Consider the following 72,089-nt stretch of genomic DNA (forward strand, 5'->3'; position numbering starts at 1 on the left):
AAAGATGCATTGCTCCAAGTCATGGTAACTTCTCAAACAGCAGACACTAAAACACAGCAGTTTAAAAACTCAACTGTTCCAAACGCAATGTTGGATTTTATTACAAATTTGCATCTCTGTAAATAGTGGCTTTTAAGATATGGAAACAAAGAAGTCACAAGATAGGAGCCAGGTTGGTGATATGATATTTTGCAAACAGTGAAAGGGGAGTAAAATCAGCTTGAGATGCTGCTGCATTACTTCATGCAACTGGTGCAAACACGTGAAGCAAAAAAATCTCCCAGAACTACAGAACCGTATAATGTTCTTATAACGTTGTGCGCACCAGAGTGGTGTTGTTGCTAGGCAGAACACAACCTCCTCCAGTGGTAATAGAAAAATCAAGATATTTTCTACACCTCTAAAGACATGCAAGCTCTTCTACGTCACAACCAATTTAGGACAATCTTTAAAAGTCTATCAATCCTTTTTAGATGCGTTAGTTGCTGCAATGCAGTGTACAGAAGACTTATTAAAACAATAATTAACTGACCAAGTGCAGACAGAACTGTATCTTGAGTTGCACAATATTTTACTTTGGACTACTGTGTACTGAATTCCAGAACAAAACTCGGAGGCCAAATTTTAACTGAAAATAAAGCTAAAATGGCACTCCAAATATTTGGTTCACCAAGGATCAAGGAAACAACTGTCACATTTATACTTGACAATCTGGTGATTCGTGTGCCAATACCAATATTGGGAATTGACAGCTATTTTACTTCACAAATATATATCCTATAATCAATACTTGGGGGGGGGGGGGGGGGGGGGGGGTGGTGTGTGTGTGTGTGTGTGTGTGTGTGTGTATATATATATATATATATAGAGAAGGCCAGATGTTTCATTGAACCTCCAATGTGCAATGTAATAATTGCACTGCATTGTTCAACTTTGCATCAAGCCTCTCTCAAAGGTCATCATGAAGCACAAACCAATACGTTAGGACACTTACTGTCTAGTTTCACTGCGTAGGCAATGGAAAACAAAATTACAGATTGAGCTGAAACTCAAAACTGCACAAACAAAGAACACGCCATGACACAATTCTTTTGGGCACTCCACTCAAATTTGTTTCCGAAACCATTATTAACCACACAATCTTCAATGTGAGACGATAAGATTAAAGAATCTAAATGCTGGTGCTTTTATTTTGACAGGCTCTGTATCAGAATATACCTGCAAATTAAACTGGAATGCAGAGGAACCAAGCAGTTTTTTTTTAATACATATATATCTGTACACTTCGCTTTTAAGCTAGAGGTTTCAGATAGTTACTTTCTTTTAATACCCAAGTTAGACCTTAAATGAAGTTAGCCCTTTAAATGGGTACATCAATTGTTTAAATAAATACCAAACAAAAAAACACATTTCTGTATATGTAAGCCCAGACTTATATTAAGTAAATTTAAAAATACATTTCAGTAGAAAAAGCATTTGAAACAGTGACAATGAGAAAAGTAAAGTCAAACAGATTGCTGTTAGACTAACAGGTGCAAATAAACCTTGTGCTCTTCACTTGTTCCCTCTTTGTCCCTTCAAAAAAAAGCCAAACTATTTTTTAGTAGTGAATTGAATTAAGCCATTTGTTTAAATTGCTGGAGCTAAACTTTATTCTCAGTAAGGAATTTTCAGCCTAATGTTTAAAGTCTTAAAATTTTGTTTCATATGACTCAAAAGAATAGCAATTAGATGCAGAGTACTTCCGAACAGACAGGCCCAAATCTTGGCTAATAGTTTTAAATGCATCCATAAAAAAATCCTCCCCAACATGTAGACAAAAGTTCACAATGTGTTTACTGGTTGCAGCAGTCAATCTACAAAAGATTTTGAATATTTAACATTTGGCCAGGAAATGTATTCTGTCGTGTAATATGCAATAGCAGAATGCAATATACACCATAGCACTTGTGTGCTGCATCAAGGAACTGAAGTGTATACCAGTTAATTGCACAGGTTAGATCAGTAGAACTGCAACACCAATTCAGGTGCATTTAGATTGGCTCCCTAACTTGATTTTAACTTAGCCCAGTTACCTTCCGCACAAATGCTATATTTAACCCAAACAAATTTAATCAATTCCCAATATTTTTGAGTTGTTAACCTGATAGATCTTTAAAATGAAGTTTTGATTTTAAAATACCCTCCCTGCTCCTCTGTGGCATTATCAGGATGTTTCGGGGGTAATTCATTCTCGCCCAGTCTCAAATCAAAAAAAAGAGAAATGAGCAGCAATAATTTTTTGCTCAAACATTGGATAAACTAGAAATTTAATTTCCCCATGGCATCTTCATTAATAGGCTTAAGTTGTATCCTTGTACACCTTTTACCCACAAAAAGATACGAGTAACAAGGCTTTGAAGCAGATCAAACACCATTCACAGTTCAGTTTCTTTGCTGAGCTTATACAAGCGTCAGATTGGCAGGAAACGTACTTGCTGTTACAGGATACTTGCTAAATTCCAGTATTTCACTGTGCTCAATTGTTCAGCAGCACGCAATGGTCTATACTTGTATCAATTCTAATCAGTAACCTGGGATTTCTAATTAGATTTAATATTCTACAACCTTTCAAATCAACAGCAGTTGCACATGTCACTGTACAGTGTAGTACACCGCTTAAAAATGCTAAACCTAATGCTTTTCATAAAGTAAAGAGCAAGAAAGTTATTTAAGGAAAAGCTTCCAATGTGCATTTAATATATAAACAAAATTTATTTTCTAAATACTGTAGCAGTCTCACACACAAGGTACTATGAGGTTAAAAGCTGACTGAAAAAATACCCCAGCAAAAAAAGTGGCCAACATTTACAATGGTCCTATGTCATTACATTTTTCCCCCCAAGGTTAAGCTTGTGCTTACTGAAGTTGCACCTGCAACATGGGTTCAAGACAATAAAGTAAAATGTACTGCCATGGTTTAAAAGGTAAATGAAGAGCTAGCAGACATTTTTTTAAAAACTTAATTTAGCATATAAATGCCTAAAGTTTCTATTCACACAAGCTGTTTGACAGTTTGGTGCTAAACCATGTACATTCAGCACAAAATCTTTATACGCAAATCCTAATATTCGGTCCATTCTCCCCTTACAGATGAATGCTTCACTTGTTGGTTTAGCATCAGTCTGCTTACAAACAAAACAGTTAAATCCGCATTCAAGATACAAATACATTTAAAACTAAGACAGCCAATAATCGGTAGTATTTAACACCATAAACTTGCCAGGGGGTAAGTTTGCAGTCAGCTATTTACCTTTTGCAGATTTGCCAATCTAAATTACTAATGAGCTCTGGAAAAAGGCACCTTCTTCAGCCTGAGCAAGTTTCCAAGGATCAAACTGTAGAGGTTGTTCCTTAGAAAGCTCAGTAAAGTCTGTGGTCCCTGAATCCTCCGATGATTGCTGGAATGAGACCTGAGTTGTAGACTGGCAAGAGGTCAAAGTGCTCGGTGATACCCCTGTGCTTGGAGAGGTTGATGAAGCGGATGTTGGCAAGTGCCTTAATATCAAGTCAACAGTTGGTAAAAGAGGCTTAAGAATATGGACTGGGCAGAAGGCAGAGCCAGTGGGGTTGAAGTTAACTTTGTTTTTATCTGGACACGAGTACAGCAAAGCCTGGCCAAAGGAAATCGCCCTGAAAAAAGAACATAAATAAGTCACAATTATATTTAATTGAACAGATTTGAAAGCATTTTAGCCCAGATAGAATTACTTGCATTCAAGATGAAATATGATAGTTTATCATAATTTACAGACTGAACTTATAAATCTAAATATTACATTAAATGAAACTGTACCACCGGTATTTTGTTACCAGTTTGCCTTAAGGTTAAGCATTGTAACTGTATTCCTGCAGCTAAGCAAACAAAAAAATCAGCTCCACAGCTTTATTCCTGTTCTCACAGGATTTTGTACAGCAACTATCTAGAAATTTTCACACACTATACTATTTATTCAGGAATATGCTGCTGACGATGCTTTAAAAGCTCTGGTCAGATCACACTTGGAATACTGAGAGCAATTTTGGGCCCCATATCTATGCAAGAACGTGCTGGCATTGGAGTCCAGGGGTTCACAAGAATGATCCTGGGAATGAAAGACTTGACATATGGAGCTTTTGAGGACTCTGGGAGTGTATTTGAAGTTTAGAAAGTTGAAGGGAGGATCTCATTGAAACTTATAGAATACTGAAAGACCTGGATACAGCAGATGTGGAGAAGGTGTTTCCATTAGTAAGAGAGACGAAGATCCGAGGCACAACCTCAAGAGTAAAGGGATGATCCTTTAGAACCAAGATGAAGAGGAATTTCTTCAGCCAGAGGGTGGTGAATCTGTGAATTCGTTGCCACAGAAAGCTGTGGAGGTCAGTTCATTAGCGTATTTAAGACAGAGATGGATAGGTTCTTGATTGGTAAAGGGAGCACAGATTCTGGGGAAAAGATGGAGAACGGGACTGAGAAACACAGCCATGATCAAATGGCGGAGCAGACTCAATGGGCCAACTGGTCTAATTCTGCTCCTACTTATATTAGAGAAAGACAAAATATGCCAAAGTAAAGATCAGCCAAATCCTCTCAAAAACACACTAGTCTGTGCATATTATTTCACAATGTCACAAACCTATCTTGTCCTGCCTCTCCATTTCTTATTCCATCCAATAACTTCAAAACATTCTTTTGCAGCCAGACAGAAAATGACTTCCAAAAGTTTTGATCCAAAGAAAATTTAGAATTATCCAACTGTGCATATCAGTTTCCAGGATTTTGGACACAGCACAAAATGTTCAAAGGGCAAGGTACAGTACTGAATGGTTTACAGAATACTTAGATTTAAACCCTACTAATCCAACAGCCTTTCAATTTCAATACCATTAAATGATGCATTGTAGCAGAACGGTCACTGTGACCAATGTGCACCTTGTTACACTAAGCTAGTTAGTTTGGAATTCAATCAGGCTACTGTTCCACGATCTGCACACTTTGAATATTCTGCACGTTGCGTTTTATTTACTTGTTCATATGCTAGTGAAATATTGATTGCTGACTATAACCTGCAGATTGGGGAGATAGGTTATCTAATCTATGACATTCAATATGGTTGAATTGTTTCTTTATGCAACAGCAGAATTTTAAAAGAGGGATCATGTGAGGCAGAACCTGATACGAAAGAACCAAACAGAATGAGGCCCAAGTGCATTGAACTGAAAGCCACCAGCTAAAACTTTTTTGCCAACTTAATTTAACTAGTGCAATGCAGCTCCTAATTTTTCAGTAAAAATAAAACATATGTTAATTCAAAACGACCATGCGGCTGGAATTTTGAGGTCATTCAAGCCAGTGGGATCTTCTTGTCCTGCCGACGGCACACCCTGATTCAAGGTTTCCTGGTGGCAAGAGGTGTTTTCAACAGCGGGACCAGAAGATGCCACCAGCAGCCAATGGTGGGCTACCTCCGCAAAACATGTGGCAGGTTGTGTGGAAAATCCCACCATGTCCCAAAACAGGTCACCTTAGCTTCAGAATTCTGCTTATCAATACTGCCTGAACCAGGACAGGAATGCATTTAGAGGCAGATAGAGCAATACTTAAGATAATAAAGGGGTCGGGGTGCATTCAGGTATCTACACCAATCCCTACACAACTCAAACAGACCCAAGGACTCTGAAAGCTTTAATAGGAAGAAAGTAAATGAGTAATCTATTCATGTATTTGGAAATATAGAAATCAAGTTAAGAAACACATGCTTAAAATAAACACCCCCAATCTCGAGCCCCACTAACAACATTGTGGAAGTTTGTAAGGAAAATTACACAAACTTGGCCAGCTTGAATGATCATAAACTTAAATGTTATATCAAATATTGACTCTGTCACAAGTGTTTAGATACACATCTTTTACTTACGGTGTTTCTTCAAATGCAGTCACCCGTTCACAGCCTTCTGGAGGCTCCCGCTGGAACATGTAGCTGTGGTTTGGTTTGGGAGAGGAAGCATACTTCAGGAGAGGGGAGCTTGTGCCACTATCTGTGTCATTGAAAAAAATGGGGGAAGTGACTTAGCAATGCTGGTTTCATAACCAAGACAGCTGGAATCCCAATTAAGAGTTTTTAAAGTAACAACATCAATGCTTTTGTTGAAATGGTTCAGTGGACTCCAGAGAAGGGAACAGTTCTTAGAATTGCAGTCATACACATTTGAGACAACTTAAGCCACATTTTTCCATATTTCTGTATGGAACATCCTTCTTCAGTAAACAGCCACATATGGAATACTCAGCACTGCCCTAGTGCAATAAGGAGTCACTGAAAACTTGGAAATATTTGGGTCAATCAGGGCAAGATATAAAATAACAATCTAGAGTGGTTCACTTAGCAACATAAGTCTAATGTAATTTCACATTTGTTGGTTGACAATATCAGTACATTACTGACCAGCTAACTGGATTGCTTGAATTCACAAAAACTGTCAAAGTGTCATTAGTAGCTGAACAAACAACGAAAAACTATAGCTCAGAGGATATGTGACTCTGCAAAAACCCACAAGAAACATACTGCAAAAGGAGATACATTTACAATGTGCTTCTTACACATTGGACAGTTTTGTGAATATTGTCCTGTATTCTCAGTCTCATCTGTATTCTTATCTAAGTTAATCATTGCTCGCCCATATATTGCTTAAACATGCACTGGATATAATACTATTTTGAACTGGACTAGACAAAAATGCAAAATAAGCTTCAATTTCAGTCAGCACTGAGCTACACAATACACCTTTGTCTAAGGTACATCAGGCAAACATAGCATCAAGCATGGCTCCAATGCTATTAAAACTGACTAAATTGCTGACACATTGTGTAGCATTACAGGACAAGTGCATGACCACAATGGCAGAAAATTACTCAACCCATGTGGCCATAACCTGTGAGCCAGCTCTCCAGGACAGGCGAGGGGAAGATACATTGAGTCATACTTTATTATAAGCAATTTAGGTGGAAGAATTATCTCCTATATCTGTGCACTATGATCTCACCTTTGTCCCGAACAAAAAATGATACATCTTCTATAATACAAGGCCCCTCTTCCTGGCTTCCATTCGGATACGAAGGAGAAGGGGATGGGGACGGATATGGAGAGGGACTACTATAGCCACTGGTCTGTTCAAGAGGGATAGGGGAGGGTTCACTCTGAGAACTGCTGCTGTGTCGTTGAGAAGGGAAGGGTGCCCTGTGCCCATCAGGTGCATCCATTATCTACAAAAGAGATGTAGGAAAGAGGAAAATCAGTGATTCAAGATAAAGGATTCCAAATCACAATGATTAATGAATATAATAATCTAGTCCATCCTGCACGTAAAATGCTTGGCTGCAATTTTAACAAGATTTATAAAATAAAAAACTGTTTATATTTGCTTTCATCAAGCATTCCATGTTCTAGGTAAATTTCTGTTGGCAGTCATAGCCACTGAACCAGCTGAGCTTGCAAGTAACCACACCACTGACTACATGATTTAAACACCACAAATGCTCCTGGCCAAAGACAGTGCATTAGATAGATTTGGTCGGTAGAATGTTTGCTCACAAGTCTGAAGATTCAGTGCAATCACCACATCAATTTTCAGCTCGCAATGCAAGAATAAGGCAATGCTGCATTGTTGGAGATGCTATCTTTTAAGTGAGGATTGATGTTAAAGCTTTATTGGCTGATCTGCCATTGATTGAAGGTCTTCTGATGTTACAGCCACTATTCTTCCCTTAAAGTCAACAGCAGAAATTAACCAGTCACTTAACTTATTACTATCTGTCAAATCTTGAAGTTGGAATAAACGGCTGCTGCATGTGTCTTAGTCACTGCAAAAGTAGAGCTCATGACCTGCCTCAGCCACAGAAGTACCAAGACCATGGCTCGGTTGTAGAGTACACCTCAGTGCTATGAGATCTTTCACACCCAACTACACAAGGTGGCAGGACCTCAAGTTTAATTTGATTTGAAAGACAACACCTCCAACAATGCAACATCCCCTCAGTACACCAGAGTATCAATCCAGATTATGTTCAACGCCTGGAGAGGAGCTGAAGCCTGTAACTTTGACTCCTACAGCTAAGAGTTTTATTAACTGATCTAAGTCAATTCTTTCTTCCATGGCCATTAGTTGAGGGATTTTACTTTATCCCCCATCCCAAAATGTTTAAGTCTTCACCTCACCCCAACTCTTTGCTCCCATCAAGCAACATTTTCAGGATTACGACTCCAGATTTCAGTAACTTTCAGCTATCTTGCACAAATGTAAAGTCAATGTCAGCATGCTCAACCACCATAGGAACATCACAACTGATTAAAACTTGTCTGCACACACTTTTGTAAAGGCTCACTGGACACTGAACATAGCAATAGCGGTTGCTAATGTCTTCTTGCCTAGCTCAGGGAGAGCCAAGCCAATTTCAGTATACCTTGGCCTACTCCACTGCAATTCTTGCCAACACCAGCAATCAAACCAGGGACATCATCCGAGATTGAATAGCTCAGTAATGCACCACACAATACATCTGACCTTCAGTTATAAAGGGAACAAATTCTCATGCAAGTTATTTGAAATTCAAGTACACATTCAATGGGAAAGTTTTGCAGTTAGGACTGGATGTTTGCATGAGGTCTAAAAATACTCAAGGGAAAAAATACATTCAAATGACTTAATCAGACTTTATTAATGAGACTACCTACCCTCAGTAACTCTTTATCCCCAGGTTCTTTAATAAACATTCCTTCAATTTCCTGATTTATTGCCTCCAAGCTGTTCCTAAGTCGTGGAATTAACTTTGTGATGGCAAGGTTTGCTGGCAGAATGGGCACAAACTTAGAAGGTCCCTTTCAAAGACAAACATGTTACATTATGAGAAACGGCAATGCAAGTTCAATGAACATGACAATTTTACAGTTAAGTGCACATAATAGAATGGCTTGTTCATCCTCAACGGATCTATACTAAACTATCCCGCTTTGGTCAAATATTCAAAACAAACATGCCCTTGGGAATCTTCCAATGTTTTATTTTTATTAACTATACTTTGCCATTCAACACAGAGGGTAAACTTAATCTAACAAAACATTGTACATTTTTAAGCCTCATCCGTTTAAGCAGCATGATCTATTCATTGAGGTAATTAAACAAAAATGTAAAAGATAAAAGTCAACTCAGAAGTAAAAGTACTATTTCCTGATAGTGTGTGGATTGACCATCAAAGCAGACAATAAAAAGTGTGAAAAGGGAGCTCTCAAGATCTAATTCGACCTTGGTACTTTATTTCAATTTAAAATGAAAAGCAAACTAGAAATCTCACCTTACATTTCACTATTAAATGCATGAGGTCTACAGCGGACAGGCTGAAACCAGATTAGCAAACAATGCAGATGTTTCAATTATTCAAGCACTGCCTTTAATAAAGTGCCAATAGAACAACAGGCAGTAGGATTCAAGACATGCCACCCTATGACCATGTTCAAGATCTGTGCAGAAATGGCCAGAATAGGGTCCAACACAAGTCTGACATATAAGCAATTCCAATTATTATTTAAAGCTTGCTGAATATGGACAACTCCCATCCCACAAGAGCATCTTACCTGCTGTACCACACCCAGAGCTGCATGATCACCATGCAAAGGTGACTGACGCTCTTTATCCTTGCTGTGCTTCTTGCTTAGTTTAGTGCGTTGGAGTTGCTGTCTGAGCTTTGCAATCTGGTCAGGGACCACAAAAAAGAAAAGATGAATGAACATTTCAACAATGTTTTTACTTCATCCTTCTTTATAGGAATAGTATGTTCAGGGATCAATTTAACAATTTCCAATGCAAGGACGAATTCAGTACTTCTAATGTTCAAACATCAAGGAGGGCTTATAAGAAACCAACATCTAAAAAGAAACTAGAAGGATGGCTTGGATTATAACAGCACGATAAATGAGAAGCAAAGAGTTCTATAATAGAAACAAAGTGCTGGAAAGTCTCAGCAAGTCAGCAGCATGAGAGAAAAGTAGGAGTTAAGATTTTGAATCCACTATTACACTTTTGGAACTGAAGAGAGCTAGAAATGTGAAGGGTTCTATATTGTTGAAAAATAGGAGTGGGGTTAGAGGCAGGGTCAGACAGAACAAAAAGGAAGGTCAACGTGAGGCTCGGGAGTCATTAAATGACCAAGATGCCATGGAACAAAAGGCAAAGGAAGTGATAATGGATGTAGTTAAAAAATGAAGCATTGACACAAGTGTTAATTTACAATAAAGGATAATTTTGTCTGAAAGTAATAAGATGATACAGACTGGCACTTGCAAAACAAAAACAAAACAGAGGAGAGTTCATTGTCTGAAGTTGTTGAGCTCAATATGGAGTCCAAATGACTCTCAAGTGCCTAATCAGAAAATGAGGTGCTGTTTAACCTTAAATCGGGTTTCACCACAACACTGTAGCAAGCAGAGGAAAACAGAACAAAGAGGAAAAGTACAGTAGAGGAACAGGCCCTTTGGCTCTCCAAATGCGAGAACAGGAGCAAGGCGGTGAATTAAAATAACAAACAGCTGGAAGGTTGTGGTTATGCTTGTATTCCACAAAATGCAGTCTTCCCTGCTGCCAGACTTTTGAACAGACCTGCCTATTAATTTGATCTTTCTCGAAACCATAGCTATGACTAACATTCTGCACCCTCCTTCTTTGTATATGGGATGCTTCATTCATATAGCACGCAAGAAACACTTCTCACTATATAATAATACATGTGACAAGACTAAATCAAATCAATAATAACCCAGTCTGCATCTGATCTCGGCACAGAAAGGAGACCACATTGTGACCAGTAAATACTGTATACTAAATTGAAAGTACAAATAAAGTTCTGCTACAGCGGGAAGGAGCGCTGGGGGCCTTGGATAGCAAGGAGAGGGGAGATAAAAGGGTAAGTATTATACATCCTTACACTGGCAGTAAAGTCCATCTGATTGGAAACTCTGCAGCCCTTTGGACTCAATTGAATTCAACAACTTCAGACAATGAACAGTCTTCCATTTTACATTTTTTTGTCCAAGTAGCAGTCTTTATCTTGTCGTGCTTTGAGGGAACTGTCCTTAACGCTGGACCAAATCTTTATTTCTTCACTACTATGATGTTAGTGTACCTTTAAGGAATGTTTTGTTAAAATCATGTTCTCTGCAGTTGTAAGCAGTCCTTTCCAGTTTCTTTTTTCTCATTGCTGCAGGGCCATCTGCTAAAAGTCCTTTTATTGCTACTTCAATGGCTTAAATGGGGTTTTCTTTATTTTTACTCTGGGATCTTATGACCTTGCATTGTGAGGGGGAAGATTGATTAACATGTTAAAGCCAGGAAAAAACTAAATTCAATTTTAGTTTCGAAGAGGGTGGACATCAAGCTGGTTTTGGAAAAATCTGTTGTTAGCTAGAAGCAAGCTTCCTGGCCTTCCTGGAGAAGAATATCTGTTGTTTGTGGCTGGCTTGACTCGAGCATGTCCCTGGTATTTTGGGAAGCTGTTCTGACTCCAAGCTCGTCTGTGTGCTTCAGGAGAACTGCAGCATTCAACCAAAGGACTAAATTCCATGTCACGAGCATTAATCTTTGCTGTGTTAAATCTTGGCAAAAATTTTGTTTACGGGGATTTGTTTCATTGGAACAGTGTTTAGCTGTTAAGGTTTATACAATATCCTGATTTTTTTTCCCTCATTTGCAATTGGTAAAAAAGTTACTGCTTATTTTCTTTCTGTACGTTAACTATATACTTAAATCAACTTTGATAGGGTGGATGACCCTTTGTGGGTCACTGAACCATATGAGTGAAATATCTCATACCCACCCTAGCCAAATACAAAGTGCAAAACTTATGATCCAGAGGGACTTCATAAAACCCTTGAGTTTCTGACCTGAATTATAACACAACAACCATTACCATTCCCTTGCCCTTGGTTCCATGACATCTTTTGTCATTCAATCTCTCCCTCACTCTGGCCTATCCCTGACCTTCCCATGTTTTACGTGACCATCCCCAGATTTTCAATAGCATTAAATATTTCTTCTTCCCTTCAGTTCTGAAGTGCTTTTGGACTCAAAACATTAACTGTTTCCCGATCCACAGAAGTTGCCAAACTATTTTTTCCCCAACATTTTCCATGTTTATTTCAGATTTCCAGCATCCACAGTTTTTTTTTATCTTCATTCAAGGAGTTCTATAGTTGTGTAAAGATTAGACAATAGTCATACTGAGACATGCTGGGAATAAACAAAAACCTATCAAAGAGATAAGCCATTAGCAAGTCACAACAAAATACACTTCATTATTGCTCTTTATTTACTGTATCTGCCAGTTTAAAGATGCAACTGCTTTTCATTTAGCACTCAAATATAAAGCTATCATTTGTCTCAGGTTTTGGAGAGCTTGGCCCTGCATTTTTTTTATACTGCAGAACACTTCAAAGATGGTGAACAGGAACTTCATTTAAAAAAATGTGAATAAAACTCAAATTAAAGACTACATAAAAACAGCATTTAATTGAAGCCTTTGTATTTATTAAGTCAATACAAGCTGTGATGAGTGGCCAAATTAAAACAGTTTTGAAAGTTCTTTGTAAGGGTGAAAATTTAAAGGATTTGGGTATGTGCTAGCATGTAGCTGCAATGATTGAGCTTGCATCATTTTTAAAACAAAAATCATCCCTTTTAACTATCTTAAGGAATCACAATTTGCTTAGTGTTTCCAAAAGCAACTTTTTCACTTTGTAGTGAACACCAGGAAGACAGCCCAGGGCAGGACTGGGCTTCAACAAGATCCTATGCATTTGTTAGGAAGAATGGTTTGGGTGCTTTCCAAGAACCCATGGCAATCAATAGCAAAATGACTTCAGGTACGTTTCATTATCTGTTGAAAGTCAGAAACACAATGAAATGTATTCAGCTGCTTCTATGCACATTTCATTTATATGTCACCTTGCATGATTTTAGAACATCCTGAAATGTTTTAAAGCCAGTCAAGAATTAAGGGTAGTTACTGGTGTAACGTAGGGAAATGTGACCAATAATTCCACAAACAGTAATCAATTAAGTTGCCAGATGATTCCTGGTATGACCACAACATGCAAATTTCCCAGTTCATCCAATAGTGCTATTTTTACATTTACCCAAAGGGACAATCAGGCCTGGTTTTTAAAGTCTCAGCTCTTACATGGGAACTCTCATCTTCTCATAATGAAGCACTCCCTCAGTACAGCAATGACGTGTCAGCCTAGATAATGTAACAGGCTTGCCATCACGCTCAAGGGCAAGTAGGGATGATTAATAAATGTTGGCCTTGCCAGCAATGCTCAGGTTCCATGAAAGAATGCAAAATGGGCTTGAACCCATGACTTGTTGACTCAGGTGAGAATGCTACCACTGAGCCAAGGTCAACAATTATGGCATGTCTTGCGTTTTTTTCTACATGGAAAGATTACTGCACATCTTCCTGGCTGTCCTTGAAAACAGCACCAAGATCTGACTGCAATTCCTTACCCGAAAAGAAAATGTACAACTTTGGATTTTCTGCAAAGGTTTTGGTCCACTTGGAGTTCCTTGTGTGTTAGTAATGTTGAGCCCATGCATTGTAAGGTTACAGATTAGAAGATTGCCACAGTTTTCCAGTTCATTACTATAAGATCCGAGTTTCAAACACACGTATTCTTGCATTTTTTAAAAATCAATTCAAGGATTACTTTGCCACACTTCCATTACATTATATGTACATTTCCCCAACAGATAAGCTTTGGCCCAAGCCTCTTCCATATCCAGGCACATCTCTCTCCTCTGATGGGGGAAGTATATCTTTACCATTTGCCAGAAGTGATCAAGGCAGTCATAAGTAATTGGCACTTGGATAATACCTTCCCATATCCCTCAAATATTTCAAAGTACTTCATGATAATGAAATGCTGAAAAGTGCAGTCACTGTTCAATGAAGCTTGCTTTCGAAAAAAATAATTATAGTTCAGCTCCTTGGATTTCCAGGCACTAAAAATCAATTCATAGTTCCATAAATATGTGAAGCGTCATATTAACTTCAAGAGAAAGGGAGAAAAAAATCCTGGCATTCATAGCTCAGAATACAGCATGGATCATGCTACACCTAAGCAGTAAAAGTAAAGTTGCTATAGTTCCAGATGACCAAAGGCTGTGCTTCCCTTTCAAGGGGAGAGCTGACTGGTGGTGATTTAACCCGATGATCACCACACCTCAGACAAGGAGCAAAGCTGATGTCAAGCCGGTGCAGCATGGTGGTTCAATTCTGGCCTCAGGTCAGTTTGTGTGGAGTTTGCATGTTCTCCCCGAGTCTGCACAGGTTTACTCCGAGTGCTCCAGTTTTCTCCCCTAGTCCAAAGATGCGGTTAGGTTGATTAGCCATGCTGAATTGCCCCTTAGTGCCAGGGGGACTGGCAGGGTAATATGTCAGGTTGCAAGGATAGGACTTGGGTGGGATTGCTGTTAGTGCAGGCTTGATGGGCCAATTGGCTTCCTCCTGTACTGTAGGGATTCTACGAATCAAACCCACACTGTTGGTGGCACTCTGCATCACAAATCAGCAATCCAGGCTAATGAGTTAACTGACTCCCCATGTAAGCAGTCACAACATGAATATCTGTCAGAGCAACCAGAGTCCTAATTGCTGCAGTTAGCAGACTCCTACTGGAAATATTTTTGGAGTGTAGGTGATAAAATAGTCATTACACAACAGATTTCATGGTCTTCAAAGATTTCAGTCATTGAACTAAGGCAGATGGCAATAACCAATTAAATACAAGCCAAAGTTGCCCATGAAACAAATTGGATATGTTGTCTTGCTGTTGCAAGGAACATTATTTCTCATAGGTCTGTGAAACTGACAAGCTATGCTACTGAACCACACCATTTAGAAGCAGTTTAATAGATTTCTGCTATAAAGAGACCTGCCAAAAACTATTTTAGTCATGATCTGTCCCATGCAGTAAAATCACATAGCTGCACTGCGCTCAGTAAAGGAAATTCTTTTTAATCCAAGGTCAGTTAAAACTCCCAAATTTAGCAATTATTGAGTGAAGCAACAAGCAGAGGGCAGGAACTTCAGTTGTTGTTTTCCCAAATGACTCAGATATACTCTAGTTGACCAATTTGTAAGTTATCCTTTTGTCTCTGGGCCACGAACAAACAAAAGCTCCAAGCCCTCACCCACAGAATTGGACATATATATTGGGGGCAAGCTATTAACAGATTGCAGTGAGACTATTTCCAGCCTTGCATTCAACTAGCAGGGATTAGCTGATCCAGCATACGACCTCCTCATCTGCAAGGCAAGGCACAGTGTCAGAAAGTTGACCTGAAACTGAGCAAGTTTAATGCTCAGGATCACCGAATTCTAATACACAGGAATGAAAACGAGTACCTTGTGCCCCTCAAACAGGCTGGGCAGCCAATTCAGTCATCACAGCTTAAGTGAGAAAACAAACTGAACATTGCATTTTAACACTAACCTTTTGGAAAGATTAGATTCAATTCCTAGTCACAGCTATTTCACACAATCATACAGCACAAAAGAGAATCAGAGCACAAAGCCATGCAACCAATCATGCCTATGCTAGTTCTTTCAAAAATCTACTTCAGTCTCATTCCTTGGCTATTTAGCAATAGCCCTACGATTTTCTTTTCAAGTATTTATTCAATTTGCCTCTCCCACCCTTTCAGACATTGCATTCTCAGTTCTCAGATAATAACTCAGGTGTTGAAAAATAAATTCTCATTACCCTGCTGGCTCTATTGCCTCATACCTTATATTCGTCTCCTGTGTTTACTGGTTCTCTTTTCAACATAAACTGTACTCCAAAGCCTTCAATTTTAAATACCTCCATTATACAACCACCACCTCCTACCCGACCCCTTGAGATGACCTTGCAACAAAATACCTGCACTATCACCAGGATGGCTCATTCCATCTCCAAAACATTGTCTGTCTTCAATCATCTGCTGCTGAAACCTTTATTCACACCTTTGTCATCTCTAGACTTGACTTTTCTAATACATGCCTGGCTGGTCCCCCACATTTTATCTTCCGTAAACTTGAGGTCATCCAAACCTCTGCTGCCCATGTCTTAACTCACAGGACACCCATTTCACTATCATTCCTGAGCTCACTGACCTACATTGGCTCTTCGTCAAGTAGCATCCTGACTTCAAAATGCTCATCCTTGCTTAAAAATCACATCACGGCCTCATCCTTTCCCATCTCTAATCTCCTGCAGCCCCAAAACCCTTGAGACATTGGCATTCCATGGTGGCAGTAGTGAGCACTGCCACCTCCCAGTACCAGGGACTTGGGTTCAATTCCAGCCTTGGGTCAATGTGTGGAGTTTGCACATTCTGTATCTTGGTGGGTTTCCCCGGGTGCTAAAGTTTCTTCCAACAGCCCAAAGACGTGCAGGTTAGGTGTACTGGCGATGCTAAATTGCTCCTTAGTGTCCCAAGATGTGGAAATTAATGAGGTAAATGCAAAGGGTTAGGCCTGGGGAAGGTGTTCAGTTGGAGGGTCAGTGCGGACTAAATGGGCAAAATGGCTGCCTTCTACACTGCAGTGATTCAACGATTTTTAACTCTGGCCCACTTAAAATTGTACTACCATTAGTGGTCATGCCTTCATTTGTTTACACTCCAACTTCTATAATCTGCTCCTACAGGCCTTTGCCACTCTACGTAGTTTTCTTTCCTCCTTTAAGACACTCCTTGAAGTTTAGCTTTGACCAAGCTTTAGATCATCTTGCTCAATAACTCATTGTGCTATCCTATGACAACAGCTTAATTTAAATTAACAATGAAAACACCCACAAACACATCACAGGAGCATTGTCAGACAAAACAGGTCACCCAGCCACAAAAACGCAGTCAAAGAGTGGAGCAATTATTTGTTGTTTTATCATGCAAGGCGCCTTGGAACATTTTACATTCAAGGCATTTTGTTGCCCTGTCTTTACCTAAAGCAATTCCACTTCTCCGGTCACTCCAAATAACTACCACCTCTGACTATTTTTCCCATGTATTCCTGATCATGTGAACCGATACGATCAATTCTAGTATTTCAGTATGTGCAGGTTGATGATAAACATTTAACTTGGGTGGCAACAACCTCAAGAGCTACATCAATTCTAATCTCACCTCTTTCAGCTGATCTGCACTGCCCCACGATGCAGAACGTTTGTGAGAGTTTTTCCTCTTCAGGCCTATTTCATGCCAGGTGCTAGGAGTCTGAAAGCATGAAGAAACCCTTTGATTAAAATACTCTGCTCACTGTTTAAAATGGAACAAAAAAAATTAGCATTCAACAGATAAATACAAAGCTAATTTGTTTCTAACCACAGCATTCTGCCAGACCAGACTCAAACTATTCTAAGCACATCTTTACTACTAGACATTTAAGCTGCATAAAATTCCACAGGGTATTTACATTCAAGGTAAAATACTCTTATTATGTTCTGTAGTAGCACAAAAGCAATACTGCCAACTCAGCTTTAACATTGCTAAGATAGCCATTAGCAATCTCAAAACAGGAACAAAATAAGCAGTTTGGCATGTTATATTTTAGATAGTTGGGTGGGGCAGGATAACTACCAGAAGAAGCTCTGCACTCCTGTGAAAGAAACTGTTTCCAAGCAGATTGTGTATGTAGACTTTACAATGGTGAACGTGGAGATGAAGGAACTCCTATCTACACAAGAAGAAATGGAAACTCTGGATGCTTTTTGTAGGGAGAAAAAACCTTCAATTTGGGAGTTTCTAGACATGCCCGTGCCCAAGCAAATGTGGTCTGCATCTTGATTTAAAACAAATAATTGCCTTGATTTTGGTGGAGGTGGACGGGCGTGCCGGAATTTACAAATAGGGTAAATAATTTGGCACAATGCAACATTCCAGAATTGACTGTCCGCTTCAATACTCAACATCTGTAGCAGGATTTGTACTTTGGCTGTAATGTCCTAGTCATTGTGGCCATGCAGACATGATCACAGCAACAAATTGGTCAAGAGATTAAGAATATTTGTAATTTGTCAAACGTAGAACACAGTGAGAAATTTGCGATGTGATTGATTCAAACGTTAGCCACGTCTCAAGATGAACATTTAACTACTAAGCAATTGACTCGTCAGGATTAGCTTATCCTCTTTACACATATCCCAGATTTTGTCAAGGGTGCCTTGCTGTCTTAGATTTCTAATTACCACAGTTTCAAGTGCAAGTGCCCACCAGTATAAGCTACCCTTATGCATCAATCTGATTGATTAAACTGCTGCCAATTGTCCAAAAGTAAACATAAACCTTTATTGCACTTCAATTCATGCTGCAACCAAGGATGGTTGGCAGACCTCAAAAAGTATGCAGCAATTTTGTGGAGCCAAAACATGCAGTGTGCAAACAATGTGAAATGCACGAGGTATAAATAATCGCCTAGAAAGGTAGGCGCGCATAGACCTACCCTGCTTTCTTATTCAAAGTGTGCATGAATGGAGGTGATCCATACAAATGAGGCATCTTCACAAAGGTTGGGTGAGCAAACAACACTTTCTTTAAAGCTTTCAGAATCTGTTTAAAGAATTCTAGGTTTTAATCATTACATTGTTGGCCACTAGAGAAAAAACAGGGGAGTACTCCAAAGGGGTGCATGATTAAAAACTTTTGATTTGCGTCAGCTAGGGGAGTGAGACAGAGGAGAATGCAATACAAGTTGCTGCAGCAACTTTGGACTTGTTTTACATAGCAATTTCCTCTCCAATTCTGTGTACTTTGTAACGAGATAGGAGATGAAACTGAAAACACACCTGTTGAAAGGTAAACCAAATCCTGGATATTGCTTAGCACTATCTAAAGCCAGTACAGAACATACCTACATGATTAGGACACATTTAACTTGGCAGTTGCAGACTGTTTTAATAATTAATAGTCTTGTGAAGAGTTAGAAACTTGAAACATTAACTCTCTCTCCAGAGATGCATTCAGATCTGTTAAGTTTATCCAACAATTTCAATTCTTGTTTCAGCTCTCCAGTATGTTTATTTGTATGAAGAAGGCACTGATGGGCCAGTGATTGAGCAGCCGCCAGAGTCAAATGTCATCTACTCAATCAATTCATCAGGTAGCAGTCCTCAATGCCAATCTCAAATGGTGATGAAATTTGAAACTCATTTGAGAATTACTCTGGGCCATTTAAATGCCGTCACAATCAAGCAGCTCCTTAGGATTCAGCAACATTTCTCAAAAGTTTACAACTAGTTTTTGTCAAATGTATATTCTTACTCTTGCTGGGGCTGTAGATAAAAATAAAGTTAAAAGTTTACTTATTAGTCACAAGGAAGGCTTACGTTTTGTACCACTGTAGTGAAGTTACTGTGAGATAATGGAAATCTGGTAGTATTTTGTCCACTGGCCATTTTATTAATTGAATTTGAACCAATGTTATTATAATTGTTGCAGTAAATTTTTGAATCCTATGTCATCCTGCAATTTACTGATGGTGCATCACCTTTGGCAAGAAATATTTGATGTTTATTTGTAAAATCTTATACAATCAAGCCGACTAAGGAAGGACGCTTTCACACTCCTTCAACCAAGGATCCTTCAGTTTCCACTCAAGGTTTTTTTTGGGAGGGAAGGGGGAATGGTGTATCGAGATCCAAAACCACCAAAGCTCATCCTGAAAGACAAAAGCTGAGGAGCCATTAAGAGATCTTTATGCTCGCGTTTGTTAATATCTGTGAAGTGTTATTTAGCTTCCAGTTGAAGCAATACAGAAGCCAAGGCAATATTTTATGCAAAAATCATTTCAGATTTGAGCCCCATGGTAGCACACTTCTGCCTTACAGTGCTAGGGATCTGGGTTTGATTCCTGACTTGAATCACTGTGTGGAATTTGCACATTCTCCGTGGCTGCGTGGGTTTCCTCTGGGCGCTCCAGTTTCCTCCCAAAGATGTGCAGGTTAGGTGCATTGGCCATGCTAAATTTGCCTTCAGTGTACCCAACAGGCACCAGAGTGGTGTGACTAGGAGATTTTCATAGCAACTTCATGCTGTGTTAATGTAAGCCTACTTATGACTAACAAACAAACTGAAGGAGGACAAAGTGCACTGAACATGAATCTCCAAAAGGAGAACACCCAGCCAAAGAGAAAGGTTAGTTTTTATGCTTTCACATTGTTGCAATCACTCCCTCCAAACATAATAATGCCTTTTTGCACTTCCGCTCAAAGGTCAGTGTCAGAAAATCCAACCAATCCAGCAAAAGACAAAATCAAAGCACATCCCAATGTTGTTCAACCTCAACCCGCTGAAGTGAGGAAACAGGTAACACTACTCCCAAGTGTGCCACTAGTGGGAAACTATGACAATATGACTGCCAGTTTGGAAGACACACCAACAGTAAAATCAAAATGAAAAGACATTAATAAAAACACGCAAATCACTTCACATGGACGCTTCTCTTTCAAAAGCCAAACTTAAACAAAGGCACTTAAGTTAGGTTCAAGTTTTCCACCTGTTAACAGCAGATGCTGCAGACACTGCAATTTTTAGCAGCCAGTTAACTGCAGTACAAGACCTCATCTGTCAAATTAGACACTCCGAATAATAGTGATCTTTCCAAACCAGAAAAATCCAGAAAATGAAGTGCAGCATTCAAAAATATTCCCTCCCACAAAATGGAAAGCCCATCCATGGCCAATCACTGGTCTATCCCAACATGCCAAAGAAAAAAAGCAGCAGCCGACAAACCAAGGCCAATATATTTTTCACCTGCCGAAGATTTTACAAAGTAATACAACATTTAGAATGCAAAAACTGCCCATTCTGCTGCACATAAGCTTCCTGCCATCCTTCATCTAATCTATAAATCCTTCTACTCATTCATTTCTACTCTTCTTTAAAAACATCTTTGCTATTCATCACAAATACTTCTTCTGGTTGGAATTTCTACATTCTAACCACTGGGTAAAAGTAGTTTCTACCCAATTTCTGACTGGATTTCTTGACTCATTTGAGGCTCTCCATTCTAATCTCAGCTGCAACTGCAGAACACAGATCTGTTCCTTAAAGCTCTTTCATAATATTATCAGGTTGCTCTTGTTTCTACAGTTAAGAGATCCTTCCTGCCTGTTCAATCTTCTCTCAATAATTATGACTTCTCATTTCTGGTATAATTTAGAAGATAATTTTTTCCACTACCTCCAGTGCCCCCATTTTTAGAAAAGGTTATTTCATGGAATGCAAGCATTGCTGGCAATGACAACATTTGTTACTCATTCCCAATTGCTCTGGAGGTGATGGTGAGCCACTTCATTGGCTACAGTCCATCTAGTGCAGGGGTAGGGGTAGGGGTAGACCCAAAACGTTATTGGGTTAATTCTTATTTAAGAAAGGCCATCCAATCTGCCTACAGGGCTCAGTATGGGTTAGCCAAAGTTCTATACAAGTTTAAAGATGCCGGCATTGGACTGGGGTAGGCACAGTAAGTAGTCTCACAACACCAGGTTATCTTACAATAGACTTATTTGCTAACACGAGCTTTCAAAGCATTGTCCATTCATCAGATGAGTGAAGAGTTCAGTTCACAAACAGGGCACAGATAGACACAAACAAGATGATTTTGGTTTTTCAATGCTATTGCTTTAAAATATCCCATGTGCTTTGTATTTTTTTAAAACTGGATTTCTTAACCATCACTATTCTGATTTGTGTAACTGTATCCCAGATACCTGTTTCTCGTGCTATTTGGGCATTTTTTCCAAGCTGCATATGATCTCTTTATTCTTTCAACCAGAATGCATTCAGACTTTATATTCAAATTTCATTTCCTCTGCCCTGTGATAAATCTTTCACAACATTCAAATGCAAGGTGAAGATCAGCAAAAGAAAACTGTTCTGGGGACATCAGTTCCAAATCCGCAATACATCTGTAGACCATAGTCTATCCACACCAAATCTGCATTACAAGCTGCTTTAGTCTCAAGTCACGCATGTACCCATGTTACACATGCTCTCACATGCCTTTAACAAGGTATCGAAGCACAACAATCCACAGTTCATTTATAACCTCTCATTTATATGAAAGAATACCTAGATAAGAGAATTTTTTGGGTGGGTACTGCAGTCAAGAGCCAAGAGTGAGGATTTACTCACAAACTTCACTGTCAGCATGTCAAGTTTACCAGCTGGTTGATTCCTATTTTCAGGAACAGAGAACATACAAAAAAAAGGTTCAGTTTGCACAAATCTGAAACAACCTCATGAACACTACACCTGGCAGCAGTCATCTTTGTAAAGCTATAGGCCCTTGTGGTGACTGAGATTGAATACAACGTTTCGTTAGCAAGTTTAAGCCTTTAAGTGACCCTGAACTAGAACCTGCGCGTAGAGGACATCCACCTGATAACTTTAAGGCATGTTGGAAGCACGTCTTTTACCAGATGAACAAAGTCAGCTCTTTAGACTGCGGCTGCATTTTGCAACATTGAGAAACAAAAATTAGCCACTTGGACCCAAGAAGAACTGCAGCAATATTACATAAGAACATATGAAATAGGAGCAGGAGTAGGCCATCTAGCCCTTCGAGCCTGCCCCGCCATTCAATAAGATCATGGCTGATCTGTCGCGGCTCAGTTCCACCTTCCCGCCCTCTCCCCATAACCCTTAATCCCCTCTCTTATCAAAAACCCATCAACAAAAAGCCCCATGTTAAACCAAAAGCATAAACCCTACTCCTTTCCCACATTTAAGCTTCAGCTACTGAAGCACACAAGAAAGCACGCAGAAACATCAACAGCTACTATCAAGCCTGCAGGCTACTACTCCTTCTTGTAGGACCAAAAGTCCACAACACTACAGAGGTCAGCACCTTCAGGCAACATAAAAATCACTGACCCACCTGCAGGTTTTCAGGTCTAAAATAAACTTAAGTACCTTTAAGCAATTAACAATTTCTCTTTGGACTTCCTCCCTCAGAAATCCTCAGGCATTTTGTACTGCAATGCTAAATATCACTAGTGCACGGTTTTTGATTAGTGTTTCAGAATTTCCTGCAAGAGCAAAATGTACATGAGCCACAAAAGAGAGAGGCCTGGTGTAAAAGGATGTGGGCAACATGCGAGCTTGCCTACATTTATCAACAACATTGGTTAAATAAAAGTAGGCCATTTAACAGTCACCTCTTGATACACCCTGATAATGAATAGTAACACATTTTCACACGTCAGCACAATTGGTGCAGCAATTTGTTGCACGCAGTGCAACTTCTCAAATAGCAATGACCAGTTAAACACCAGTAGTTTGGAAAACTACAGGGCAATAATCCTATATGCCCATCAGAAACCATCCAGACACTTAAAATGTATGGGTTGATCCAGCTGTCTACGGGTGCACCCAAATCTCAATTTCCTCCATTTTAATGTAGCCTGAGCAAGTGACCACGACATGTCCCTGAAGTCATTGGAATTCTCTAAATATATAATCAGCAACAATCAGGCTGGACAAGCGGGGGAAAGGGGGTGGTTTCAATGGAATTTACAGATCACCGAAAGGGCTTGCTAAAGTGGAAAGTGGGGAAAATGTTTCCACGAGTAGGAGAGACTAGGTCTGAGGGCACAGCCTCAGAGTAAGGGACGGCCCTTGACAGCCAGGAGGAGGAGGGATTTCTTCAGCCAGAGGGTGGTGAATCTATGGAATTCATTGCCAAAGAAGGCTGCAGAGTCCAGGTCATTGAGTGTATTTAAGTCAGATAGGTTCTTGATTGGCATGGGGATCATAAGTTATGGGGAAATAAGCAGGAGAATGGATAATTAGCCATGATGGAATGATGGAACAGATGCAATGGGCCAAATAGCCTAATTATGCTCCTATATCTTAATGCCTTATGGCCCTAACTGCAACTTTAACTCTCATCCGAGCTGGGAAGCCTCTGCAGAAAGAGAACAAGGAAATGCCATTTGAGGTAAGATTTTTGACAATTTCCTTTCGTTTGGGGAGGGTGTTCACCTTAGAGTGCCTTTATTTGGTGCCAATTTGCGATGTCCTGCTGCCCAAATCTCTGCTCCTACTTTGCAGCTATCCAGATATCCGACAGGGATCACAGGTTTCCCATCAATAAACTGCCCGATTCTTGCTCAGTAAAAATTGTATTTCCTATTTTCTCAAAAAGTATTATTGGATCAACAACCACCGGAAGACAGAAGGATCTTCAAATGATTACAGCAGAAGGAGGTAATTCAGTCCATTCTAGTCCTCTGAAATAGTAACTCATCTTGTACCACTTGCTGCCCTTTTCCTTGTAGTCCAGGGAAACATTTTCCCTTTAATTATCCAACTCTAAAGCCTTTCAATTTCTCATCCAAAAGACACTTTTTATCCACAGCATTCCCTCAGGATTGTGCTAAAGTGCCAACTTATACTGGGCTCGTACCCTGGGAGGTCAGTGCACCTCGTGTAAACTTAAGCCCTCCTGTCCCAGAGTCAACCATATATTACCACTGCACATGTGCTTACATTCCGGAATTTCTGTGCTGACCTGATGCACATTTTATCTTTAACAAACACTACAGATTTGCATCACTATCCCAGATGGCATGTACATCAAAGTGCCCACATTTACTGCAACATTTCTATGAAGGTGTTTTTCAAGTTATGTCCTATAAAGCATTTTCATTATTGAAAAAGAATTCTACTCACCAAATGGTAGCCCATAGAATATTGCAGTAAGTAATACTATTACAATAAATCAACAAGCTTTTGAGGTTGTGATATTAAAGGCATTGTGATAGCTTAGTTCAATTTTTCCATGTACAGGAAATAAGTGCAAGGGAATAGTCTTATGGTCCAACTTATTGGACCAGAGCCTACCTGATCCAATGACCTTATTCTAACTGATATATAGCTTTGGAAAGGGGATATGCAGGTGCATTCAATAGTATTAATTTTTCATTTACAGATGAAGACAGTGGGAATTCTGCTTGAAAACAGCTTTCAAATGGTCGCATAAACGAATAGTTGATAGAACTGCAACATTCAGTGCAGTGACATTTGCCCAAATTGGTCGTACTTCAAGAAAAATGAGAGGTTAGTGCTTTTAATCTTTGTTCTCTTTCAGGGATTCATTACTTCAGGGTTCCATTTGTGACCAGGTTCTTCACCAAATCCAATCTGGGAGACATAAGAGCATAAGAACCAGGAGGAGTAGGCCCCTCGAGTCTGCTCCACCATTCAATATCATGGCTGATCTTTTCGTGGACTCAGCTCCACTTACCCACCGACTCACCATAACCTTAATTCCTTTACTGTTCATAAAGTTTATCTATCCTTGCCTTAAAAACAATGAGGTGGCCGCAACTGTTTCACTAGGCAGGGAATTCTACAATTCACAACCCATTGTGTGAAGCAGTTCCTCCTCAACTGAGTCCTAAATCTGCTTCCCCTTATTTTGAGGCTATGCCCCCGGTTCTAGTTTTACCCGCCAATGGAAACAACTTCCTTGCTCTATCTATTCCCTTCATAATCCTATATATTTCTATAAGGTCTCTCTCATTCTTCTGAATTCCAATGAACATAACCCCAGTCTACTCGCTCTCTCTTCATAAGCCAACCCTCTCAACTCCAGAATCAACCTAGTGAATCTTCTCTGTACCCCTTCCAGTACCAGTATATCCTTTCTCAAGGAGGCCAAAACTGTACACAGTACTCCAGGTGTGGCCACACCAGCACCTTATACACTGCAACATAACCTCGTTGTTTTTAACCTCCATCCCGCTAGCAAAGGACAAAATTTTATTTGCCTTAATTACCTGCTGCACCTGCAAATGAGCTCCTTGAGATTCCTGCACAAGGGCACCCAGGTCTGTCTGCACAGCAGCATGCTGCAATATTTTACCATTTAAATAATAGTCCATTTCGCTGTTATTCTGACCAAAATGGATGACTTCACATTTACCAACAAGTCACTCCATCTGCCAGTCCTTCGCCCACTCACTTAGATTATCTATATCCCTTTGCAGACTTTCTGTCCTCTGCACATTTTGCTCTGCCACCCATCTTAATGTCATTTGCGAATTTTGACACACTACACTTGGTCCCCAACTCCAAATCATCTATGTAAATTGTCAACAATTGCAGTCCCAATACTGATCCGAGGCACACCACTAGTCACTGATCGCTAACCAGAAAATCACCCATCTACCCCCACTCTTTGCTTTCTGTTAGTTAACTAATCCTCTATCCATGCTAATACATTACCCGTAATACCGTGCACCTTTATCTTATGTAGCAGTCTTTGGTGCGGCATCTTGTCAAATGCCTTCTGGAAATCCAGATACTCCAGATCCACAGGCTCCCCGTTGTCCACTGCACAACGTTCTCAAAGAATTCCACCAAATTAGTCAAACATAACCTTCCCTTCATGAACCCATGCTGCATCTTACCAATGGGACAATTTATATCCAGATGTCTTGCTATTTCTTTGATAGATTCAAGCATTTTCCCTACTACAGAAGTTAAGTAGAGTAATCGGCCTATAGTTACCCGCCTTTTGTCTCCCTCCTTTTTTAAACAGTGGCGTCACATTTATACACATCATGTACATCCTCCCCTGCAAAGTGCCTGATACTTGAAATTAGATCTCTCCACCTGCTGAGACTGGAGCAGAGGTAAAAAGATTTGAAATGAAGAACTTAATCTTATCCTGAAAATTTTCCCAATCATTCTCTCCTTCAATATGGGACTAAAGTAGTAACATTTGTAGCTCCAATTAAAAACATGTCACTAGTTGCCATGTACCAATAACCATTATATATTTTATGAGGATAATCCATGATACAGGATACTGAAATGTAAAATGCAACTCTTGAAATGCATACAATATTAAACACAAGCAAATATACTGCTCATTATTTGTATGTTTGAACGAACACAAATCTGATCCAAGACAAAATACCTGCTTTAAAACCCAATGCTATGCATCTTCCAGTCCACTTCTATTGGATGGTTAGATCATACTCCTTTCCGCCTCCCCCTAATTCAGCTCATACTTCAGTCTTTCTTTGATCAACCTTGGGAGCTGAAACAAAACCACCCAAGGCTTGAGAAGCCAATCATTTAAAAGAAGTTCGCTGGGTGGGGTATGGGAGAAACTAAGAAAGCACTTCAGCAGTTGAAGACATTGTGGGGATTAAGCCACACTTAGGCAATAAGAATTTAAGAAATCTTGGAATGGCAGAGTGTTGAAGCAAGTAGCTCATCTTACTTGGCGAATTCCCATCAAGATGCTGAATTTGGTCAAGCAGTTGTCCATCAGCTATTGTCGGACTAACCCTTGGTGAGCACAAAGATTGCAATTGATAGGTAAGAACCAGATGACAAAATGTTCTGAGTTTCAAAAAAAAAACAAAATGGACAAGTTATTACTTTGGACGAGGTCAAGTACTGATTTTTCCAACCGGTGGAGATAATTGTAAAAGGAAGATTGATCTACGTGATGGTTTGACCTGTGTAGAGGGAACAAACTATCTTGTCAGCTTTGTTGAAAGGGGTCTTAAAAATTGTGGTGAGTAGATGGGGGAGATAAAGGGGAAGGGCACAATAGAGTTGTATGCTTTGGCCCGATGGAAGTGAACAGTTGTTGAAACCTACTGCTTCTGTATCAAAAGACTAAGCAGAAAAACAGGCTTTCACTTTTGAACAAAAAATGAATCGTTATTTCTTTTACGACACTGTTTAGTTCAAAAGCAGACAGATAGGTATGGTCAGAACCTAAAATAATGTACTAGTTTGAGAAAAATTTTAAGCCAATATCTATGCAAGGAAGTCAACTTTCTTTCATTGGTCAGTCATAACCAACCATTTTAAATGCATTCAGTTCAGGGCAAAAAACAGATCCTCCCATCAAAATTGCTTGACTGAAGCGTGCGTTCTCCTTTCTACAAACACTTAGTCAAGCCGAGCGTTTTAACTGTTGCTTTGCGACCTAAGCACCTGTGTACAAAGATGTACAAGAGTCTAATACCATAAACCATACAGCTAACGAGCAGATGACTTAGAAATTCTCTGCTGCTTACTTGGACAAGTTTATGATATTCAACAGAAATTTGACCAGCAAGATGAATGGGGGGAGGGGGATAATGGGGAGAATCCCATCAAGAGCCAAATCTATTCCTCCAGGTTTGCTTGCTAGTCGATGTAATTCTGATCCTGATTAGCTCAGGTATTAGGATTACTATGGAGGGTTGATTTGGTTCCAATTTGGCTCAAAGTGTATTTGATGCCGCAAAACGTTTTCATTTCTAATAAAATATTTGACAAAGTCACATGACATAACTCATCAAAATTTGAGCACGCTTTTAATAACCATGAATAATCATTCTATATTGGTCATCCACTAGTCACTGCAGTTCTGCTGGGCCGCAACCACTACCTTAAATGTACAAAACCACAAAGGTTACTGCAACAGGCTTTTTTTTTCCATTAAGGAGAATCGGCATTGACTACACGTTAACAGATTGCCTAGATGTCAAAATTATCAATACACAAAGTGACACACTACTGCTAAAGACATCCACCTTTTAATCATAAAGTAAATCGTACATTAAACTGTAGAGGACTAGTGCGCATGACCAGGTGATTTTCATAATCCAAGATCAAGTCTTGAGCTTCAACAGCATTGATTACTTCATATAATATGAACCTGCCTAGCTGGTGTTTACAGATGACTATGGGTTGTGATGCTGGTTCTTTGATACCCTAATGTGTGCAAATGTCAAGTTTTTAACTCCAACAAATTCATGAGACAAATATCAAGCAACAGTAGATTACATGCCCAGTGAAGTGGATTTAAAACTGTGAAATTTATGTCTACTTGAGCTGTGAAATACTCAGCAGCACAATTATATACAACATTGGATGGCAAGTAATATTTGGAAATAGCACAAGCTATGCCATACAAAGATGGAGTGCTGGTTTCCTAGGGTTATCACTGGTTCTAATTTAAAAACAATTCCAAATGCATTAAAGAGCATCTCACAAATGGCAAATACAACATTAAAGCATGCTAAAGTGTAAAAACACCAAATGGAAATATATCATTTAACACTGCAATCTGCATACTTCAGTTACTAACCTACATCGAAAACATCTGAATAAAATTCAGCACATTCTTCACAAGAAAGTGCCCTTACTAGATGGTCACAATGACAGCACTCCCCATTGCCAGAAATCAGGTATAGCTATGTGAGGGAGACAGCTTTTGGGAACTACAAGTACAGGAGTGTTCACCATTTTTTGTCAAGCCACATTTCACAACATATTGTTCAACCCAGAGACTGACACCATCTGTACAGGAAATTAAACAGCAGGACATCCTGTTTTGTTACTCAAGTTTGACAGGTGCTCCAAATATCAAGACTAGCTAATTCTGATTAAATGCCAATGCAGAAATTAAGCCACAATAAAAGTGGCCAATGTATACAAAGAATTGAGAATTTTCTGGACTGTTTCTCAGTTTATTGCTAGAACTCCAGCACAAAATAAAAACTGTTTGTCAGCCATAGCACCTGATCATCAGCTGTCAGAAGAATTTCTGGAGTCGACCAGGACTGCTCCCCAACTTTGACTAGGTCTTGAACCAAGGTCTGCACTCTGGTTCATGAACATCACCTATCTCTCCTGCAGTCAGGCATTAAGGCTACAACTTGTTTACCACCTCAGTCAGTTTGTCCCGTGTTTGCAAGTAATACGCCAGGCCAGCAGACCAATTCGTACCAGGATTGTGCCCAGATTCGATCATGTCTAAGTGTTTTTTTTAAAAACAAGAAAGGTTGATTGCAGCAATTTGCTAGTTGGGTTAGACCTAAATAAAGTGCCAACTAGACACTTTATTTAGGTCTAATGATATTACTATGATATTACTCATCCAAGTCTTAATTCAGGACTTTTGCACATTCAAGGCTGCCACTTCAGTACACTCCTGCAGAGCACTACAGCATCTGATCAGGTGTGCATTGGCCATGCTAAATTCTCCCTCAGCGTACCTGAATAAGTGCCAGAATGTGGCAACTGGGAGATTTTCACAGAAACTTCATTGCAGTGTTAATGAAAGCCTACTTGTAACAATAATAAATAATTTTTCAGATGGTTAACCTGAGTCATTTCTGTTCATACAGCCTCAAAAAAAAATACTGTCTTCTGCTCCCAAAAGGTTGCCAGTTCTTCACGTGCACTAGTGAAAAATTATTTCTCAACTATTCCCATTAAAAGTTCAATTGGTCATTCATCTCATTGCTGCTTATGGAAACCATGCCATACACATGCAGTGCTGTTTGCTAACAAAGCCAGTGAGTGACGCCCAGGACTATTAGTTTGTTGTGGATGTCCCCAGGTCTACATGGACCATGTATTGTTTCTCCTAGTGAGCCAGGGAACCCAGTACAAGTGGGTAGTTCTACCCAAAGGAATAGATCAAGTAGGTGATCAAGTTCACCAACAGGCAAGGTTTGTGTACTGCCCTGGCAGGAGGAAAGGGAGGTTAAGCTGCTCAGTTTTAACAATTTCCAGTTTCATGATTTGCTGGCTCCAGAAAACATCTTTAAGCATTTTGTTTGGTTCCAAAAATACCCAGTGCAGATTCTTACTGGGGACAAGTCAATGCCTTTGTTCTAATTCTATAGCTTGCCAGGATGAACTGTTGCTAAGTTTGTAGATATTTCAAAGATGTGTAGGGGACAGGTAGTATTGAGGAAGCAGAGGGGCTGCAGAAGGAATTGGACAGGTTCAGGAAGTGGGCAAAGAAGTGGCAGATGGAGTACAATACAGAAAAGTGAGAGGTTAGGCACTTGGGAGGAATGGAGGCATAGACTATTTTTTAAATGGGAAAATGTTTAGGAAATCAGAAACAAAGGGATGTGGGAGTCCTTGTTCAAGATTCTCTTAAGGTCAATATGCAGGTTCAGTCAGCAGTCAGAAAGGCAAATGCAACGTTAGTGGTCATGTCAAGGGAGCCAAAATGCAAGAGCAGGAATGCACCTGAGGTTGTATAAGGCTCTGGTCAGACCCCATTTGGAGTACTGAGAGTTTTGAGCCCCATATCAAAAGGATGTGCTGGTCTTGGGAAGGAACCAGAGGAGGTTCATAAGATGATCTCTAGAATGAAGAGCTTATCACGTGAGGAGTGGTTGAGGATTCTGGGTCTGTACTCGGAGTTTAGAAGGATGGGGGGGAAATCTTATTGAAACTTACAGAACACTGCAAGGCCTGGATAGAGTGGACGTGGATGCTTCCACTAGTAGGAAAAACTAGAACCAAAGGGCATAATCTCAGGCTAAAGGGACAATTCTTTAAAACAGAGATGAGGAGGAATTTCTCCAGCCAGAAAGTGGTGAATCTGTGGAACCTCTTGCGCGCAGAAGGCTGTGGGGGCCAGGTCATTGAGTGTCTTTAAGACAGGAGGTAGACAGGTTCTTGATTAATAATGGGATCAGGGATTATGGGGAAAAGGCAGGAGAATGAGGATGAGAAAAATATCAGCCATGATTGAATGGCAGTAGAACAGACACAATGGGCCAGGTGGCCTAATTCTGCACCCAAGGCTTACAAACATCTGCCATGTGCAAAAATAGGCTAAAATGGAGTTGTGCCAGCATGGGGGATGTAATCATATTCAATCCAAGTCATAATGAAATCTAAACCAAAAACAGCAGTTTTTTTTTAATATCCAATTCGATCTGATCAAAGTCCAATTCAAAGCCTCAGCAAGTGAGACATTCCCGATCCAAGCTGACAAGACAAGCATCCCACTTCCTGTCTTGGGCTTGACCTACATGATCCAAGCTGATTGGAGCAGATATTGCACCTTCTCCAAGGCTTGATCTCATTTGCATCTTAGCCAAAAGGCCTAGATGCTGCTTTAAAAAAATTGCTTCAAATGAAGCCTTAGTGTAACCTAATGACTTCAACCAAATGCAGGATGCCAAAAGTACACTTGATCTTAGCCAAAAGGCTGAGATGCTTTTTTTCAAAAATACTTTATTCATAAATTCTCAAACTATGGCAGAAATGATGTTTCCAATGATTACAAACATTGCAAAAACAGTCATTATCTACAATACTTTAAGGGGCTCAGCTCCAACACATTACATTCATTACAGTTCAGTTCTTCAACAAATTACATTTCACTGTGCTGTTTTTACAGAGTTGAACACAGTTACAGAGTCCAAGGGCTTTTTTTTATAGTTACTGGCCCTTCAGTCTGCCTTGGTTGAAAGGCTTTTAAATGGTGGCCTTTCCCCATTGTGCTTTGCGGCAGCTGCCCCAAGCTTGAAAGCGTCCCTCAACATGTAGGGCCTTGGCCTTGGAATGTGCCAGTCTGCAGCAGTCGGTTGAGGACAAATTTTTGCACTGGAAGATCAGCAAGTTTCCGGCAGACCAAAGAGTATCCTTCACCGAGTTGATGACCCTCCGAGACTCTAGTGCAACCATTATATACTGCTCTGGTAATGAGAAACCAAGGCTTTGGCATTCATTCCTTAAGCCTGGTTGTTTTACTCTCCTTTATGCTGCTGATTAAAACCTGCTCCTGATTATGCTTTTGTTCACCTGTCCCAATAACTCCTTGTGGATTGGTGCCAAACATTCTTTGCCGTGTTAAACACGCTGATTAAATACAAGTTGCTGTACCTAGACAAGAAAAAATTCAGGAAATTTGCAATGCAAATTCTAATTTTACCTGAAAGCAAGCAACTTATTGTTAAATAGCCGACTTGTTATTAATCACCGAATTAACAAAATGTGTCATACTGTGACAATTCACGGTAGATACATCTTAATTAGCCAAAATGAAAATATGCAATAAACTTAATATAAGTCACAAAGCATGAAGATTAACACTAATTCTATGTTAAAACTCCAAACACTTATTGCCCCCCTGGAGAAAGATTAAGGAATTGTTCTTTGCCTTCATAAGTTAATTACATGGTAATACCACTTTTTGCATAGCTATAGGATAGTATTATTTAGAAAATAATGTAGATAAACATGTAACGCAAAGAGTTGGACTGCATTGTCTGCAATAGCAAGGCATTTATTTTTCGCTTTAACAAAATGCAGCTACACTTAAAGAAGTTGATTCTCAAAGCTCTTTTGCTGGCTAAACAAAACAGTTGGGAGAGAATGGGGTGGTGTGGGGAGAAGAGAAGGAATAAGCATCTTTCAGATTCAGCTTGCCAGCTAAATTAGTCCTTGATCACATCTTTCTTTCCATTAATGGCTCAGCCATGAAAATTGAATTTGAATTCAAATTGAAAGGACCAATTTTGTTGGCTGTAAATGCTGAAAGCACAGTTATACAAGGAGCCTTTTTATGTTGCACATACCCTTCAGTGTGAAGTTACAGATACAACTTGGTTGTAAAACTTGCTATTCTTAATTTAATTTTCCTAGCCAACCACTTTTAAAAATTCTTCTCCATCTAAAATCAGTACCCAAAGAACAATACAGGATTCTACTGGCCAATCATTCAAGTACTGGTTCAAAGTGACATTGTACTGGTACATAAAACTATGCAAACACATCTTCCTTCCTTAGCATCTTGTCTATGGTACAGAACAACTAAGAACTTGTACAAAAAGGTACAGATTGGCAAATTGCTCAGCAATTGCTATCAGCTTCATCTGCATTGAGCAATTATGGGTCTCGATGTTCTGGTCAGTAGCAATGCTGGACATATCTTTGCTGCCCGAAGGTTTTCCTGTGCGTACAGCCCATTTCTTCCAGTATCTTCTGTCTAAACCCAGTGAACAGAGTGGAATTGCGGCACATGTGGAGTTTGCACATTCTCCCCATGTCTGTGTGGGTTTCCTCCAATGGTTCGAAAGACATACTAGTTAGATGCATTGGTCATGCTCAATTCTCCTTCAGCGCAACCAAACAGGCACCAGAGTGCAGCAACAAGGAAATTTTTACAGTAACTTCATAGTATTAAGTCTACTTGTGACACGAATAAATAAACTTAAACCATAAAGAATTGGGGGAAGATGGCAACACATTTTTATAGCAACAGCTGCTGCTCCCAGGTGAAAAGCTTCAGTCTTTTGCTGAAGTGTGATGAGTGGGTTGTCACATCATGCAGGGGGTTGGTTGTGGAGTGACCCAGCGAAAAGACTAGGATATAAAACTGTCCAACATTTCCCAGGTAAGTGTCCAGTTAAGTCATTTGTAACTGTCTCCAATGACAAGACAATAGGAAGATCTGGGACAATGTCTTGCCTTTTGATTTCTCAAGGCTTGGGGGCAAAAAGATACAAGTGCTGAGAGAAGGTGCAGGTGAACGTACTGAAGGAAAGCGCGAAAGAACAAATTAATGAGGATTCTAAAGGAAGGCAGACATGTGACCTGATAGAATTTTTTAAAATTTTGAGTGCATGCAGGGAGAATGTTTCCTCTTTTGGGAAACAGCACAGAGGCCATCAATACAAGTAATCACCAAGAATTCAGAAGAAACTTTTTACCCAAAGAATGACAACATGGGAGTGATTGAAGCTAATGGTATTTAAGCAGAAGCTGGACAAATATTTGAGGAAAAGAAGAGAATGGATGCTAATGATGGTCGATCTAGGTGAGAAAAGAGATGGAGGATGTGAGAGTGGCAGACAAAGCCTGCACCAACCATGCTGCTCGTCTTAACTAAAGCCCCCAAACCTTCTAGGGACCATGTCCCTCTATTCCCATCCTATTCATATATTTATCAAGACACACCTTAAAAGTCACCATTGTATCTACTTTCACTACCTTCCCTGGCAGAGTTCCAGGGACCCACCGTCCTCTTAAAAAAAACTTGTCTCATACATCTCCTTTAAACCTTGCCCCTCACATCTTAAACCTATGCCCCCTAGGGCAAAGAGTAATTGGCTCTTTCACCCCGAGAAAAAGCTTCTGACTATCCACTCTATCTATGCCTTTTACTTTTGTAGACTTCTGTCAAGTCGCCCCTCAATCAGCATCGTTCCAGTGAGAATAAACCAGGTTTCTTCAACCTCTCCTCACAGCTAATGCCCTCCATACCAGGTAACATCTTTTCTGTACCGTCTCCAAAGCCTCCACATCCTTCTGGCAGTGTGGCGACCGGAATTGAAACTATATTCCAAGTGCGGCCTAAGGTTCTATAAAGCTGCAACATATCTTGCCAATTTCTAAACTCAATGCCCTGGCCGATGAAGGCAACCGTACCATACGCCTTCTTGACTACCTTTTCACCTGTGTTGCCACTTTGTGACTGTTTACCTGTACAGCCAGATCCCTCTATCAAAACTCTTAAGAATTGTGCCATTTACTATACATTTTCCATCTGAATTAGACTTTCAAAAATGTACTACCTCACATTTGTCCTGATTAAACTAACTACCATCTCTCCACCCAAGTCTCCAACTGATCTGTGTCCTGCTGTATCTTCTAACACTCATCACTATCCACAATTCCACCAATCTTTGTGTGGTCCGCAAGCTTATTAATCAAGCCAGTTACATTTTCCTCCAAATCACCCATATGTATATAAAATTATACACCTTCTGTACCAGTCTGCCATGAGGACTTTGTCAAATGCTTTACTGAAGTCCACGTTGACTCGATGGGACCGATTACCTATTCATGCCTATATAACCCAATGCAAACAATTTCAGGCCCCAGTGACGAGCTTAACCCTCTCTTAATGAGAAACACTAACTGGCCAAAAATACAGCAGAAGGTCAGCTAAACTAAATGGATTATTCTATCAGAATAGGTGACTTCAATTTTTAATCTCACACGCCACCTTGAAATTTTCTCAAGCACATTGCCTGCTCTCCTTTTTCTGATCTTCCTTCACTCCATTACATACAGCAAATTCACTTGCTGGTCAGGTTTCTGCTAACAATAGCACAATGCGACGACATCAGTAGCCAGCCAGCTGTCAATGTGGGATACCACCATGCTGACAACTTGCACAGAGACTGTTAGCTTAAGAGAAGATTGCTGATTTAGGATGGGGCTGGACTCTGTCATTCTCAGTATTCGGACATGGTGCTGTCACCTACAGTCTTTTAACTCTTGGAACAATGGACAAAACTGGTGCCTGGATGGCAATATGCTGAAGCAGTTCTGATACTCCTGCTTAGGCATTACCTGCATTTGAAGAGTGACAATGAATCAAGGTTACATCGGAGACTTAAATCTACCAATGTTTAAACATGCACATTTGATAAGCTTAGTTTTTCACCAAATTGTAAAACTGCCCTCTGCTCCAAAATTGCTAGAAATTTATTAGGAGAAAAAAATTTATAATAGGTATAATAAAGCAAACAGTAACATTCATATTAAATTCTTAAGAGGCAAACAAGTAGCTCAGCTAAAAACAAAATACTGCGAATGCTGAAATCTGAAACAAAATCAGAAAATACTGTAAAATGTCAGCAGGTCTAACAGCATCTGCGGGGGCGGGGGGTGATGTTGGGGGAAGAGAACAGAACCAACGTTGAGTCTAAATGGCCCTTTGTCAGAGCTGAGATCAAAAAGAATCAGCGGAGATTTATATTATGAGGTGGAGGGGATGGAATGGGACAAAAGGGAACCTAACTGAAGATACAAAAGGCTGAGAAGGTACTCAGAAGTGACCATTAAGTCATCAGAATGCGTGACTGGCAGAACAGAGGTGTCGATTGTTAAAGGACTACCTGAGCAATATGGTAGTTGCACTCAAGGGGGAGGCCAGGAGAGCTGGAATGGAAAGAGTTGCCACCTGCCTAGGTCCTTTACCCATAACCCAACGTATTTGCCCTGCTAGTTCCCTGGCACTGAAGGCCAATTTAGCATGGCCAATCAATCTAACCCACACATTTTTGGACTGTGGGAGGAAACCCATGCAGACATGGGGAGAACATGCAAACTGACAGTGGCCCGACACCAGAATTAAACCAAGGTCCTTGGCGTTGTGGGGCAGCAGTGCTAACCACTGTGTTACCCTTTATTTCAACACTGGAGTTAAGTCTTCCACCCATAACCAGCAGGTATTACTACCTGGCTAGCTGACCCTCTTGGCCTATGAAGGAAACAATCAAAATATTTTCCTGGATCTTGTAACCATGATACAGTTTTCACAAGATCTCTTGCATCTCTAGTCCTGGCAGAGACTTGTGTGCAAGTCAACATCACCTTGGGTGTCCTAAACCTCATGACCATGATTTTTGTATATTTATAGGGCTTGCCTGCCGACAGCAACAGCCTCAATCCTTCTGAAACACGAGTTAAATTGGAGCAGACAAAGCCTGCTAACACCAACAGTGAAGCAAGCTCTAAGCCCCTATTTTAATTGTGTGTATACTACATTTGCATTGGTAACAGATTTAATTTTTATTTATTCTTTCACGGGATGTAGATATCATTTATTGTCCATTCCCATGTCCCTCAAGATGGTGGCGAGCTGCCTTCTTTACTGCAATCTGTGTGAGGTAGATACAACTCCACTGCTGTTAGTGAAATGAATCCCAGAAGTACCTCCTACACCATATATTCTGTATTGGGTTCAAGAATTTGGATCACGATCACTTTATCCAAAGGCAATTAACAGTGCAATAAATACTGGCTTTGCCCATGGCACTCACAACCCATTAACAATTTTTTTTAAAAAGCAGAATTAAACACAAGGATGAAAGTTGGGCATGTTCAAGAACAAGGGTTAAATGTTGTTCAGCAACGATAGGTGAGCAGGTTAACTTATGGGATAGCTTTGAATTATTCATGCAGAAAATACTGTGACTATGAATTGCCATTTGATCAGAAAGCTCTTTTTTTTAAATGCCAACCAACTACAGTAATTGTATAGACTTAACACCAATGCGCATGTATGTAACATCACACACAGACAAATCAAAATTGATAGAATCATAGAACCCTGCATACAGGAGGCTGCCATATGGGCAATCAAGCCTGCACAGACAGCAATCCTACCTAGGTCCTATCCCCTCATACTGAGGGGCAATTTAGCACAGCCAATCAACATCACTTGCAAATCTTTGGACTATGGGTGGAAACCAGAGCACCCAGAGAAAGATGCTGGGAGAACATGCAAATCCCACACAGACAGCTATCCGAAGGCCAGAATTAAACCGAGGCGCCTGGCGCTGAGGCAGCAAGGTTAACCACGTTAACCAAGATTAAAACTAGAATCTGTATCAGTCTGATAATCCAAATGCATTCTCAAACAGTAGATTTTCCGACAAAAAAAATCTCAAACTGCAACATTGGGACTCTTTCATAGTTCGGAACAGATAGTAAATTAGAGCATTATGCTTTCACCTCTGGAACCTGGGTTTGAATCAACTAAAGTAAAAAGTATGACAGCTTTTACAAAGCTTCTAAGCAAGTAGCCTCAACCCAGTTCCTAGAGGTCACAAGCATACAGTGCAAGAGGGCTCATAATTCAGCACTAAGCTGACAGCTTCAGATCAAGGACAAAGATAGTTGGTGTGGGAAATTGAAACTCACTCACAGCAACTGTGTTTCTTCTGAACATTGTTGAGGCACATTTTGGCAGTCCTTGAAGCCAACATCAAATACAAGAGGAGAAAGTAGTTTGCCTGTGAGCATGGGACTTGCTCACCAATAGGCGTGTAATTTATATAGAACATGAAAATAAAAAACTCCCTGTATAGTAAGACAGCTCCCAATCGCCAGGAAACAATCCAGCAAGACGTGCATCAGGATTTCACTTTCCCTTCACACAAGCACATACAATTTTCAACGAAGGTGGTGTGCTTCAAATCATTCCCAATTCTTATATTTTCCATCAACACTCTCCCTTTGCATGCCTCTCTCCCACCCACCTGCCCCACACACACACACCTCTTGAAAGTTATGGGCTGCAAAATCTCAATTGAGAAATATTATGGATAAACTCAGATTGACGCAAAATGTCCTATGCTAATGCAGCCTTCAAAGGAATTACACAAAGGCTTGCACAATTTCTGAGCAGCAACTGGACGAAACATCGACCATAAATTACACAATTTCTCACCATCACAGGAATATGGGAGAAAATTCCAAAAAATTACATTTTATAGACATTGTGGCTGCAAGTCAAACATGGGGGGGGGGGGTTTGGGGTTGGTGGTATGGAAGAACCCATGCAAGGAGCAGCTGCCTAATCACCTTATAGCTGGCCCATACACTGTGCAATAAGCACAAGCTGCAGCTACACACAGAACAAACAAAAGGGGAAACTACAAATGAATGGGTTTGGACATTCTACACGCCCCCAGCAATGGTATAATAATCTCATTGGAGTGATTTCACAAATACTCAAGTGTTTCTTTACTCTCACCCATTAGTGAGAAAGTCCATACCTCAATATACGCAGATATATTATGGCAAGCTACACTATCAGCTCTCGCAATTGGAACCGGTTGGGACAAGCCAGGGGTCAGTTTCTCCAGTCCAGTCAGCAGCGAGCATTTTATCACAACAAAGAGAAAATACTCAGATCAGGCAACATCTGTGCAGAAACAAAGTTCATGGCCGGAATCCTATCACCGTTCACACCGGCGGGATTTACCCATCCCACTGCAGTGAACAGATTTATTTCCGAATTTATTTCCAAATTTGCTGACCTTGCTGTAGTGGGAGCTAGCATGAACAGCTGGTAAGATCACACCCGATGTTTCAGATCAATAGCCTGAAAGTCTTGGTCTGGAACAGTGTGAGCAGAGCACAATCAAGTCTGAAGGAATATTTCATACAAATGAAACTAGTATACCTTTATTATAATAAGTAAAAGGTGCATTTCTGAACAATTTAAAAGGTTTCATCAGATTTACCTTGGAAGCCTTAATTCTCAGATTATCCAACACACAGGACTCCCAAATCTAAAGGACAGCATCCTTCCCCCAGTAAATACATACCCAAAAATTCCCCACTTTCCTCCCTTATTTCGGGACATGAGGCCAAAACCTCAGGTTCAAATAAAACATTGTAGAAATAGAAAATAAGGCAAATTTAAGTTTCACCAATGACCAGTTATAATCAACCCTTGTTAGATCAAAGTTAAGACAAAGATGCTCCAATGGTTTCAGCTAAAGCTTCAAAACGTCCAAAGGCGTGCAGGTTAGAGTGATTGGTCATGCTAAAAAATTGCCTTTAGTGTCCTGAGAAACGTAGGGATATTGGGGTTGGGCCTGGGTGAGATTGTGGTCAGTGCAGACTCGATGGGCCGAATGGCCTCTTCCTGTACTGTAGGGATTCTATGTACCGGAGATTTGTGATAGAGTTTTGAATGCACCTGTAAATCTACCAAGCAGAATTCCGCTGGAACACATACATGCTAGTTTAAGGGAGCATCCAATTTGGCTCTGTACTTTTACTATGATGTGGATATGCCAGCGTTGGACTGGGATAAACACAGTAAAAAGTCTGACAACACCAGGTTTAAGTCCAACTGATTTATTTGATAGTAGACTCACTAGCTTTGGAAGGGACTAACCCCAAAAGCTAGTGAGTCTACTATCAAATAAATCGGTTGGACTTAAACCTGGTGTTGTCAGACTTTTTACTGCTTTTACTATGAGGCAGGTTATCTTTCAAAGATATTAACTTCTTACTCTACCATGTCACAAGTTAAACTACGGACAAAAAGCCACATTTGTACAACAGTTAACACCCTAAAAGGTTCCCAAGCACAACATTCAACTGGTTCTTAGGTTAACCAAAGGGTTTCTGTGTCTGTTACACTATCTGGAAGTCAATGCCATGGGTTGATTATCGCTTTGTTGATTTTTATTGTATATTGGTTGGACATGCCAAACAGCGTTATTTAAGATGCCCCAGTCTGTTCAGCTCCATCTGTAACAATTTGAAATTCATGAAATATATGTGTCACCTGTTTTGACTTCCCATGCTCAGCAATTGTACACTTACTATTTCATCCCAAGTTCCTCTTCAGTATCCGTAACCTCACCTAATTTGGCAATGTATCATTCTTAGTTTCTATGAGGTTTCTGCAGCTCGGTCATTTACACTAAACTAGAAACAGTTAGGCAGCATGGTGGCAGGGATTAGTACTACTGCTTCACAGAGCCAGGGACCGGGTTGGGTCACTGTCTGTGAAGTTTGCACGGGTTTTCTCTGGATGGTCCGGTTTCCTCCCACACTACAAAGGTACGCGGGTTAGATGGATTGGCCATGCTAAATTGCCCCTTAGCGTCAGGGGAACTAGCTACGGTAAATGCAAAGGATTATAGGGATAGGCCCTGAGTGGGACTGTGATCAGTGCTGATTTGATGGGCTGAATGGCCTCTTTCTGCACTGTAAGATTTTATGATTCCTTTTACTGAGCCAGGAGACACCTCATTCAGGACAACTGCCTTCAAAACTCATTGGCTGCAAGACAGCCTACAGTCTCTAATCCATCTTCAAGTTTATCCCCTATCTCAAAGCTTCAGAATTAAAGGTGGTTTTCTAAAAATCAAGGTATATCATAACCTCAGTAATTTCCAGTCTTCTTGCATGTCACTTTTTCAAAGAACTCTCATACTGTCAAACAACACAATTTCCTTCGGAAACAACATTAGGGTTGTGTTTATTAGGCTACTGTTAGGAATAACCTTATAGGGCAATCCCAATCAAATGCTTTATTTTGTATGGTACAGAAGGAAGAATTAATGAGTCTAATAATTGCCTACATGAAACTTCCAGACTCAGATCCTCTCCATCACTAAGACTGACTAATTCCACTTCTGTAATGTTGCTCATCTCTGCTCCAGCCTCGATTTGTGTTGAAACTGCATCCAAGATTTCTCTACACCAACTCAACTACTTCAATGCTATTTTGGTCAGCCTTACTGTTCCTGGTCCAATTTTAAAATTCTCCTCCTTGCTTTTACATCCCTGCCTAATCTTCTCCTCTACATCACCACAATCTCCTTTAGCCCTACAACCCTAGATCTCGATGCTCCTCCAATTCTGGTACCTTGTGCATTGACAAATTTTAAAAATCACCAGCACTTGTAGGCCATGCCTTCCATCTATCTGACCCCCAAGCTCTGGAATTCCCTCACAAAGAGAGGGATAGGTGGGTCAACATCTTTAAACCAACTTTGATTATGTTACCTGTCCTAATATCTCCCAATGTGACAGGGTTTAAAATTTTGTTTGATAACCCTACTGTGAAAAGTTGTTCTTTCACATCTTTTTTGAATATGAGCTTGCTAATCCATTTCCAGTCTGCCAGTACATTATGTCCATTGTGGAGACATTGAGAGTCAAAGCTTTTCCCTTCCCATCCTCAACATGCTTGAATGAATCCCATCTGTAAGGATTTGTTTTGAATCGTTTTAGCCTTTCTGGGACATCTAGCTTACTTATATCAAAGTAGCTCACATAACATCTGTTTTGATGAACATGTGGTCTTTTTTTCCTCTTTTGACAATCTGAAGTAATCATTCAGATCATTTGCTATTTTACATTCAAGTTCTGAGCCCATTTCCAGCTCCTTTCTGTTGTCCTCTCCACGGCAATGCATTTTCTGAGATTTTGGTGAATTTCTGAAAGTTAATTCCTCCTCCTCCCCCATCTCATTTTTAATGCCTGTATATCCATTTAGATTACATTTCTTTAGTCTGAGCAGGCTGATTTATCATTTATTTGAATGTTCAACATTATACCGTTAAGTGCTCTGTTTGCGATATTACAAAACAATCCTACCCATCTACTCTGTTAAATTTAGCTAAGTTCAAGTTCTATCTTCCCTCCCCTACCTCAGCAGGTGCCACAACATCCATTTTATGATTTATTAACCTAGAAAATCAGATATAGATAAGCATCACCTCCCACGGCTTCCTTGGTGCACTGGTTCATGAAGCAGATTTAAAATTTGAATTCAAACTACAGCTCCAAAAAAACAAAATCAAAGGGGAAGAGCAGGAAGAAGGTGGTGTGCGAAGAGGTCCAAAGAGTAATTAAAGCAGTAAGTTAGGATTTTTGTTTATACAACTTGGACATGTTATTTTCAGGGGCCATTGGCATGACACTGCTATCTAAGTATTATTCACCAGACAGCCATTCGAGATGGAAGTAATATTATATTTACAGCACAAGAATTTGTGCCTTCAGAACACAAAAGGGATTTTAAACTGTGGAAAGGTGCATAGTGTATGCTCTGCACATGAATTGACTAGAGTTGTCATGTAAAATTTATGCTTTTGCCAGTTTTCAAAAAGACATCATACAGTCAGCTGTTGATCAATACAAAGCTAACTACTGATGTTTTTTCAAGCAGCAGATCATTATGGATCTCTAGTGATCATACCTGTGTAGCTTTCTCATTCTCCCATGATGTCGAATGTGCATCAGTGTCACGTGGCCACTGTCCTATTAAATAAGGTCCAATGATGGTGTCAAGAGAGGAGGTACGTCGTATGCAAGATCTTGTCTGATGAGACTTGGATTTCTCAACTGCTGGAATAGAAAAAGTGGTCAATTTAAAATTAGTCTTAACATTTTCTCCAAATTCTGACAGTTATTTCAGCTGATTTGTTTTTACTATATACCCCATCTATTTTTCTAACACCCCATGGCTATCAAAACTTTGCAACCAGACAGGATTTAAAAACCTAGCACAAGCAGATTACATGATGCAGCCAATCCATTTTGGAAGTCAATCTAGGCAAAATTTTGCCTTCTCTCTGCTGGCAAGATTAACAAAAGTAACTTGGGCAGTGCACCCATTAAATTTTTAGTGTAGATAAAAGACCAGCCTGAAAATTTGCCCCAACATTCTGGTGCAAGGATGAACATATGACATTTCAACAGTAAGTGTTCTTGCCAGGTGCAGGGGTGAATAAAAGCAGACTTAAACAAATTCTGGTCACATCACAGCCAACATCAATCAATACAAACAATGCACAATAAGTATGGTCCACAGAACAAACATCCTTCACTTTAAATTCAAAATTCATGCAATTTCTTTTGCTTGTGCAAGTCAAGAGAGAAAATCTGTCATTTTGGTCTAAAGCACTCAAGCGCACCATGAAGCTTTTCTAAAATGCAGTCATTAAAAGACAAAAATATTTGGTAGTTAGCATGCAACTGTCCAGAGTAGTAAGATTCCTATCATTAAAAAAGTTAGCGGGAAAGGGAACACTAGATCGGGGATGAGGGGTAAAACTCTTCTTCAGAGTTACATTACATATAAGTTTACTGCTGTAGGACTTTTAAAAACAAAGACCAAAATGAACGATATTGTGTTTCAAAGGCCACTAGCAGTTCTGACTACAGTCTCAAAACAATTATTCCATACTGGGAGATGGTGCGGTAAATACATCCCAAGGTGCCAGTAGAATTTCACGTCAGTTTTCTCTGACATCAAACCCACGGAGGAAAGTTATGATTGGTGTAACTGACACACAGAAGATCCTACTTGGCAAGATGTTGAACCCAGCATCACGCATTAGTCATTGAAAGGACAGGTTTGTTGAGTTACAGATTCTGCACTAGACATGACTAGCCTATTTTTTCAAACTAACATCCCCCATGACAAACCAGAATGACAGGAGCTTATATCTTTGAAACTCGGAAGAGATTTAACTTTACCCAAATGCAGTATTGGGAAAGAGAGGAGAGGAACAGAGACTTAAATTTATGGAGCACAAGCATATTTGCTTTCTCAATACATACTTTTTTAATGTTACTATTTGTGTTTAACTTAATTTGGTCTGCAACAAAATTTTGCGTGCAAGTGCATTAAAATTTCAGCTCAACAGGATGAAGCTTTGTCAGATAAGTATGTTATCAAACCGTTGTGATCTTGGCTTTAGAGAAGGCATTCCAACAGGGATAAAGAAATGAAATTGAATACATTTTGTACTTTAATAACCAATTAAATGCAATCAGATTATACCTGCAACAACAGTCTCCTTAAACCTGAAAACACATTCGTAAGCCATGTAATCAATATTTACTTCATTGTATATTTATGCAGTCTCACTTCTTGCATTGGCCAAAATAGATACTTCCCGCTGACTATTCTTAAATTCGACATCCTCTCCAGCAATAGGGCTCATTAAAACAGCATCTCTTATTTGGCATACAAAGCAAAGCAACACCCATTTCGTAAAACTGTTGCTTTGGTACATTGCATATCCAAAAAGAACAAAATCAGTTATCATGCAACCACATGAAATATAACCTGTTTATTAAGAAAGTACTCAACTTCTCAGTGGAGGAGCATAGACCATTAATACCGCGAGCATAGAAACCAAATTTTGATCTGATCAACTTTTTCTTTGCTTTTAAATAGAGTAGAATTGCCTCAATCTGATGAAATGTATAGAATGAGTTTGCTTCTTGATAGCTAGCAAACCAACTTAAACTTTACAACTCAATTCCATAAGTTTTGAAGAGGCTCATATTTAAAATATGTTACAGCAGAAATGATAACAGATGGCCTCTTTCTACCAAATCAAGAGATTAGCAAATCAACCGGCATCCATCCAACAAGTCAAACAACAGACCATTTGAGTTCCACTGTACTTCAGGATATGCAAGCAGGGAACCTCACCCAGAGATTTCAGACAGCAAGTGTGCAACCGTCACAAGGCAGAAAATAATCTATTTTGAGCAACGAAGTACAAGTCACAGCCCACACCACCCTTTCCTTAAACCTGTATAATGCAGAATGCAAAGTCTCCTGGAGGTCTAGACTCCCCCACTGCGGGCAAACACAGGAAGAAAATGAGGCAGGAGGAACAATTTCAAATGGACAGAACCTGAGATTTTAAACTTACTACTCAATAAGTCCAGATTGCAGAACAACCAGTTCTATTTATATCAGTTTTTTTTAAAAAACTTAATATTTCTGACGTGTTCAGATATTTCAGTTGAGGCAGGCAATTAATCAGCTGTGCCTCTGCAGTATTATGAAAAATTGCAATAAAGGTAAAATGGACCAAGGTAGAGAAATTAATTTTGAAATCCTCCAAGGCAAATTTCGTGCAATTTTAATTTTCTTTAAAAATTGTGACAAAACACATTTATTCGAGGCATGCGTCTCTCTGGTATATGCCACTTAATAAATCATCTCACAACACCAGGTTAAAGTCCAACAAGTTTATTTGGTAGCACACGCTACCAAATAAACCTGTTGGACTTTAACTTGGTGTTGGAGACTTCTTACTGTGTTTACCCCAGTCCAACGCCGGCATCTCCAAATCATATGCCACATAAGACAAGGGAACACTGCAGAAAGATGTGCAAATGACCAAATCATAACTTAAAGCACAGAAAATCACAATATTCTGGGTGCAGAACTCCAGAAACAACAATTTCATTTGAGAGGATTGAGCTAGAGAAATACATAGGAAAGAGAAAACGAGGATAAAAAACTACCCAAGAAACACCAGCAACACAGAGCCAAAGATTTTGTTAAAATCCTAATCGTACTGAGTATACTTAAAATGACATACTTGGAAAAACAATTAGCCTGGTTATGTAATAGAAAGTGCTGAAAAATTTAAGCAGAGTTTTGACAAAGGGTCATCCAGACATGAAACGTTAGCTGTGCTCTCTCCCCACAGATGCTGTCAAACCTGAGATTTTCCAGTATTTTTTGTTTCAAACCCCAGCGTCCCCAATAATTTATTTATAGCCTGGCTACGTAGTTGTGGATGGTAATCCACGTGAAAGGTACCAGACTTTTCCTTTTCCCCAATGTACTTCATGAATAGTACATTTTGCCTGTATGGCACACAGGAAACAATACTGCATCCCAGTACAAGTGACAACAAATCAAGATGGAAAACATTGAGAACTTGACTCAGGCAGGGGTGAGGGGGGTGGGGCAACACTGAGGAGGCTAAAAGGAGGAAGAGGCAAGAGAAAGTCAGTTTGTAAATTTTAGTTAACCATGAACCAAATTTGACTCATGTTCATCAAACAAAAAGGGGAAAGGGAAAGTGGGTCAAGTCTGGATTTGGCTTACTTCTGCACCTATATGGCACCATTAATGGCCACAACACCCTGAACATTCTGAAAATGGAAGATAAATGCCACCACCCACAACAGTAGACTACTGTTTCAACCATCCTATGGGTTGATAACAGTTCCACAAAGTTAATTACCACAAACAATGAAGTCTCATGCAATACCACAATTGCATCTACTTCACCTTACTGCCACAAGGATATTTGGCAACACCCACACTGCTTTATGAAAGTGAAATGGTGGAAGCTTCTGCTCTATATACTTAACTTAATGGTTATCAAATTTTAATTTTTCTGCTCAGGCTCCCTAATAAAGGCACAAGTAGAAAATTATTGTAGAAATCTAATGAGTTATGTTTTTTCAAATCTATGCTAGGTGCCAAGAGACATGTCCCTGCAGAAAGTTTCAGTTAGAGTGACATTTTAGCCCACCCTGCATTTGTCCCACTTTATAGACCAAACTTGCCATCTATTCTACCCCTTTTAAAAAATGCATGACAATGGTAATTACCTTGCACCATCTGCTTGTCTGTCAATACTAAATAAACTCAAAATATACAAGGTCTGCAAACCACCTTCCAATCACACCACAGAATAGCTAATTACAACTTACACAACTGGCTGACAATTGGAATTGAACTAATTTTTACATTAGAATACTTCTGTACACCACTGTACACTGGGGCAACAGTGGCTTAGTTTGGGGGGGGGGGGGGAGAGAGAGGAGGAGAGAGAGAGAAAGAAAGAGAATGACAACACTGGTGGCACAGTGGTTAGCAGTGGTGCCTCTCAGGGCCAAGGACCCAGATTCAATTCTGGCCTTCAGTGAGTCTGTGTATGTTCTCCCACTATCTACATGGGTTTCCTCCATTTTTCTCCCGTGGTGCAAAGCTGTGCAGGCTTCGTGGATTGCCCATGCTAAATTGCCCCTTAGTGTCCCAGGATGTGTGTATGTTGGTGGGGGCTGGGGTTAATGGGGTAAAAATACGTGAGGTTTCAGGGATAGGGTCTGGGTAAGTTGCTCTCGGAGAGAGTTGGTGCAGACTTGATGAGCCAACTGGCCTGCTTTTGCACTCTAGAAATTCTAAGATTATATTAACAATTCACCAAGAATTCAACAACACTTCCCAAACCAGTGACTTCTACTACTTAGAAGGACAAGGACAGCAGACAAAGAAACGCTGCCGCATTCTTCAAGACACACACCATCCTAGTTTGGAAATATATCACTGCTCCATCATTATTGGGTCAAAATTCTGGAACTCCCTTCCTAACAGCACTATGGGCATACCAGCACTAGACTGGTTGGAGCAGCTCAAGGCAGTGGCTCACCACATTTCCAAGGCCAATTAGGGATGGGGATGAATGATGGCTTTGTCAGCAACGCCCACATCTCATGAAATAAAGCTGCTCTGAGCAAGTCAAACTTCTCTTTGTAGAGAAAGACACCCTCACTTAATATTGCTTTCAAAGTTGACAGCCAGACATGTTGTGGCTCTTCTCTAGGCTTAATACACATACGTTTATTTCAAGTTAAAGGTGATCAACTATGCTATTATGCCACTTCAGGGGACATCAAGTGTTGGTGAGACCAACAGCTCAAATGGCCTCTCTTCCCTGAAACAGAAGACAAACTAGCTGTATTTATATGTCACTTTTCTGACTCACAGGTTACCACAATCTGTTGCATTCAGTTAACACATGACCTTTGGGTCACTCGTTTGTCCAGTAGCAAAACCACTCAGCCAAGTCCAGATGTACAATCAATTTATTTCTTCTTCCACCACCAGGCACCCACATATGTACAACACACCCATCTCCAAGCCACCATAATGAGGTACCGATTTGAAAACTCAAACAAGATAGAGGTCAGTTTGAAGTTTCCGCTAAAATCTCAAATACAGAAAGATTTTTGGTTTCAAACAATTCAAAAAGACAAATGGTCCCAATATTTATAGCTGCAAAACATAATAAAAAGAACAAAATATTTGTAAGTCAAGGTTTATGAATCCTGATTACCTTTGGTTACATTTATCTTTATATAACATATGAAAACTGCCACAGAATTCTAATTACACCTATTCCTCAATCTGACATTTAAGTAGGATTACGATTATATTTTTCAAGTAAGTAAAATTATGTACATCACGTGTAATGTCTTACTCCCATGTTTAATAAGTATTTAGATTTCTTCCTCTAATATGATCATTTTTATAAGCATAAAAACTCCACCACAAGAAGCTTGCTTTTCCCATAAGCAATAAAAGGCAATTAGCTAATTAGAAGCCAGGCAATGTTTGCTGTTTCATCTGATTACTTGCAATACGTATAAGTGTGACAAGTACCAACTTGGACTTGAAATCTGTTTTGAAATGAAGTAGAGGAATAACAAAATTTGCACGCAAGGATAGTTATTAGAGGCATAAACCTATGCCAAAATGTTGCATGAGGACTCATGCCCCCATAAAATTTCATTGTACCAGAAATGATGGCATAACCAAGCTATGCTTTGATTGTGAAACAAGAACCTAAAACCAACAGCTCTCCACTACCTCAAGACTAGGACCTTGACCATTTTTATCATCCTCATGGGTCACGGGTATAGGTTAAAGTCAACATTACCATTAATTTATATAGCTGTTGCTAAAGTACATTTTGGGTGCTTTGATGTAGGATTTATTTCTCCTCAAGGCAGCAACAATCTTCCAGTCATCAAACTGCAAGAAATAAGTACAAGTTAAAAAGCTGATCAGCCTTTAGAAGCATCAATTTAAGATGACATTGAGGCAGAATTTCTTTTCCCAGCACATTGAAAGTCTTTGAAACTCCTTGCCAAGGAAGAGTTCTTGTGCTGAGATAGATGGATAGATTTTTGATCAGTAAGGAAAGCAAGGAATGTTGGATCAACCATAATCCTCTTGAATGGCAGAGAAGGCTCAAGGGGCCAAATGGCCTACTCCTAGAAAAACAAAGAAAATTACAGCACAGGAACAAGCCCTTCGGCCCTCCAAGCCTGCACCAATCATGTTGCCCAACTGAACTAAAATCCCAAAGAACAAAGAAAACACTTGTTCCCATTTCTTAGTCTCAGATCAAATTATGTAGCTGCAGGCCTCAGTAGGTTCCCCAGACAAACCTGAATCATTTCACTCCCAAATGTGTTTGTTTTAGGCAAACTAATAGTTTAGATATAGAATTCATTTCCTCTACTTTACCCCAATCTGCCTGTACACCAATATTGAGATCATTCCCTACCCAATTACCCTTTGCCACAAAGCATCTTGATTAAACGTGCACAAAAATTTCCATACATTGGGTGACGCTATCAAAACTGCTTACACTCATTCCAATTAGCTTTATCTTGGAGAAACCTTCATTCCATTATTCAGTGCTGGATTTTAGCCCAAACTCACTATGGAGTGAATTTAAGGTTTAATTATGTGCAGATTAAAATCCTACTGTATTTGAGGGGTTTTGCTTGCACTTAATGTAGGAAAAAAATCTTCAAATCTAGAAACATGAAGAAAAGCAAATTAAGCACATAACAGGCCAAATGGCAAAGAACTATATTGAGATCCAGAAGCATCCCAATGTTAGGACTGAAAAACAGAAAGAGCCAGGGTGCTTGTGCTCTCGATTTTCAAATCGGCAGATTGATCAGTATGGATATCACCTAGTGCACTTAACTGAATCCTAGATACATTTTCACCAAGACAACCTAATAGCCGCATCACAGCTATAGGAGTTTAAGGCACTATTGTCTCTTACTGACTTACAAGTAAAGCGATAGTTCACAGTTAAAAATACCTTACCAGGCTTTCCTGAATCGCAACTGAATAAAACTGGCAGGCAAATAGATTATGAATTTCTGATAACATTCCACAATAGGAGTGGCTTTAGGAAGGTGGGGAGGTCAAGAAAAATTTTAGCAAGTGATATTAAATAGCCAGAATGAACAAAATCACCACTGTATCAACATATTCAAAGTTTTTGCAACATCTACTCTCCAATTGCTCTTTGTAAGCAGACAGATTAAGTCTAGTTCTACCCAAGGCAAAGTAATCACCTGCTCTACACTTGCATTCAAAACTCTGCAAAAATACAAAAATGTTTTCAGTACATTAGCCCTAATATCCATTTGGATTTCTGAATCTGCAGATCTGTTACACATTGGTTGATAATGTCTCAACTAGGATTATAACATTGCATATATTTACACATCCTTGGAATAAATTACATTTTACTGCTTCTTAAATTTAGAGGCAAAAATGAGTTTATAATGCTGACAAAGATGTTGAGCTGCATGAATTTTTTTTGCGCCAATAAATTACTGGTGCGACTGAGTTAACTGGCAAAACAGAGTTCTGCTTGAGCTCCAACTGGTGAAATGTTTAATATGAGGAACAAGCTGACAAGCCAGCTATTTACTACATATTAAAAGCCTGAACATTAAGAAAATTACACCACCGTGCAGTAAATGACTTGAAAAGCCTCAGGATTCAGCTGTGCAAGTTGATTATTCTGTAACCAGTCTGAAACTGAAATGATACAAGATTACCTCCTCCAGATGGTCTTGCATGTCTATTAAAAAATAGTATCAGTACAGTAATTGTTCCCCATTTGGTACCAGGAAACAGCAGTACACATACTGCTTGAAGCAAATTGATCACATCATAACCACATACCTCCCAGACAAGTGACAAATAAATATTCACCCATAATGCTGAAGAATGCTAAGAAAGGCAATTCCAGAAGCCAGAGGCACATGGCAGACAGGCTACAGTTATATTGCTGCCTCCGCGTCATTTTCAGCATAGAGACAGCACAGCTCTGTGACTGTCATCATGGTAATTACGCCCACCTCACGAAAACAAAGTGCCAGCTTTACACAAGGTTGGAGTTGTAGCCAAGTGGTGCCAGGTTACTATCTTGAGGTGGTCTTGCACCTCTTAAATGTCCTATTGTGTGGCTGCACCTGAATTGCAGCAGTTAGGTATGTGTTGGTGCAAAACTGGGATTACTCTGCTGCAAGGCTGCATTTAGTTAACTGGTCACTTAATATTCTGGAGTCTCAAGTTAGGATTATTTGGGTCATAAAATCTCAACAGGATAGCGCTTTGGAGGAAGACAATTATTTTAGTTCAATTGTGGAGTTTAATAATCAACAGAATAAAAAGAAATTTCATCAAGTACTTGGAATGTGATGTGTTTATTCTCCCAAAGTTTGATTACTTTGGTCAAATCTGGAATATTGTGTTGCTGTGGCTGGATTATTATGTGCAATATTGGGTCTCTATCTGAGAAAGGATGCCCTTTCTCTAGAAGGAGTGAATAGAAGAAGGTTTATCAGACTGATTCCTCGGATGGCAAGACTGATAAATGGGGAGAGATCAAGTTGCCTAGGATTGTATTTGCTGGAGTTAAAAATGAGCTCCAACCTTGTATGCAGGGAATCTTACAGAAACCGATAAAAGGTTAACAAGACTAGGCAGGGTAGATACAGGGAGGACCAGGGTTCATAGTCTGAGGATACAAGGCAGACCATTAGGACAGACAGAGAAATTTCTTCATCCAGTGATCAGCCTGTGGAACTTGCTACCACAGAAAGTAGTCCAGCCCAAAATTAAGTTTAAGGAGCAGTTAGATACAGCACTCGAGGGAAAGGGGATAAGGTATAGGGGATAGGGGGCATGACACAAGGGGAGAGATCAGGATATTGAGTTGTATGATCAGCCACGATAAAAATGAATAGCAGAGCAGGCTTGAAATGCCATGTGGCCTCCTCCTGCTCCTATCTGTCTATGTTAAAGCTGCAGGGCCCTTTTGCAATGTGATTGTTTTAAACTGTAGCCACCATTGCTTTTTATGCCAATCACCTTAATTGTCGTCATCTGGTTCTTGATCATTCCATTAATGGGAATAGTTTCTCCCCATCAATTATGGTAAGGTTTTTGCAGCCTGTGTGCAGATTGTAAAACTTGCACTCAACTGGAGTATGCATCCATTCTGGACTCTTATCCTTGAATGATGATGGCTTTCAAAACCATAAGGAATCTGGATAGGATACTTAGGGAGGAACCATCCCCATTGGTGGAAGGATCAAGAACCAAGTGACACCAATTTAAGAAAACTGACACAAAAAGCAATGGTGATTACACGTAGTGAGTGGTTAGAAGCACGAATGGATATTCAGATCCAATTCTGACTTGAGTCAATAGATTAGCTGGAGAGAAAGAATTTGCTGGGCTACAGGGAAAAGGTAGGGGAGTACCATCAAGTGAAGTGCTCTTGCAAAGAGCCAGCACAGACACAATGGACTCAATGACGTCCTATGCTTTAATCATTCTGTGACTCACTTATATTGTGCCTTCCAATGACCACAAAATGGCCCAAAGTGCCTTACAGGCAACAAGGCGCTTTTAAATACAATCACTGCTGCAGCCCAAGAAACACAGCAACCAATCTGCTCCTAAAGCACTGAAACCAATTACTGGCTCTCTTTGCGTGCTTCCAATTCTGGCCTCTTTGCACATTCCCAATTTTCATCAGTCCACCAACAGAAGCCTTGTTTTCAGACAGATAAGTTTGGGAATAGCCTTCCAAAACCTCTCCTCCTTAAACCTCTATTACCATGACACTACGGCTCGATAATGTTCTTATCTTGGGGTGTTTTACACCATGTGAACGCTTATTTGCTGCTGTTCAGGCTACCACTGCATCCAGAAAGTATCCCTAGATGGTCTTGCATTTAGGAAATTATCCCAAACTTGCCTCCCACCACTCCTGGAAAAGACATTAATAACTTGTAAGCAGGTCATGTGACTGTGTTAAATAGTCTCTATATATTCCAGTAAATACGACAAAAGCTTTCTCATTGCCACAAAAACAAAATCCAGCACTTCAGCTTTTAACAGCTGCAGCAAATATGCGTGGGAACAAAGTGTTACAACCAGTAAATATTTAGTACGGTTAAACAAACTACCGTAGATGGTGGCTGATCTCAAGAGAAAGGGTGGCACCCTCTTAAACATGGGACTGTGCAGATAAATGGAAATGGCTGCGTGCCGTTTACGACTAGATCTACCCCACATGCAGTTTATTGATACGAGCCTATCTTCACTCAAAAGAAGGTCAACCACTTTACATGCTGCACCCTGAACAACAAGGCGTGTAAACTGAATGCTCAATCAGCTGTTTTTGGCCAGCTTTTCACATAAATTACAGGAGCATTGCCAGTTCAGTTCAAGGTCTCATTTTGGATGTGAAACAATCTGCACAAAATAAAAAAAACTGGTTTCCTCTTTTTTAGCAATGCAAGCAAAAGCTGTCAACTTACTGCAGCACCAGTTAAAGGATGTGCAGCATTACATTTGGAGGAGTGTGATCGTCACAGAAATATATTGGTACATGCAATTAGAAATCGTAAGAGCCACCGTGAAACTAGTAAATCTGTATAACATGCAGATTAAACAAATTCTAGATATGACTTGACATGCATCAAATTTTGGTAATAACCTTGCTAAACTGCCTTATAATCTATTTACTATCTGAATTAACAGTAAATATTTTCTCATCTTTCAATTTTTTGAAAAATAAATGACTCCCCAAGGGTTCCCCTTCAACCTAGCTCAGTGGTTCCTTTATGGAAAAGCTACATCAAATGTCAAATGCTTATAGATTCTCACAACTGGAAGCATATTACTTGGACACTTCCACATTCACTTTGACAGCTTCAGCAGCTCCAAACACATTCATTGCAGTTACTGTACACAAGTAATATGCCATAAATACTGCCATTCTATTGGCATTTAGTTAGAATTGGATTTTCTATTAAACCTCAACTCTGAATTAAGCTCTTTCCACCTAAAACATTTCAACCTATTTCACTCATGCAGTCAAAATGAACAAAAAACTCGGTACATGATTTATTTCAATAGCACAGGCAACTTAGCAAAGCAGCAACAAACTAGCACTGGAACTTAACATTTAGACCATTAAATAGACAGATAAAGCAGTTTCAAAAATGAAGCTGTGATTCTTGCACAGTTCACATTAAGATTCCAATTTACTTCATGACTAGACTAAATCGTTGGGGAAGAGGTCATAAACGTTTTTTTCAATTGTATTGAGAGTAGTAAAGTCATGTGCCAAAAACTACAGACATAACTTTTCTAGGCCTAAATGAAATCAGCCATTTAATTTAGCACAGATTAATCCGAAGGAACCAATAATAAACTTCATGCTGCTCCTTCCTATTGCTACATAAAAATGCCTTGTAAAAAAAGGCAATAAACAAGTGCTAATCATGAAGAAATGATGCAAAATACTGCATAAAACACAACATCACTAACCAACTCAACTACTATCTGACAAAAACGCACTGCCATCCTTCGAGCTATCTCTGTAGCCATTTAGCAACAGTTCAACTTAAAGGTCAAATGACAGTTCTGAACACTGCATTTTTTTGTGATCAGCAATCTACCCCAAAAGTTGTAGCTAACAAAACATGCAATCTGCCCAGAATTTGCAGCTCAACAAACAAAAAGATGTAATTTACCCCATCACAAAAACAATATGCAATTTATTCCAGAAATTGCAGCTAACACTGGTAAGAGAGATTGCAATTCCAGGCTCTGTCATTAAGGGGAGGCACTTATGTAGGAGTGGGTAGTGTGTGCAATAACAAAAAAATACAACTGGGGTGAAAAGCAAACAGCATTCAAGCTCAGATTGCTAAATCGCTGCTGCAAGGATATACAAGAGAAAAGGGGATCTGAAAGACCCTAGCTGATTAAATTTGGGTGTCTCTTCAGAGGCAGCATAAATAAGAACAATTGAGCCAGATTGCAATGCTTGGGGTGTGTGGGTGAGAGAGAGAGGTGGAGACTGTGTGTGCGCGGTGGGGGGGTGAAGGGGGTAAGGGGCGGTGGGGGGGGCGGCGGGGGGGCCGCGCGCGGGGTGGGGGCGGCGGGGGGGCCGCGCGCGGGGTGGGGGCGGCGGGGGGGCCGCGCGCGGGGTGGGGGCGGCGGGGGGGCCGCGCGCGGGGTGGGGGCGGCGGGGGGGCCGCGCGCGGGGTGGGGGCGGCGGGGGGGCCGCGCGCGGGGTGGGGGCGGCGGGGGGGCCGCGCGCGGGGTGGGGGCGGCGGGGGGCCGCGCGCGGGGTGGGGGCGGCGGGGGGGCCGCGCGCGGGGTGGGGGCGGCGGGGGGGCCGCGCGGTGGGGGCGGCGGGGGGGGCCGCGCGCGGGGTGGGGGCGGCGGGGGGGCCGCGCGCGGGGTGGGGGCGGCGGGGGGGCCGCGCGCGGGGTGGGGGCGGCGGGGGGGCCGCGCGCGGGGTGGGGGCGGCGGGGGGGCCGCGCGCGGGGTGGGGGCGGCGGGGGGGCCGCGCGCGGGGTGGGGGCGGCGGGGGGGCCGCGCGCGGGGTGGGGGCGGCGGGGGGGCCGCGCGCGGGGTGGGGGCGGCGGGGGGGCCGCGCGCGGGGTGGGGGCGGCGGGGGGGCCGCGCGCGGGGTGGGGGCGGCGGGGGGCCGCGCGCGGGGTGGGGGCGGCGGGGGGCCGCGCGCGGGGTGGGGGCGGCGGGGGGGCCGCGCGCGGGGTGGGGGCGGCGGGGGGCCGCGCGCGGGGTGGGGGCGGCGGGGGGGCCGCGCGCGGGGTGGGGGCGGCGGGGGGCCGCGCGCGGGGTGGGGGCGGCGGGGGGGCCGCGCGCGGGGTGGGGGCGGCGGGGGGGGTGGGCGGCGGGGTGGGGGCGGCGGGGGGTGGGGGCGCGGGGGGGCCGCGCGCGGGGTGGGGGCGGCGGGGGGGGCGCGCGCGGGGTGGGGGCGGCGGAGGGCCGCGCGCGGGGTGGGGGCGGCGGGGGGGCCGCGCGCGGGGTGGGGGCGGCGGGGGGCCGCGCGCGGGGTGGGGGTGGGCATAGCAGGGGGCACATGGGGTGGCGGGGGGCAGTGGGGTGTTGGGAAGGTGGTGGGGGGGAGTGCGTGGTGTGGGGGAGGCGGTGGTGTTGTGGGGGTGGTGGTGGTGGTGGGGGGGGCACGCAATGGGGGGTGGCACACAATGGGGGGGCGGCTCGCGATGGGGGGGCACACAATGGGGGGGCGGCTCGCGATGGGGGGGCACACAATGGGGGGGCGGCTCGCGATGGGGGGGCACACAATGGGGGGGCGGCTCGCGATGGGGGGCACACAATGGGGGGCGGCTCGCGATGGGGGGGCACACAATGGGGGGGCGGCTCGCGATGGGGGGGCACACAATGGGGGGGCGGCTCGCGATGGGGGGGCACACAATGGGGGGGCGGCTCGCGATGGGGGGGCACCTCGCGATGGGGGGGCACACAATGGGGGGGCGGCTCGCGATGGGGGGGCACACAATGGGGGGGCGGCTCGCGATGGGGGGCACACAATGGGGGGCCGGCTCGCGATGGGGGGGCACACAATGGGGGGGCGGCTCGCGATGGGGGGGCACACAATGGGGGGGCGGCTCGCGATGGGGGGCACACAATGGGGGGGCGGCTCGCGATGGGGGGGCACACAATGGGGGGGCGGCTCGCGATGGGGGGGCACACAATGGGGGGGCGGCTCGCGATGGGGGGGCACACAATGGGGGGGCGGCTCGCGATGGGGGGGCACACAATGGGGGGGCGGCTCGCGATGGGGGGGCACACAATGGGGGGGCGGCTCGCGATGGGGGGGCACACAATGGGGGGGCGGCTCGCGATGGGGGGGCACACAATGGGGGGGCGGCTCGCGATGGGGGGGCACACAATGGGGGGGCGGCTCGCGATGGGGGGGCACACAATGGGGGGGCGGCTCGCGATGGGGGGGCACACAATGGGGGGGCGGCTCGCGATGGGGGGGCACACAATGGGGGGGCGGCTCGCGATGGGGGGGCACACAATGGGGGGGCGGCTCGCGATGGGGGGGCACACAATGGGGGGCCGGCTCGCGATGGGGGGGCACACAATGGGGGGGCGGCTCGCGATGGGGGGGCACACAATGGGGGGGCGGCTCGCGATGGGGGGGCGGCTCGCGATGGGGGGGCACACAATGGGGGGGCGGCTCGCGATGGGGGGGCACACAATGGGGGGGCGGCTCACGATGGGGGGGCACACAATGGGGGGGCGGCTCGCGATGGGGGGGGCACGCGATGGGGGGGGCACACAATGGGGGGGGCGGCTCGCGATGGGGGGGGCACACAATGGGGGGGGCGGCTCGCGATGGGGGGGCACACAATGGGGGGGGCGGCTCGCGATGGGGGGGGCGGCTCGCGATGGGGGGGCACACAATGGGGGGGCGGCTCGCGATGGGGGGGCACACAATGGGGGGGGCGGCTCGCGATGGGGGGGCGGCGGGGTGTGTGGGGGGCGCGTGGTGGGGGGGATCGGGGGGCGGTGTGGGGGGGGATCGGGGGGCGCGCGACGGCGGCGGGCCCGATGGGGGCGGTGGGGGAGGGAGTGAGGCTGCGATGGGGTGGGGGGGAGGGAGGCTGCGATGGGGGTGGGGGAGGCTGCGATGGGGGACGGTGGGTGCGAGTCTGTGTGTCTGGGGTTGCAGGGGAGCCAGGCAGCAGGTGCAGGTACCTTTACTGACGGGAGATGTGCAGCAGGAGGCCGAGTGATGGCTTCTCCTCTCGCCTGCTCGCCAGGCCGCCTCTGGCTCAGCCGTCCCGGTGCTGCTGGAGCTGTTGACGCTATGGAAGGCGCTGCGGCTTCCCGGCGGAGAGACGGACGGAGCCGGGATCGTCGAAGAGGTGGAGGAGGAGCCGGGGGCCAGCCTCGGGCCGCCGCCGCCCGAGGTATTGTTGCCGGCGGCCGCTCGTAGCTGGAAGGGGACAGTGGCTCGGAGCGGCTGAGGGCGGCTGGAGGTCGGGGAGCCGGTGGGCCGCACTCGCGGCGCCACTTGTGAAGACATCGCCGATCGTCTGGGGCGGGGGGTGGGCGAACGAAGATACTAAATGGCGGCCGCCGCTTGGGCTGCTGTTCGGAGCCTGCCGCTGGCTCCCCACTCCACTACCTCCCACAACGTAACTCGGATCCACTCCACTCCCCTCTGCCTCCCGGCGCACATCAACACTCACTCTAACTTTCCCCTCAGCCGTCGCGGCACCGCCCCCAAAACCCCATTGGCCCACTCCTCAATCCACCCTTCCTACCATTGGCTGTTCTCTCCGTCACTCAAACACCCTCCAACCAATCGCCGGACAGGTCCGACCTTGATTGGCCGCCGGTGAGGAGGCGGGACGTTCTCACGGGTTCTATTTCTCTATTGGTCAACCTTCACGTCGCTCAAAGCGGCCGCTGTGTCTGATTGGACGAGCGTCACGGACGGCGCCATGGCAACGCAAGTGAGTGACGTCACAACCGCGGTCACGTGGCTCTTTCTCAGTGGGTTTTACTACAGCCTCTCTGACGTCACAGTAATAATAAAAATAAGTAGCAAGCTCCTATTTCTCAATGGATCAAATGGCTGCTTGTGGCCCATTGCACTGCAATAAGCTGATGTGCCAGTGATTCCTACACTTTCTGCATATTGCTTGTGCTTTAACTGTTTATAGCCCGGCCCATCTAGCTCTGCGTCCCACTCCCCCATCCCCTCGACCATTAACTCTGGCGTTACCCCCCCCTCCTCCCGTCACAGCCACCCAGAAAGGGGAAAAAAACCGCTTCAAATAGAGAGAAGAAGGTGACTTAATAGAGGCATATAAGATGATCAGAGCGTTAGATATGGTGGACATTGAGAGCCTTTTTCCTCTGATGGAGATGTCTAGCCCGAGAGGACATTGCTTTAAATTGAGGGTTGATAGAGATAGAACAGATGTCAGAGGTAGGTTCTTTACTCAGAGAGTAGTAAGGGCATGAAATGCCCTGCCTGCAACAGTAGTGGACTCACCAACATTAAGGACATTTAAATGGTCATTGGCTAAACATATGGATGATATTGAAATAGTGTAGGTTGGATGGTTTCACAGATCGGTGCAACATCGAGGGCCAAAGGGCCTGTACTGCACTGTAATGTTCAATGTTCTATTTGTATTCTAATTTCCACCATTTTACTGTTCTTTCCTCCTGGGCGGTCAGTGCAATAAATTTGGGGTAAGGTCTCCATCAGATGCAAGGGCCCATAATGAGCCATGTGGTTGCACATAGTATTTGCAGCCTGACAACTCGGCCTTTTGGCTAAGATCAAGTGTAGTATCGACATGCTGCACTTGGTTGGAGTCATTAGGTTACATTTCAGCTTCATTTGAAGCAATTTTTTAAAGCGGCATCTCGGCCTTTTGGCTAAGATGCAAATAAGATCGAGCCCTGGAGGAGGAGCTACACCTACTCCAATCAGCTTTGATCATGTAGATCAAGCCCAAGACAGGAGGTGAGAGCCCTGTCTTGTCAGCTTGGATCAGGAATGTTGGGACTCTGAATTGGGTTTAATTTGACTTGATTGGATTGGAATAAAGTTTAAAAAAAATGTGCAACCACATGCCTAGGCCTTTAACGGAGGCAGACCGAGGGCCCGGGAACTGCAGAATACCGTCGACCTGCGTAACTGTGTGCCAATCTGACCAACAACGGCACACAGTAATTCATTGAGGCATGTATATAGTTTTAAGTATTGTAATGTAATGACGGTAATTTGTATAAATCTGTAAATATTGAGGCATGGATATAGTTTTAAGTCTTGAAATGTAATCATTGTAATTTTTACAAATCTGTAAAAATGTCTTGATTCTGCATTGTTTGCAGTTCAAAGCCCTGTACATTTGCAATAGTTTATTTGAGATTTTTATGAATAAAGTATATTTTTGGAAAAAAATATGTGCAACCGTATGCCTCATGGTGGGAGTCAGTGCCTTGCATCTTTCTCTTGCCTAAGATCAAGTGTCAGGGCGGCATGGTGGCAGTAGGGTGGTTAGCACTATTGCCTCACAGTGCCAGGGACCCAGCTTCAATTCCTAGCCTCGGGTCACTGTCTGTGTGGAGTCTGCACATTCTCCCCGCGTCTTAGTGGGTTTCTTCCGGGTGCTCTGGTTTCCTCCCACAATCCAAAAGACTGTGCATTGTCCATGCTGAATTCTCCCTAAATGCGCCCGAACAGATGCCGGAGTGTGTTGACTAGGGGATTTTCACAGTAACTTAACCGAAGTGTTAATGTAAGCCTATTTGTGACATTAATAAACAAAATTAAGCAGATCAAGCCCCAAGATGGAGTGCAGTGCCTTATCTTGTCAGCTTGGATCTTGTCGTGTCTTCGTTGCAAGGATCATGAATTGGATTCAATTGGATTTTGAATTTTGGTTTTGGAGCAAGCAAGAAATGGATTTGGGTTTGCTCGCTCCATTCTGAGCATTGGCTTTCTAGGTTTAAGGATGGGATAAAAATATTTAAATATGTATTGGGCTCTCCAGAAGCTGGATAACCTGTGGCCATGGTGCTCCCACACTGACAAGTGCAGCTATCCCCAAGTATTGTCACTGTTGCTTTCTGAGCAAAGCTACTGTGTCCGCAGATGGCCTGAACACTGTTGGCCATGCCCTGTTGACAAGGAAGACCTCAAAGCAATCATCAATCATTTCTCAAATATTTGTAAGAAATTTGGTTCCCCCCCATTCATCTGAAGAAGAGAAAAGTTAAACATAATCAGCCTGCCCCACAAAACCTTATCACCATTGAATCTCTAACAGTGTAGAGAGAGACCCTTTGGCCCATCGAGTCTGCACCGATGCTCTGAAAGAGCATCCCACCTAGGCCCTCCCCTCCACCCTATGCCTGTAACCCCATGCATTTATCATGGCTAACTCACCTAATCTATACATTTTGGACTCCGAGGGGCAATTTAGCATGGCCAATCAACCTAACATGCAAATCTTTGGACTGTGGGAGGAAACCCACGTAGACACAGGGGAAATACACAAATTTTACACAGACAGTCACCCAAGGCTGGGAATGAACCTGAGTCCCTGCCACTGTGAGGCAGCAGTGCAGACCGCTGTGCCATTATGCCACACCTACGCCGCCTTTTATTTCACTCTTTATTACCATCAGCTGTCTGCATTGGACATTCATCTACCAAGGAAACACCACGCCATGTGACTCTCTCCTAGATCAATGAGGTGAATTACACGTTTGTTAACGCTGTATCACCTGCCAACACAAGATGGCCACCGATATATGTCTGCACCTGCATAGAATCCTATTCTGTAATCTGCAGGAGATAAAATGCCAGTTGGAAGCTGTTTACCTAGTTTCTGAGCCATGCAGTGGGCAGACAGATAGGGAGTGGGTTTCCTCCAGCTTCTGTGGATCAGGATTTTTGATTTGATTCGATTTATTATTGCCACATCTATTAATATACAGTGAAAAGTATTGTTTCTTGCATGCTATACAGACAAAGCATACCATTCATAGAGAAGGAAAGGGGTGAGTGCAGAATGTAGTGTTACAGTCATAGCTAGGATACAGAGAAAGATCAACATAGTGTGAGATAGGTCCATTCAAAAATCTGATGGCAGCAGAGAAGAAGCTGCTCTTGAGTCAGTTGGTACGTGACCTCAGACTTTTGCATCTTTTTCCCAATGGAAGAAGGTGGAAGAGAGAATGTCCAAGGGTCCTTAATAATGCTGGCTGCTTTTCCAAGGCAGTGGAAAGTGTAGACAGAGTCAATGGATGGGAGGCTGGTTTGCATGATGGACTGGGCTACATTCACAACCTTTTGTAGTTTAGTGTGGCCTTGGGCAGAGTAGGAGCCATACCAAGCTGTGATACAACCAGAAAGAATGCTTTCTATGGTGCAGCTGTGAAAGTAGCTGGCATGCCAAATTTCCTCAGTCTCCTGAGAAAGTAGATGTGTTGATGGGCTTTCTTAACCACAGTGTCGATCTGGAGAGACCAGGATAGGTTGTTGGTGATCTGGACACCTAAAAACTGGAAGCACTCGACTGAGGGAGGGGGAAGTTTCCGATAACCCCTGGTGACGGCTGCATTTCCATCTGCAGCTCCGGAGCTTGTTCCTCCCAACACAGAGCATTTCAGCACCAACTAGGCAGTCAATGATGGAATACAGACTTAATTACACGCCATTTCTTCCACAACACTGAGATAAGCAGTTACGACAAGATGGTTTGTTGGGAGAAAGGAACCTTCCAGAAAGAATGAGAGGAAAGGGCAAAAAAAAGTGAAAGAAATCAGATTGGATAAAGAAAACTATGGGAACCCTGAAAGATTCTGCTGCCAGCACTGTAACATTTGTAAATTCCAGTGCCAGTAATCATTGAGCATGCGTACTGCTGCATATTGACTCTTACAAAGGTGGCAGCCAGACAGATAACTGAATATGCATGGCATTGGCAGCAAACACTGCCATTGTTTAAAGCAAGCAATGCTTTAGAAGGTTAAAATGGAGTAAAAGGTCTAAGTCTACTGATAATAGCTATCCCCATTTAGCATGACCAATGTGTTCCCAGAACACGGCAAGTTAAACAAAACTCACTAAATGAAAATCATTTTTCGATAAGAAAGCGTATATATATATATGTATATTCTATAAGGAATATTTAATTTCTTAGCCTATAATTTATAGATTAAAAGCCTATTATTATTGCCCCTTGACATTTAAAAGCATTACCATTGCTGAATCCCCCATAATCAATATCCTGGAGGGTACCATTGACCAGAAATCGAATTGGATTAGCCATATAAATACAATGGCTGCAAAAGCAGGTCAGAGGCTAAGAATCCTGCCCCCCCCCCACCCCACCCCTGCCTCCCGGCCAAAGACTGTCCGCCATCTACAAGACACAAGACAGGAATGTGCTGGAATATTCACCACTTGCCTGGATAGGTGCAATCCAACAACTGCTTGACAGCATCCAGAACAAAGCAACCCACTTAATTGGCAACCCATGTACAAACGTTTGCACCCTCCACTACTGACGTGCAGTGGCAGTTATGTGCCACATACAAGTTGCATTGCAGGAACTCACTACATCACATTGGATGGCACCTTCCAAACCCACGGCTGCTACCACCTGGAAGGACAATTTGTAGCAGACACATGGGAATACCACCACCTGAAAGTTTCCAAGCCTTTCAAGCCACTCATCATCCTGACTTGGAACTACATCGCTTTTCCTTCACCGTCACTGAGTCAAATTCTTGTAGCTCCCTCACCAGCAGCATGGTGGGTGTATCCACAATACAAGAACTGCAGTGTGTCAAGAAGGCAGCTCACCACTATCCTCTTAAGGGCAATTAGAGATGGGCAAAATATGTTGAAAGAACTGTTCTCCCTGCAAGGCCACCGATAGCACCACCAGTGACGGCCACATCCTAAAAAATTATTTAAAAAAAAATCAATTTAATCTATTTTGAATATGACTAAGCATGATTGTAATTTTGCTTCCTTAATAAACCTGCCTAGTTTAACAGACGGGGTGGATCCTTCACAACGAAGAAGAGGAAGACCACGATAAAATAATGGCTTCTTCAACCTGACTGGCCTGAAAACACTTTCTTCTTTGATTAACATTTGAAGCACTTCTGCAACTGCTTACCAATGACTTCGATCTCCTCGCCAACTGAGTAAAAAATCTTTCCTATCCACCCAGCTATCAAAGAACAATTTTAGAAAAGAAATCTGGATGTGCCAGCCAACTGTGTACATGTCCAATTCCTTAATTTTGCTAAAATGAAACTTACTTGCCTGATTTGAACAGTTGGCTAAGGGAGCCCTAGAGCCAGTAACTAATTCCAAAAGTTCGTGCTACCAAATTAACCTGCTGTTGTAAGACTACTTAGTAATTCAGAAAACACTCCAGTTTAAAGTTTATTTATTATTAGTTTCACAAGTAGGCTTACATTACCACTGCAATTAAGTTAAAATCACTACACTCCGGCGCCTGTTCGGGTTCACCGAAGGAAAACTTAGCATAGCCAATGCACTTAACCAGCACACCTTTTGGACTGTGGAGGAAACTGGAGCACCCAAAGAAAACCTATGCAGACACGGGTAGAATGTGCAGACTCTGAACAGACAGTGATCCAAGCCAGGAATCGAACCCAAGTCCCTGGTGCTTCGTGAGGCATCACTGCCAACCACTGTGCCACCAGGCTGTATACTGACTTAAGTTTGTGTTATCCTACAATTTATATTTTCAGTAAACTGAAGTCAGACGTTCGACCTCAGGTGAAGTACAATTGAAAAAAGTGACGTGCACATTTGGCTCCGGTGTGTTGCTGTAAACAATGTCTGAACTTTGTACAGTTACCAACACAGTTCTTGATGCATGCACAGCACCCACACTAAAGCAAAAATGGAGGCAGTGCTATCTGAGTAAGTTCCCACTTTTCAAATTATTCTCATAAGCAAACGTGTCAGATCTGTACTATCCTTCCTGTATGTATACAAAAGCTGGCTCATTTATGTCTGCACATCAGAAAAACACAATACTTTCCATTTAGGCTGCCTCCTAAAGATTGTGATTGTTCAATGGCTGCACAAGATTTCAGACACTGAGATCCTCAAAAGAATAAATATAGCAGGTGCAGAGACAACAATAATGATGGTGCAGCTAAGGACAGCTAGAAGAATGCCCAATCCTAGACTACTCAAGAAGGTGTTCTACAGTGAGCTGAAGCTTGATTAGTGCTCTCAAGCACGTCAGTTCAAAAGACACAAACATTGCCTGAAGACCGGTCTAACATAATATGACATCGTAACTGACAAATGGGAGCATGATGCTTGTGACAGGAAAACGTAGTAAAAGATGATTCACAATGTCATGTCAAAGCTTGAAGCAAGTTTTCAGCAGCTAGGCAAAGAAAAGCAAGCATAAAGGAAATCGAGGTTAGTCCATAGATGGATCCGACATCCAATGTTCTGCGTGTGGAAAAACATTCCTCACGAAAAATGAACTTTGCAGTCATATGAGAACACACAACCTTTATTAAATTGGAGACGCCTTATAGACTGAAATCATTGACAATGATGAATAAACCATCATCATATTTTTCCAATATTTTTATTCCTCTGCAATGATGCTGGAGTAAAGTGTTTTACTGAGTAGCCTAGTCAGCCGCTGTTAAAATACACACACATGATATTTTTTTAATGTGAGGTTATGCACTTTGGTCGGAAGAATAGAGGCATAGACTATTTTCGAAATGGGGAAAGGCCTCAGAAATCTGATGCATAAAGGGACTTGGGAGTCCTGGTTCAGGATTCTCTTAAGGTTAACGTGCATATTCAGTTGGCAGTTAGGAAGATAAATTCAATGTTAGCATTCATTTCTAGAGGGCTAGAATAAAAGAACGGGGATATACTGCTGAGGCTGTATAAGGCACTGGTCAGGTCAGTTTGGAATATTGTGAGCAGTTTTGGGTCCCATATCTATGGAGGGATATGCTGACCTTGGAGGGGATCCAGAGGAGGTTCACAAGAAGGGTCCCATGACTGAAGGGTTTGTCAAATGAGGAACATAGAACATAGAACATTACAGCGCAGAACAGGCCCTTCGGCCCACGATGTTGCGCCGACCAGCTTTTAAAAAAAAACAACACTAACCCACTAATCTAAACCAATCCCATTTCGTCCATAAACCTATCCACAGATCTCTTAAACGCCCCCAAACTAGGCGCATTTACAACTGCAGCTGGCAGGGCATTCCAGTCCCTCACCACCCTCTGGGTAAAGAACCTACCCCTGACATCAGTCCTATAACTACCCCCCCTTAATTTAAAGCCGTGCCCCCTCGTGCTAGCTTTCTCCATCCTAGGAAAAAGGCTATCACTATCCACCCTGTCTAAACCTCTAATCATCTTATATGTTTCAATAAGGTAAACAGTTGAGGAGTCTGGGCCTATGCTCAATGGAGTTTGGAAGGATGAGGAGGGATCTAATTGAAACTTACAGAATACTGAGAGGTCTAGATAGAGTGGACATAGAGAGGATAAGAACATAAGAACATAAGAAATAGGAGCAGGAGTAGGCCATCCAGCCCTTCGAGCCTGCCCTGCCATTCAATAAGATCATGGCTGATCTGTCGCTGCTCAGTTCCACTTTCCCGCCCTCTCCCCATAACCCTTAATCCCCTCTCTTATCAAAAACCCATCAACCCGCATCTTAAAAATATTTAGCGAGGCAGCCTCCGCCACTTCAACGGGCAGAGAATTCCAGAGATTCACCACCCTTTGAGTGAAGAAGTTCCTCCTCAACTCCGTTCTAAACAGCCCCCCCTTTATCTTGAGGCTGTGCCCCCTAGTCCTACTGTCTTTTTTGAGCGGGAAGAGTCTCTCCACCTCTATCCTATCCATCCCATTCATCATCTTATACGTCTCAATGAGATCTCCCCTCATTCTTCTAAACTCTAACAAGTACAAGCCTAGTTTATTCAGCCTCTCCTCATAGCTCAACCCCCTCAACTCCGGTATCAGCCTAGTAAACCTCCTCTGCACTCCCTCCAAGGCCAAAATATCTTTGCGCAGGTGCGGCGCCCAAAACTGCACACAGTACTCCAGCTGCGGCCTCACCAATGCCCTATACAGCTGCAGCAAGACCTCCCTACTTTTATATTCAATCCCCCTCGCTATGAAGGCCAGCATCCCATTTGCCTTCCTGACCACCTGCTGCACCTGCAAGCTGGGTTTTTGCGACTCATGCACAAGGACCCCGAGGTCCCTCTGCACCGCCGCCTGCTGCAGTTTTTCGCCCCGTAAGTAATAGTCCTTCCTACCATTCTTCCTACCAAAGTGGACCACCTCACACTTGCCAACATTAAATTCCATTTGCCATTTCCTGGCCCATTCTCCCAGCCTATCTAGATCCTTCTGCAGACTCTCCACACCCTCCGCACAATTTGCCGTTCCCCCAATCTTGGTGTCATCATCACAAGTGGATGTTTCCACTTGTGGGAGAAACTAGAATTCAAGGGCACAACCTCAGAGTGAAAGGACATTCCTTTCAAACTGAGATGAGGTGAATCTGTGGAACTCATTGCCACAGAGAGCTGTGGAGGCCAAGTCATTGAATGTCTTTAGACAGAGATAGATAGGTTGTTGATCAATAAGGGGTACCAAGGGTTATTGGGAGAAGGCAGGAGAATCGGGGTGAGAATCATATTAGCCATGATTGAATGGTGGAGCAGACTCGATGGGCCGAACAGCCTAATTCTGCTTTTACATCTTACGGTCTATTTGCCTGTTGGACAGTATTCAGGCTTAGCTTCCATCCCGAGGTCTTGATGTAAACAGCTTTCTGCTCCAGGGACCAAATTTTCTTTCCTCAACTTACACAGTCCCTATATACATACTTTTTAGTCATGAAGATGAAGTGAAACACATCTCAAAGAATACAATAAATTGTGCTTTACAGTTAATTTACCAGGAAGTAAATCTGGATTTGAAATATTCAACATACATGCTACACTGTTGGACCCGTTTATCATTTTTAAGCACTTGGATTAGTTCACTCCATAGCATTCTAAAATCAAGGGGATACAAATCTAGTTGGAGTGCAACTCAAACATAACTTCCATTCCTTTCTATTCAGTCATTTTGAGTTAAAGGCAAATGAATCCTTAATCATTTTCATCGTGTTGCATACTAGTGCACCAGTTTCATGTGACTTGTGCACAGATACCTAATTCACTTGAATTTTCCATGGATCCTAGTCTCGTACCATTGAGAAAATATTCAGATTTAATTTTCTCTGGTCTATCTCACTTTGAACTTCATCCGGCATTGATTTTCCCATTCATTTAACCTGTCTGTGGCTCTCTGTAATTCCCTGCTGCCATCCACACAGCTGACTGCATCTCCTAATTTAGCATCATCTACAAACCTCAAATATCTAACTCCATTTTGTTCTCCAACCAATGTTATATATGTTGAAAAGTTGAGGCCCCAGTCCAGATTAAGCTGAATGAAGACATTATGGCTGAAATGGATCAAAAAGACTTCTTTGGGGAAAAAAAAGTTACAGTATCATTATAGTGGTCAGCTTGGCTTAGGATCAGAACCTATTTCTTATAAGTCAGAAGGTTGTCAATTCAAACTAGGGTTCAAAACTTTTCTATGTAGTTTGAACTGGTATGAATTGCTGACAGCATTATAGCGGTGGGAGAAGCGGCCTTTTGGCTGAGGTGTTGGACTGAGGTCTGATCATAAAACCCCCACAGTGCAGAAGGAGGCCATTCAGCCCCCCCAGCCTGCACCAACTCTCTGACAGAGCATCCCACCTAAGTGCGCCCCCTGCAATTATCCCGCGTGGGGTTACAGGGATTCAGGTGGAGGTATTTGAGGGAAAGCAATGAATTCCTCCAGTGCCCTGGACAACATTTTTCCCACAATCAATTGTATGAAAATAAACTTGTGTGCTATTTATCTCATTTATAGGATTGAACCGTATCAGATTGCTTGTCAAGCTTGCATACAGGACATACAACACATTGACAACAGAACAAATACAACATTCATTCAACAGTGTTTACACATCAAGAATAATTGGTTGCAAAACACTTTGGAATATCTTAAAAATATGAAATGGATGATATTAATGCCCTTGCACCATCTTATCTATTATTTAGCCTTCTGTATTTGTCTGACCAGTTAACTGATAATGGGTGGCATTTTCCACTCTGGAGAATAAGTGCGATCAAAGGTGGGAAAGGCAACACCTCATTAAGTATGCATGAATGAGTAGCACATTGTATTTTGTGGGGGGAAAGCCTATAATTCATCCAACTCATCAGTACCTCATCAGCTCATATTTCCAAGTATGGTATTTAAATGGTTCCCAAGCACATATTCACTGTCCGCAGCCCAGGTCCTGCCAAGCACTGTGCCTCAAAGTTCAGTGAAATGGGGACACGCAAAAGGCAGCATTGCCTGCTGCCACTATTGTGCACTCCTCCTCATCTCCATGGGAAAATTGAATAGCAACATGATTGAACATAATGCTATGATGGTCATCTTCCATCGCCAAAATAAGGAGTCATTGTGAAGACCTTGAGTTGCCTCATTCCAGGTATCCTTCCCCAGATCATCCCTGTGAGTACACTTACACCTACCACGCAGGCTGCAGCAGTTCAAGAAGGCAGGTCACCCCTACCTTCTCAAATTAGGGATAGTTAATAAATGCTGACATAGTCAATGATGCTCACATCCTGTGAATGAATAAAATAATGGTAATCAGTGTGCCATTTTGGAACATATGGTTATTCATTCATTAGATCATCTGAGATGTAAAATGTTTTACCTAGCAGATGTTTTGCATTCTGGATGAACAATAGGAGGGGCCTACGTTCTGCTTTATTTTGCTCCACCATCTCATGAGGAGGCTTCTTGCAGGGCTGTTGAGGGCTGACCTACTAGAATTTGTGTGGGCTAACTGCTGAAACTTTATACTTTGATATGAAATGCTATAGCAAGTTAATCTGCCAGTGAAAATGTCAATTGGACTTTCCGTTAAACGGTAACATTAGCTGCAGCAGTATTGTCGCAGAATCACCAATGAAAACAGATCTTCCCCTTCCCTCAGCAAGGAATCAAAAATATTTTTGATTTGTGAAGTTGTATTCTACAAAAGGTAAGGAATGGAAGTGCAGTATTTTTTTTAGTGCTGCTATAAGCTGCAAATAATCATTTATCAATGGGGAGTCACTAGATTAATAGTCCAGAGGCCCAGGGCAAGATCTGAAGACTTGTGCCGGAATTTTACCACCTCACCCGCCCCAGAATCAGGGCGGGTGAGGCTCGCAGAACAGCATTCTCCATTGCCCTCGGGCGGGATCTTATGAGCCTTGGGTGGGCGGGGTGGTAAAAGTCCAACATTGGGTTCAAATCCCACCATGGCAGATGGTGAAATTCGAATTCAGTAAAAAATCTGGGTGACTATGAAAACATTGTTGATTATCATAAAGCCCCATCTGGTTCACCAATGTCCTTTAGGGAAGGAAATCTGTCTACCTCACGTGGTTTGGCCGTCATGTGACTCCAGATCCACAGCAACGTGTTTGAGTCTTGCATGCCCTCTGAAATGGAGGGCAGTGAGGCATGAGCAATGCCAGCCCAGCAAATAATGCCACATCCTATAGATGAATAAACAAAATATCTCAGGGCTCTGTACAAAGAAACCATTAACTAAGGAATGCCTATTAGCCCAGTGTGTGCGGGGACATAAAATACAGGTAGGAGAACAAAGCAAGACTGAATAAAAAGATGTATGAGTAAAAGTGAGTACAAAAGTAACATAATCAGGATAGGATTAGAGTAATAGCATCATAGAATTTTACAGCATGGAAAGAGGTCCTTTGGCCCATCACATCCAAACTGGCCATCAAGACCCTGTCTATTCTCATCCTATTTTTCAGCAGTTAGTCTGTAGCCTTGTATGCTAGGGCATTTCAAGTGCTCATCTAAATATTTCTTAAATGTTGTGAGGGTTCCTGCTTCTACCACCCTTTCAGGTAGTGAGCTCCAGATTCCCACCACCCTCCAGGTGAAAATTTTCATTAGGTCTCCTCTAAATCTCCTTATTTGTACAAGAGGGTAGGAGAAGGAAAGGAAAAGTATACAAGTTGGGGTGGGTGTGGATTTTTTGTATGTTTCCATTTCGCGCTAGGCGCAGCTGAGATTTCTTCCAAAAATTGTATTTGTCTTCTCATTGAGGGTGATGTGACAAAGGGTGCACTTATTACCCATGCCTACTTTTAGAGCTTGAGCCTAAGGGCTATAGTATGAGCAAATAAGCATTTTCCGTTGTGAAGGTGCAGTACAGTGGCACAGTGGTTAGAACATAGAACACTACAGCGTAGTACAGGCCCTTCGGCCCTCGATGTTGCACCGACCAGTGGGCCAGTTAGCTCTTGATGCAATACGGTTCACTTAAATATATGCCCCCTTGTTTTCCCCTTTTACTAAGGTGAAAGCTTCCCTCCTATCTATCCTATCTATGCCTCTCATAATTTTATACACCTCAATCAGGCCTTCTGTCAATCTTCTTTACTCCAAGGAGAACAACCCAGCCTATCCA

General features: G+C 42.3%; 1 protein-coding gene across 3 annotated transcripts; it reads right to left on the reverse strand.

Moving 5' to 3' along the window:
* Positions 1–867: 867 nt before the first annotated feature.
* LOC145359170 (glucocorticoid-induced transcript 1 protein-like) lies at positions 868–59,124 on the reverse strand. 3 transcript variants are annotated; one of them, XM_080213604.1, is made up of 8 exons: positions 58,649–59,123; positions 43,412–43,557; positions 17,233–17,322; positions 9,651–9,767; positions 8,754–8,897; positions 7,066–7,285; positions 5,940–6,060; positions 868–3,672 (listed from the first exon to the last, which is right to left on the reverse strand). In XM_080213604.1, the coding sequence occupies exons 1-8, from the start codon at positions 58,977–58,979 to the stop codon at positions 3,312–3,314; spliced, it is 1,530 nt and encodes a 509-aa protein (XP_080069730.1). In that variant the 5' UTR covers positions 58,980–59,123; the 3' UTR covers positions 868–3,311. The 3 variants fall into 3 exon arrangements, with proteins under 3 accessions (XP_080069730.1, XP_080069729.1, XP_080069731.1); XM_080213603.1 differs by having other exon boundaries at positions 43,412–43,560; positions 58,649–59,122; XM_080213605.1 differs by lacking the exon at positions 17,233–17,322 and having other exon boundaries at positions 43,412–43,560; positions 58,649–59,124.
* Between the last annotated feature and the right edge of the window lie 12,965 nt (positions 59,125–72,089).

The sequence above is a fragment of the Carcharhinus amblyrhynchos genome, chromosome 27, assembly GCF_965287045.1.
Source record: "Carcharhinus amblyrhynchos chromosome 27, sCarAmb.v2.hapA, whole genome shotgun sequence".
NCBI lineage: Eukaryota > Metazoa > Chordata > Chondrichthyes > Carcharhiniformes > Carcharhinidae > Carcharhinus > Carcharhinus amblyrhynchos.

Coding starts and splice junctions, on each gene's coding strand:
- LOC145359170 (XM_080213603.1), bottom strand. CDS start 58,979: ATGTCTTCACAAGTGGCGCCGCGAGTGCGGCCCACCGGCTCCCCGACC. Junction 43,561..58,648: donor CACATCTCCCGTCAGTAAAG/GTACCTGCACCT, acceptor TTTCTATTCCAG/CAGTTGAGAAATCCAAGTCT. Junction 3,673..5,939: donor ACTGCATTTGAAGAAACACC/GTAAGTAAAAGA, acceptor TTCTTTTTTCAG/GGCGATTTCCTTTGGCCAGG.